General features: G+C 44.5%; 4 protein-coding genes and 1 non-coding gene across 5 annotated transcripts; 4 read left to right on the top strand and 1 right to left on the bottom strand.

Moving 5' to 3' along the window:
- Positions 1-11,065: 11,065 nt before the first annotated feature.
- On the top strand, positions 11,066-18,043 carry snw1 (SNW domain containing 1). The gene is made up of 14 exons (XM_035618420.2): positions 11,066-11,129; positions 11,606-11,759; positions 11,993-12,154; positions 12,422-12,517; positions 12,871-12,977; positions 13,207-13,311; positions 13,844-13,913; positions 14,055-14,120; positions 14,316-14,432; positions 14,516-14,657; positions 15,122-15,224; positions 15,898-16,015; positions 16,222-16,382; positions 17,265-18,043. Exons 1-14 carry the CDS (start codon positions 11,116-11,118, stop codon positions 17,458-17,460), a joined length of 1,611 nt encoding a protein of 536 aa, XP_035474313.1. The 5' UTR covers positions 11,066-11,115; the 3' UTR covers positions 17,461-18,043.
- An 8,748-nt stretch (positions 18,044-26,791) lies between these two features.
- sptlc2b (serine palmitoyltransferase, long chain base subunit 2b) lies at positions 26,792-44,473 on the top strand. The gene is made up of 12 exons (XM_035618419.2): positions 26,792-27,092; positions 30,194-30,388; positions 30,785-30,939; positions 31,705-31,853; positions 32,366-32,490; positions 33,987-34,080; positions 34,886-34,991; positions 36,923-37,142; positions 37,747-37,873; positions 40,573-40,708; positions 40,831-40,960; positions 42,140-44,473. The coding sequence occupies exons 1-12, from the start codon at positions 26,949-26,951 to the stop codon at positions 42,251-42,253; spliced, it is 1,695 nt and encodes a 564-aa protein (XP_035474312.1). The 5' UTR covers positions 26,792-26,948; the 3' UTR covers positions 42,254-44,473.
- Positions 44,474-45,252: 779 nt separating this feature from the next.
- Positions 45,253-57,581, top strand: ism2b (isthmin 2b). Its single transcript, XM_035618423.2, has 6 exons — positions 45,253-46,105; positions 50,360-50,611; positions 51,301-51,637; positions 53,225-53,362; positions 53,487-53,555; positions 53,770-57,581. Exons 1-6 carry the CDS (start codon positions 45,995-45,997, stop codon positions 54,285-54,287), a joined length of 1,425 nt encoding a protein of 474 aa, XP_035474316.1. The 5' UTR covers positions 45,253-45,994; the 3' UTR covers positions 54,288-57,581.
- Positions 57,582-64,294: 6,713 nt separating this feature from the next.
- trnat-ugu lies at positions 64,295-64,367 on the bottom strand. The gene has a single exon. It is a non-coding gene; the product is annotated as a tRNA-Thr (tRNA).
- A 42-nt stretch (positions 64,368-64,409) lies between these two features.
- On the top strand, positions 64,410-69,059 carry LOC118290645 (cholesterol 24-hydroxylase). Its single transcript, XM_035618421.2, has 15 exons — positions 64,410-64,692; positions 64,798-64,875; positions 65,022-65,103; positions 65,277-65,350; positions 65,593-65,679; positions 65,887-66,025; positions 66,125-66,235; positions 66,332-66,494; positions 66,794-66,859; positions 67,127-67,199; positions 67,293-67,377; positions 67,525-67,635; positions 67,980-68,068; positions 68,187-68,253; positions 68,646-69,059. The coding sequence occupies exons 1-15, from the start codon at positions 64,544-64,546 to the stop codon at positions 68,793-68,795; spliced, it is 1,524 nt and encodes a 507-aa protein (XP_035474314.1). The 5' UTR covers positions 64,410-64,543; the 3' UTR covers positions 68,796-69,059.
- Positions 69,060-71,283: the final 2,224 nt, after the last annotated feature.

Here is a 71,283-nt window from a genome sequence, read left to right as displayed (position 1 = left end):
CATTATCTCACAGTCCAACCGTAAATTACGTCTCCCTCTCAGGCTTGCAATAGCCGCCCATTTTCCCGGGTGTCTTTCCATTCTTTTTTTTCCATTCTTTTTACTCTTGCACTACTGCCTTGTCTGCGCTGGCATTAATTACAGCGGGGAGACGGCGCCCATCGCTTCGGCATCACAGCAGGCATATTCGACAAGCACACAGCCCGATGAAGCGTCCGCATCACACTGCGCCGTGATTTGTCACCCCCACAACGCTCGGCCCGATAACGGCCTGTTTTTCTACACCCCGACGTGGGTCTCGCGCACGCAGAGAAGGGGACATGTCATTTGTACTGATGCGGGCTCAGCGTGTGTGGAATGACCTCAAGGATGTGCGGCCCTGAGCTCAACGAAAGCTTATGTAATCGTTTGTGCGGTGAAATATTTTATAGTCGACTTATAAGGGAGGCAACATTAGCGGGCTTTTTTCACAACTAAAGACACATTTCTATTGTGTACTGAATGTGCCAGTGGGCAATGAGCAGGAGTATACTGTCCAGTCGAGTTGCTTTTTATATCTCTGGCTAAAGTTCTAGGCCAATGCTTTTCTCTTACTGCAAGTCAACTTACACTCGCTCCAGGGTTTTTTATTTAAAGCGTAATGCCAGTGAATCCCTTCATACATGCAGAGCCTGCGACAAAGTTTCATCTGCACATGACATGTAATTCGCAGAAGGGGTAGTCATGTGAATGCACGCCCTTAGTGTAAAATCTGCAAAAGACGATCTTAGAGACGTCACAGTTTCATTCCAGAGGCAATGAAGGAAAAGATGTCGAAGGAAAACAGGAAGAAAGAAAAAATCCAAGCCAGCTGATATCAAATGGGAGTGCTGACAGGATGAGACATAGATTGGAGCGGCGCGGAAGGGACGTAGACGCACAAACAGTTTGGGGCTGAGACAAAAAGGTAAGTGTTGCACTTTATCAGATCAAATTGGTCCGGGGTGAGCGATGGCAGGTGAGTCTCTAATCCTTCCTCCCCCAGGCCTCGAATCACCTGCCATCCACAAAGTCACCGTCCATCCCACGGGAAAACACTCATTACAGGCTGCCACCATACCTTTGACTGCATCGCTCTTCATAACCTTGAAACACTGTTCACTCAGCCAAAAACACTTCAATCCTGCTGGAGGGCCGGGTCAATTGAGTCAATGTCGAATGGCTCCCTTGTCCCAAAGGCACCCAAATTGACATGGGTTGGTTGTTGTTCTTTTCCCTTCCCTTTGTTTGGAGAATGTTACGAGGACAAATGCAAGTACATCACATGTGGACATAAAGCAATGGGTGTAACGATCCCAGGAGAGCCGTCTGAGGGAGTGAAAACTCAAACGGAAGGGGTGCCCAGAGAAACATGTCCTTGAAGAGAGATGTCCTTTGGCTACATGTATTGCTCCATATGAGGAACTGTCACATACTGCTGCCAAAAGACTCTTTCCTTCTCTTTCATCCCGTCTTTCTTTATAAGTTCGCCATCAGTGATATTTTCCTTTCTGAGGTAGTGAGGATTGGAGCTCAGTTAGGGCATAAAAAACTATTCAAGGCACCGTTGCACCGCATTTTCTCCACCCATAAACAATTTAATACCTAAAACGGCCCCGTCTCTGAATAATTTAATAAAACGAATGAACTCATTCGAAATGCATCACGCGCTACTTTTTCCTAATATCATGCATTAGATGTGACTTTGCGCACCACCACTCTGCAGAGTTGACCCCCTAATAAAAAATCTGATCCGCATTCCTTCCAGTGGTTCATTTGCAATGGTAAGTATGTTTTTTTGTAAAAATACAGCGAGGAGCAACCGACGTCGAGGGAGACAACTCACAGAGGAAGGGAGCTGTAGCTAATTTCATGCCTAGTATTTTTCCGTCATGCATGGCTAATTCACAGTCCAGGCCTGTGATCCTCCACAGCCCCCCCCCCCGCCGCGCCTGGGCCTCGAGTGGCGGAGTCTGTGCTATCTTAGTGTGTGTGTGTGTGTGTGTGGGTGTGGGTGTGGGTGTGTGTGGGAGGGAGGGGTGCTTGCAAATCCATATTGCGGTTTGCTTTCATACAGCACTAATTCGGAGAGAGCCCGATAAAACCAAGGGTGAGACGGTGGTGGCAGTTCCATTTGGGTTCGCTACCCTTGACTGGCTCCCAGATGTAAATGACTATCCACCCCCACCGTCCAATGTGCCTTCTCTGGTTGTTCACCATTTGTAATTCAATACCTTTGACAGAATGCACTCTTTGGGTGGAAAAATGATTTAAGAAAAATCGTCTTCATCATGCCCTGGAAATAAAAATGTCCGTTTCGATGAAACGGTTTGCCAATATGTGAAATTGTGTTTACTTTTCTCGGTGGGACGTACAGTACGTGAGAAGATTAACAAGACTAGTAACTCAAGGAGTCATTTTAATGATTTTATACCAATTATTTACCACTTTATAGTAACTACTTAGTGTGGCCGGAGGGGAGCGTGCCTGTGTTCCCACATTTCTAAGATTTTTTTCAAAATTAGGCCCTATGTTCCCACATTTCCTTTTTCATGAATTTGTATCAGATTTTATCCCCCTTTCTCCCAATTTGTTAGCCAATTACACCCAACATATTATCCAGTAGCCCCAACCCTAACCCTACCCTAACAATAACCCTAATTTTTAAAAAGTCCTTGAAATGTGGGAACATAGGGCCTAATTTTCAGTGAAAAAAAACATTTCTTAGAAATGTGGGACCATTGGGCTGTGGGAATTGGGCTGTGGGACCATTGTGCTGTTGGACCATAGGGCTGTGGGACCATAGGGCTGTTGGACCATAGGGCTGTGGGACCATAGGGCTGTTGGACCATAGGGCTGTGGGACCATAGGGCTGTGGGACCATAGGGCTGTGGGACCATTGGGCTGTGGGACCATTGGGCTGTTGGACCATAGGGCTGTGGGACCATAGGGCTGTGGGACCATAGGGCTGTGGGACCATAGGGCTGTGGGACCATTGGGCAGACCCCGGCCAGAGCATAGCTTAGCACAAAGACTGAAGACAAAATCTGTCTACCAGCACCTTGTAAGCTTATTTGTGACTATATAGCAAAATTACAAATTGTCCTCTCTTACTCTTTGCATGGATTTTTTACAGTGAGCAGCGTGAAAGAGAGGAGCGACTCACTCTGCAGCTTCTGGGAACCTTTCATCCAAAAAAACCCCCAGACTTGAAGGATCTCAGTCGACTGAGAGGCATTTGATTGACGCTTTGACTCGTCAACCTTCAGAGGGCAACCCTTCCATCAACTGAAGACAGAAAGACCAAATTCATGTCAAACCCATATCCTGTTTAAGCAGCAAACAGGCTGACCCCATGATGTCAAAATAACAGACCGTTAACTTGGATTGGTAATGGTACTGTAGCGTAATTCCTGAAATTTCGTTTATTTAGGTCAGAGCCAGGCTGCCCCTCCTTCTTCCAGTCTTTATTCTAAGATAATAAGGTAACCAGTTGCTTCCAATGGCTTAGTAACTGTAAAGATCAATCTTCTCGTCCAGCTCTTGGCCAGAAGCAAAGAGCATAACATCAAATGTTGAATCTCTCCTTCAGCTGAAAAGAATCGTACACTTTTGTTCGATGCAATTCTTTCGATAATCAGTCAACGGTTGCGAACTAATGACATTCCCCAGGGGCTCGAGGTTTCAATGTGCCAACATTAGCATTAAATACCAACTCTACGAGGTGGAACATAGCCCGAATATCGCAGCTGTGTCCTTTTCTTCCTCCGGAGACGTCGCCAGCTGATCTGCTACCAGGTACGCGTGGGGCACAGCTGCACGTCCCACCTCCCGTCTCCTTCACCTGTCGAGAGCAGTTAGGGCGGAGTGCCCCCGTCACACCACACACACACACACAAACACACACAGGCACACACACTGACACAAACACACACACACACACACAAACACACACACATACACACACACACACACACACACACACACACAAACACACACGCACACACACAAACACACACGCACACAGACACACACACTATATGTCGAAACATGTTGTCTGGTTGCTGGAGAGAAATGCAGCTGTCCCCAGTTGAACCTCGCTGGCACTTCTTATGATAATGAGGTCCGTTTCAGAACATTGGCAGCCTGTGGTGGGGTAGTCGGGGCTGGGGTTGACGGAGCCCGATTGGAGAGGATGAACGGGAAGATACGGAGATGGAGAGGAGAGTATTTTGGTGTGTGCGGCGGGGGGGGGCGGGGGGGGGACCCTCCATGCATAAAGATGAAAGCGTAGGGGCCAACGTTGCTCCGACGAATCAATCAGACAGTGGTTGGAGGGCACAGCTGGCCTGGCGGTTCCCCAACGGAGACGGGAATGTGTCCCACATACAGCCGTGTGTGTGTGTGTGTGTGTGTGTGTGTGTCCACCGACGTCCACAAACAAATCATCCACCCCATCACACACACACTTAACGCCTTAATGCTGGATTCTCAAGATGGCTCTGAAACCAGAGAGGCAATAGGGAGTTGAAGTTGTCATCGCTGAAAAGGAAGGTGGTCTCAGAGAACAACTTAGACAGTCAGGAGCCTCGTTTTCTGATCGCCGGGATTATTGTCAAACCACCAACAACAGATGCAATGTATCGCTCGTTTCCCTCCTTTTGTTGTATTCAACAAGCATCATGTATCAAGTGATACATTTTCCACAACAGCTTCTACAAGTTCCCCTTAACCCCTATGAGTCCCATTTGGAGTATCAACTTACTTTCAGCCCCTTATCCTCGAAACTGGAATGTGTCAGGAGATGAGGCTGAACTGCGGATGCACCGTGCTCGCCTTTCAAATCCTCCGAGGGATCTGTCTCCCAACTCTGGAGCGATACACATCTCGCACCGCTGGAGACTCTGCCGTTGCTCACTATCGGCACCATTCCATTGAGCGACATGCTCTGGAGATTAGCCCCGTGTGCTGCGGCTCCTTCGGCCCCTTCTCAAGGTCAGCTCAGCGTTTCAGGCCACTGAGCGCCACTCGTGTGAAGGCGCGAACGCAGCACGAATGGGGGGGGGGTGTTATTGCGGGGGGCAACTCTGCCGCTCGCTTGTTTATTTGACCACATGAAGCAGGATGAATAATCGTGTAAAAAAAAAAAAGAGAAAAAAAAAGGCTGTCCATGTGTGCCGAGAGCATTTTAATTAGCTCCCGTTCACTCTCACGCAAACAGGCTCTATCTGAATGACGAAGCACATTTGTCTCGATTAGGAAACTAATGACTTCCCCTCCAAATTGGGAGGCTATCGGGACTGCTGGTGCTGATGGGAGTCCACCTCCCTTCCAAGCATTCTGAATTGGATGTGCACTGTGCAAGTTGGAAGATGTCCAAATGCTGATGTAAAGAGGCCCTGACTGGCCGTTGCTGACTCCCTCTCTCACTCCCTGCTAATGCTTTATCTGGCACACACGCAGAACTGTGCACAAGCACACTCACACTCATTTTGATAAAACCCCACACAAAGATACAGCACCGTGGACCAGCTCCATTTCAATGTCTGCCTCTCTTTCATGCAAAACTGATGCAGTGTAGTCGAGCTCAGAGTCGCCGAAACACCTGCAGGCATCGTTGTTGTCACTTGTGAAAGTGTGCGTGTGTGTGGGGTGTGTGTGTGTGTGTGTGTGTAAGGCTGACAGCCCAGGTTTGAGTGGTGCTCCCATCTAGTGGTGAATATGCGAACTGAAGTGCATTCTGCATCTGATTCATGTGAATGTATAATAGCATGTATAATAAACACATATCATTTCCCCATTCTTTAATTCATGACAAAAAGGAATATGGTATCTTCTTTTTAAACACTATATTATATATATATTATAATATTACAGCCTGCTAAGAAAAACCTTTGCATTATATGCAATATCCTAATAGATTGTTTGAATTTCCATTACATATAGATTTTTTTTAAAAACAGTGTTCCGCACATGATCCACAACATCTAGCAGGCAACAAAGAGTCTATGACGTGTGAAGGAGTTTGTCGCGTGCATCACTGCGTCACACTGCGTCACACTGCGCAGCCGTAAACACCGGATCGTCCACTCTGCTGTAGACTTTACCATCTCTAAAATAATTTCTAATAGAGCAAATTAGTGAAACAAATTCACTTCTTTTTTTTTCTTTCATTTTTCAGATTTTTTTGGGGGCACTTTTATGCTTTATTGATAGTGGACAGCAATTGCAGAAAAGGGGGAGAGAGTGGGGAGGACATTCAGAGAATGGCCAGGGTCGGAGTCGAGCCCATGGCCGCTGCTGGGGGGACTCCAGCCTCCGGTGGGGCGCCGGTGCCGCTCACTGAGCTAACCCACGCACGCAAATTCTCATTTTTGACAAAAACGTTGGCGACGCAACAATGATGAGTAACATGTCTACCTCACAGCTCGCGGTGCGAATCCCCCCCTCGGTGCTCCCGTATAGCTGGAGATTAGAGGCTGCACTGGCAGTGCCTGCAGTTTGTTTAGCCCCTCATAATCTGTGCCAGCCCCCTGCCGACCTTGTTTGGCCCCGTGTCTTTCTCTGGACTCTATCCTGGTGCTTAGCAAAGAGGAGTGTCGAGCAGGGGCGACGCCACTCTGGCAGGGCCACGTGGCGTCGCCCACAGCTTCGCACAGCGCCGCGTTAATGTCACCCCTAAAGGTTGAGGAGAATTTATCTCGATCTGTTTCTGCCTGTGTTAGCCATCCTGTAATGTCTTTTTTATTAACGTGTTCATCTTCTTTTATGCATCTCTCTCCACCACATGTACTCAGAAAATAACAACAGCAGTTTGTATATAGAAATGCATAGATAGTGATCTGCGAACACACACGGCATCTTTCCCCTGGATTCACGGATGAGGATTCGCCCAGCACACAGGAACACACATCCGTGTGGTTCAAACTGTTTCCCTTCATCCAAACAGCTGCACAGGGCAACAGGACCGAAATTCCCCTGCGTAACCACATTCGACAGGTGAATGGAAATAGACATCTTCCTGCCAACTACAGTAAAGAAGCTACATGAGATTATTGCATCTGCTGGGTACGACGAATAAGCAAAGTGCCATGATAGCACTGCTTCACTTTGTCAAATGGGCTGCGGCTCGAGCGGTTAACGTCCTCTTGAGTATCTCAATTTGTGCGTGTGTGTGTGTGTGTGTGTTGTGGGGACCGAAATCAGTTTACAGCGTCGTGTTAAGGGGAATTGTCGAGCTCATGTGGACAAAAAAAGCGAGTCACCATAACATCAATCATTGCATCTTAAGGTGAAGACTTATTTCAAGTTCATAAGTTAGGTTTGTAAAGCGGAGGTGAAGGTAAAGGTTAGTAGTTATGGTTAAGGTTATAGAGTAATTCTCCTGGAAATGAATACTGTTATGTCCTCTGAAGTCAGGGGGACAATACTGTGTGTGTGTGTGTGTGTGTGTGTGTGTGTGTGTGTGTGTGTGTGTGTGTGTGTGTGTGTGTGTGTGTGTGTGTGTGTGTTTGTATTCACCAGACTGGTAACTGGCAGTCTGCTGACCCACTTTGAGTTGTTTTCATTTTCCATTCACATCCCACGAGCAGCCACAAGGTCCCCTGTTTTCTCTCCTCTCTTCCCCCTCTTCTTCTTCTCCTTCCCGTTCTCCTCCCAGTATTTACCTGGCAGTAATTGTGACATGAATCACTTCCGACGGGGTGGAGCTCAGCTTTGAGAACAGATTACTGCTGCCGCAAAAGCCTGAGAGAGGAAGGGAAAAACTCTCTGTTGACTCCCGCAGCTCAGGAAACGGATGAATTTACAAGTGCTCCCTGTATTTCTGTGTTTTATCTTTTGACTGGTAACTGGTAGCTAGAGATGTGCATGAGGGGCAAAGGCAGTCCATTTTCATGTGCATCAATTTTCTTTTTTTTTTCTTTTCTTTTTTAGTAATACAAAGATACAAACAACACTATACAGTCTATATTTTAGATAGATAGGTAGATAGGTAGGTAGGCAAATTGATTTATTGATGACATTATCCATCTTTAGTGGCCAAGGATCCCCGTTACTCCATTCCGCACAGGCCTAGAATTTTTCATGGCCCTTTCCTCGGCTAGCTGGTGTAGATTTCTGCCCATCGAAGGTCCGAAGGGATTCATTTCACTTAAGATTAAGTGGGACGTGAAGAAGAGGAGATGGTGCCATCTTCCATCCTGCATCTAATTGCCCAAGTTTAACAAGAGTATCGGGTATGAAATACTTGCATATTGATGCAACGTTCAGGAATTACTGTCGGCATTTAGATATGACAGTTTCAGGTCTGTTTCCACCAAATTTAACAAGATATATGCTTTTTTTAAAGCATTTTTTCCCTCCCCCTCATTATGTGTCTGTTGCTGTGGTTCCGCTCCAGTTTTAACTCCTTGTACCCAGGTCCCCTAGAGTGACACTGGAAGTGGAGCACGTCGAGGTATCACACAGCATGTGCTGCTGCTTCCCTCCCTGGGCCCCAGGCCCCACTACTGCTGGGAGCACCGACACAGCCCGTAGCCCTGCCACCTCCATGTTGGCTCACGTCGAAGCTCTGCGCCACAACCCCAACACAGGAACACCCAGCCTGCAGCATGTGGATGCCCCCTCCCCTCTCTAGCCTCATGACAGAGACAATAGCTGACATGTAGGATGATCAGTTTATTCCACTAAATGCTGCATCTCAGACGGAGAAGAGGTCGACTTGGCCTGAGCCCTTGTCTTTGATTTGTAAGTGACTTGAACCACACGTTATGTATTTCATTCAGAGGGATCCCACTGGGAAATTTTAAGGGTGATTCCAGTTGAGTGGCGAGACAATGCCCACTCCATCAGTCATCCTGTAGCGAGACCGCGGCGTGGCAGACGGAATGGTAAAGAGCTCCTCTGTGCCAAATGCCAGGCATAGTTAAAGAGAGAGGAGCAAGCAGATGATTGGGTTTATTAAAAGCGCTCTTGTCCCGTGCCACAGCCCGGTGATTGATCTCCTCTGACGTGTCCTTTTACCCCGTGTCACATTAATAAACTACATCTCTGTTGAGAGACTGACAGGCTGCCCCTTCCTCCGAGAAACGGAGAGGACGGCGACGGAGCGGAGACGGAGGAGATGGAGAGATGGAAATGGTGCAGACAGCCAGACAAATGCATTAGCACTGGAAGGAAGAAACAGAGGGAGGAAGAAAGCAAGAAAAAGAAAGAAAGCAAAGGAGGAAAGCCAACAAGTTGACATTCACAGCAGGAATGTCACTTTTATTGCTGATCATTATGGCAGGAGTGCCTGAGTCAATACATTCATCTCATTCATCACGGCAGAAGGGTCTATTATGACAACATTACATAATTCTCCTTTTTCCAAAAGTCATTTCGCAAGCTTTTATGTCCCCCCTCTGTGTAGTAGACTCAAGTGAAACTTTAATGGCGGCTGAGACGAGGACAGCTTGAGGGTTTCCGAGTGGTTATTTTGCACAGGATAATGTCAGCTGTCCTCCCTGCTTTATACTGTTTCATTGCTCTGTATGCAGAACCAGGAAGAATCAGTCGCTGCTAACAACAACAACAACAACAAAAAGGCAGAAAAAAGAAAAATCTCAAAAATATTTGCACTACAAGAGTAACTGTGGTCTGTAGTAATGGTATCAACAAAGTACTTTAATGCCCTTTGTGTGCCGTGTGCCACAAACCATCAATGGACATTGTTGGTTTAACAGAGGTCCCTCTCACACATGGAATATTAGTAGTTTTCTTTTAATTTTAATAAAAGTAGCATTCATGAAATTCCCACAAACCGGCGTAAGGAAGCCCATCGCTCATGATTTCATATTAGTAACATCAAAAAGAATTTTCCATCCAAATAAACCAGATATTGAAGTTATATTGCAGACGTGATATGTTTTGTGTTTAGGTTAATTCATAAGAAACCATTTTGATTGAAAGTATTGTTCATCAGCTGTAGAAAACAATGTGATGCAATTTAACATCCGCCTCTATCAGCTGTCACAATAGGTCCCATGCTACTGAAATACTAAATGGATGCCCAACTGATCTCAGATGCACTGCTAGTGCAGTAAAGTCTGAGGAATGTTGGCATTATTTATTGACAGCCATAAATTGACAATAAGAGAGCAAGATGTCTGACATTAACACAGCCGTTTGTTCTTAATCTGTTTCTGCACAAAAATTATCCACTGCCATCTGAAAATCTAGACCTCTGACCAGATCGCTAAATTCTAATATGCTCTAGCTCGAGGGGGGTTTCACATTTGTTGCCGTGAAAACACTTCAGGACCCAAAGTAGCCGATGTGAGTCTGTACTGTAAGTAAAGGGAATCCAGACACACCATATATTCAAGCCTTTGATGCCATGCCAAAACAGGGTTTCACTGGCATTATTGTGTTGAAGCATTTTGAGGCCATTAAGCATTTTCCAAAATACGATTTAGACATTTTGACATGTCACAGTGGCAAAAGCACAGGTGAAAATAACAAAATCATTTATGGCCGAATTGGATTTAGCTGCAACACATTCAGGGTCCTGATATCGTCAATACCTGCCCACCGGCAGACACACACACACACACACACTTCATGGTGGATTGGGGCGCTTTAGTATGTTGATGTTATCCGTTATGCCTGTGTGTATGAGTTACCTGCTGATTTCACTCTGTCAATCCATTTGACACATGAGCAAACTCCACAACTACGCCTCTGTGGCAATTTCATGCTGAGGGGGAAAAAAATGAAAATCTTTCATAACATGTGTGTGTGTGTGTGTGTGTGTGTGGGTGTGTGTGTGTGTGGAATTCTATAATTCCACCTCTGTGATAGTTATCCTAACACCATGCTGTCATTTCAACTCCATTCTATTCTATTCTATTTAATTTATATATAGTGGCATGAATGTTGATGTATACTTCCAAAGCCCCTCTGTGTGCTTATTTAATAAAATAACAAAAATATGAACACAATGAACGCGTGGAAATAGCCAGAAAAAGCCAAAGCAGCTTCTATCCTGTCCAATTCTAGTCTGACATCGCGCATGCGCAGTTCTTTGCTAAGGAAGAAGAAAGGGGGAAACCAAAAATGTCTCTGACGAGGTGAGTTCGCCAGACACGGCCTTTTTTGTGTGTTTCTAATTCATTAAATTGTCTTCACATTTGTCCGACCTGTGTTGTATGGTGTATACATTGCACTTAATGTTTGAAATTAATGTTATCGGCCCGCCCGCCATTGTTTCCCTTGTGGAAGCCACTTGCTTCAGCTAACGGCTAGCTAGCTGAAATTGTGTGGTCTGAAGCTAAACGTTTGGAATTAGCCAGCTAGCTTAGCGGCTCACTCAAATTCGCATGTTTGAACGTCACTAACGTCCACTAGTGATGTGCTAGGTTCGTTGATGTAACCCCCATACTTTGAGTGTGAAGTCACGACGCTAAGCTCGCTAGCAGTTCGACCACTTCCAACAATGCTACGTGCTTCTCGGCGTCACCTGGCTAACGCTAGCAGCTAGGCCCCACGGCAGTGGCCCTACTGCACGAGAACAGTGTGACTTATACACGTGTCATTCCGTGTGCAGCTTTTTACCGGCGCCGACCCAGCTGTCCCAGGACCAGCTGGAGGCAGAAGAGAGGATCCGGGCCCAGAAGTCCTACTCCACCGCCCTGGTCTCGTCCCTCAGGGAGCCCCCTCCGTACAGTCACAGGAAGGGCTGGGTGCCTCGTTCGCTCGAGGTAAACAAGCTCACCTGACAACGAAACACACCGTCCTCTTAAACGTGGGGAATCAATTTAAAACGGGATGCGCGTGTGGTGGTGGTGGATTTGGGGGAAATTGTGTTTGGTGTCATACGCCTGGATGTTATTCTTAAAGGTAGAAGAGTCACTGCCGTAAACGGTGCTAACACTAGCCACCACCACCAAGTACAACCATCTCACGTTGGCTGTAAAAATCTGTGTTCCTGCAGGACTTTGGAGATGGAGGAGCTTTCCCGGAGATCCACGTGGCCCAGTTCCCTCATGAGATGGGTCGGAAGAAGAGGACGTCCAATGCCTTGGCGGTGCAAGTGGACGCCGAGGGAAAGGTCAAATATGATGCCATCGCCAGACAAGGACAGGGCAAGGATAAGGTAGGCGGAAACATTGCTACTGCTTCTACTGTCATCTCAATGCACACTCAAGACTGGTCAAACTTTGGTGTTGTTCTGTGAAGTTGGAATGCGCTGCCATTGACGCTATCTATGCTGACAGTGTGTTTGATAATGTCGCCTGTCATTCAGGGAATACACACTGTACTGTGGTACACATTGTCAAAATAATCTATTGCTGTTTCATGTCTTTTGATTTGCTTCATTGGTCCGCAATTTCTAAGAATTTCTCGTCTTTTGTTGCCGCAGGTGATCTTCAGTAAGTACACAGACCTTCTTCCAAAGGAAGTTCTGAATGAAGACACTCCAGAACTACAGAAGCCCGATGAGGAGGCTGTGAAAGAAGTAAGACGTGTTCGAATGTGTTTGTGTATTGGAGAAACTGTGTTACAGTCTTGTTACCCACAGATCCACTTGATCACAAGTCTGTAGATTTGACTGATCAAAGATCATTTTTACCCACGGATACTGATCTCACCAACACATTTCACTTGAAAAGTCGAGCCAATGTTATTTTAATCAAATCGGCCGTCTAATCTGTAGAATTGAGTAAACTATTCCAATTTACAATTAGAATTGTTGTAACACTTTATCACATGATTTTGGTCATATTTTATTCAGTATTAACTTGACTGAGACAAATGTAATATTTGGTTTACATCTAAACGTGGTCGTTGTTGTTGTTGTGTCCGTTGTAGCTAACAGAGAAGACCCGCGCTGCCCTGGACAAGCAGGTGTCACAGAAGATTGCTGCTGCCATGCCTGTAAGAGCCGCAGACAAACAGGCTCCTGCACAGTACATCAGGTATGTATTAGGAACTAAAACTATTTCAGCACCATTTTAGAACACAGTTGTTTGATCCACATCTTTGACTTCATATGTTGGCATCATGTGGGATTGAATGTATAGATGAGAAAGGTTACCAGTTATGACATCAATGTTATGAAATACTAAAGTATGTAATGTTACCATCTTTATCAGTTTTATTTGTGTACGTGTGAAATTCTTCTTTTTTTTTCTTTGTCTCTTTAAGATATACCCCATCCCAGCAGGGAGTAGCTTTTAACTCTGGGGCCAAACAGAGGGTGATCCGCATGGTGGAGATGCAGAAAGACCCCATGGAACCTCCTCGTTTCAAGTAAGTAAACGTCTCTCCATCACGGTAACATGAAGTCAAGTGTAAAGACCAGTTTAATAGATAAAATATATTATTTGACATAATTAATAGCAACAGTTTGATGAACAAGCCAATATTAAATTTCGTCTTAATGCATTTTTTTTCTGCCAAGTTGATATCTTATCCATATTAATTGAGCATCGAGTAATGGCAAAAGGAAATATCAAGTGTGATGTGTTATGTACTAAATACTTCAAGGGAAGTACAAATCTTATAAATTAATTGGTTGGATGTGATTCATTAGTAGTTAAAAGTAAAGTTTTCTGGAGTAAGATTCTCTTAACGTTTTAGGATACATCATTCGAGTAATAATTGGATAATGTCTTAATGTCTCAAGTTACTGCTATACAAAATCTTCCCTTTGTAAAGCTTTAATGTTACATCAAAAAGGCCGTTAAAGGTCATGATTTGTTGATTATGTGTAGTATTAACACACTTGAATATTTAATATTCTAAAGAAAAGGATGAAGACATATTGATGTGCATGTTTCAGGATCAACAAGAAGATTCCTCGTGGACCCCCCTCCCCTCCTGCCCCTGTCATGCATTCTCCAAGCAGAAAGGTACAGCTACACATTTGAGAGTGTAAAATTGGCCACGATACGCATTCCACTTTTAATACTACATTGGTAGATTTAAAATAATGTTGCTTCGCATTGTCCAAAAGATATTGTGTTTGACACGGTTTCCTCGTTTGCTTTCAGATGACAGTCAAGGAGCAGCAGGAGTGGAAGATTCCTCCGTGCATCTCCAACTGGAAGAACGCTAAGGTAACACGACACCAGAATTATTAAAAACACTTGTCAGACAGATTTTTCCTTGTGAGCTGTTCATGTAGAAACATCCATGCTTTTTGACACATTGCGTGATTTATTCTTAATTTTCAAATCATTGTCATTTCAGTTGTATTGCCCGGTCACTCTCTCTGCTAATTTCTTTCTCGTTATGTGTTTAATTTCTCTCAGGGCTACACCATTCCTCTCGACAAGCGTCTTGCCGCTGATGGCAGGGGGCTGCAAACGGTTCACATCAACGAAAACTTTGCCAAACTGGCTGAAGCTCTCTACATCGCCGACAGAAAGGTACTGAAACCATTCTGTCGCATTATGTTAAAATGTGCACATTAAATTGAAATAAGCCTTTTAAATGCTGGTTGTGTTTCTAGGCCAGAGAGGCGGTGGAGATGAGAGCCCAGGTGGAGAAGAAGGTGGCCCAGAAGGAGAAGGAGAAGAAGGAGGAGAAACTGAGGGAGCTGGCCCAAATGGCTCGAGACCGCAGGGCAGGGATCAAAACCCACGGAGACAAAGGTGAGTCGAGGACCAGGTAGAAGAAAAATGGCTTTGTCTTCAAGTACACTGTTTATGACTTACTTGTGCGACTAATTATTCACACGTATTATATGCATGTCCTATTTTTTGTACATTCCTTGGAACACATTGACTCAGATAGCAAAATCGAAATTTACATTTTATGTTATAATCTAATCTAACATACTGTATGTCAGCTGGGGTTTTGTCTCGCAAGTGAACTCTTCACTGACAGTTTCTCTTTATCATGTTACATTTCTTCTCCTGCTGTGTATCAATCCCCTTTCTATTCAATCTGTTTTTCAATATTTACCATCATCAAACAACTCAACTCCACTTCTCATCTTTCTTTTCATCCCCATGTTTCTTTTCACCTCTGCATTCCACATCATGTGCCCTCCTCGTGTGGTTTGCTCCCCCTTTTTTTTTCTTCAAAAATTTCCTTTTTGTGTTCAATGCGGCAGGTGGCGAGGACGGCGAGGCCAGGGAGCGTGACGAGATCCGCCATGACAGAAGGAAAGAGAGACAGCACGACAGGAACATTTTGAGGGCAGCTCCCGATAAGAGGTCCTGGACACGCACTTTAAACACACCGCATGTGAACTCACCCACCCCTCCTTTTCTTACACACACACACACACACACACACACACACACACACACACACACACACACACACACACACACACACACAGGTACAGATGTACTGCTCACTGCTGAATCATTCATGCGGCTAGCTGCAATATTGAACAAACGATCTGTGATCAGTGCGTTATGTTAAGTTTATATGCGCGCTGTCAGGTTGTCGATTGATTGAATTGTGTTTCCCCGGATGAGGGGAGGAAGAGAGATTCCGAAGAGAGCTCATTACAGTCACAATTCTGTCTGTCAGACGGCAGAAACCTCGTTATCTCGAAATTACCTTTCACTTAGCTTTGACGTGGCTGTTTGCTGAAAGACGGTCAAGATGAAGTGATTTAATGAAAAAAAAAAAAAAATTCACACACTTTTTTCATCATAGATTAAAGCTTCAATAACACAATCTTAATAATCCATAAACAATTTTGGAAATGACCTTGTGTGCAAAACATCAAGGTTTGTATTACATATAATGTAATGTGACCATTTAAAATATAGAAATATAATATCATGTAATGTAATGGAACAACTTTCTAGCAAGTATCTAGCAGTGATTTTTCACTTTCATCTCATAGTTTTCTGTTGTGAATCCTCGTTCCAGGTCCAAGCTGCAAAGAGACCAGGAGCGGGACGTGAGTGAGCTCATCGCTCTGGGCATGCCCAACCCTCGTTCCTCCAGCGAGGCCCAGTATGACCAGAGACTCTTCAATCAGAGCAAGGTTGGGAATGTTTCGCACCCATTCAAGTACAGTGACGTCAGCCTAGGTGATTTGTGTCGACTTGAGAATATGTACAAGGCTGAATACCCAACTCCACAACATGAGGAAACGTTTTCCTCCAAAAGTTATATCCTAGCTATTCCATTTGTTGTGCACTTGGTATTTTGTTCTTTATTTTAGCTTTCCCTCTCTCTCTGTCTCCTCAGGGCATGGATAGCGGTTTCGCCGGTGGTGAGGACGAGACGTACAACGTGTATGACCAGCCGTTCCGCAGCGGCAGAGACATGGCGTCCAACATCTACAGGCCAAGCAAGAACATTGACAAGGACGCCTACACAGACGACCTTGATTCGCTCATGCAGAACAAGTACATACTCTATTTTTATTTACATACAAATATATTAAATTTTGACTTAGTTTTGACAGAGGAATTCCTCAGTAGCTACTGGTTTTCCGGGGAGGCATAGACACGAAAGATAACCAGCATGAACATATGGAGCGACAAATGAATTACTGCTGAGCAGACGAGTAAATAATCCCTGCTTGTTGGAAAAGGTTAACATTTACAGCACCGACGATGAAACGGGTTACCTTTAAAAAAAAAAAGATCATTTTGTATGGTGAACATGACATTTTATTGGTGGCATGAAGCACTGTCTTTAAGTCACAATAACTCAGGAATATCTGCAACATGGTAGTTTTACCTCAAATTTTTGAGCACTCTGCTGCTTATTTACATATTGATGAGGTAAACCTCATGTGACTCCTCAATAACTGCTCTCAAATAAAAACAGTTTTACAAACTAAATACTGTAAAAAGCATAATAGGTTAATAAGTCAAGCGTAATATAGAATACAAATGCCATGATGCAGTTTTCCCTACATTATAGATCTAAGTGAAATTATTAATGAAGACGGAAGAAAGAATTAATTAATGATTTTTTTTCAAACCACTTTAATGGAATGCATTAATCAAACCATTATCTTAAATGGCTCTGTTTTTAATGGCCATCATCACCGGACATTAGCTAAATGAAGCAGCTCTTCTCTCAGAGGGAAGTGTTGATTTTCAAAAACTAGGCATGGTGAACATGGCCAGGATTATTCATAATGGATTCCAAACTCCATTCTTTCCATTACCGTTTTGAAAACAATTGGGCTTTAATTCAATTTTAATTTATGTTTTGTCAGGACTGCTGAAGTTTATCTTCTGCATATTCTAATATCCCTTTCTCTGTCTGTCCACCAGCCGTTTTGCCCCAGGCAAAGAGTTCTCAGGTGCCGACCACGGGCAGAGGCGGGATGGGCCCGTCCAGTTTGAGGAGGACCCCTTCGGTCTGGACAAGTTCTTGGAGGAGGCCAAGCAGCACGGCGGCTCCAAGAGGCCCTCGACCAGCAGGAGCTCAAAGGACGACTACCACGATAAGAAGCGGAGGAAGGAGTGAGAGCGTGTGGCCGCCAAGTCCGCTCAGGACGGCCGATGGCCTGTCGGAGGATGGGGAGGTAGTCTGCACCCTCTCAACCGTTTTTAATATACTCAAGTCTATATCAGGAATTTGTCATTTTTTTTTTGCAGCGTGAAAGATGAAAGACAGTGTGACAGTAGTTGCTATTTCGTTAATTGCTAAACCTGACCTGAATCAACACGTGAACTGTGAGGCTTCAGTGAAGCTGAAGCGATGGTTACACATGAAATCTGCCTCTGTACAGTGCAGCTGGTATTATTTGGGCCCAGGAAGTGTGTAGTTTTTTGTCCTTTTGTTTTTTTATATATATACATGTATACAGACTCAACAGAACACTCATCAGAAGTGTTCATGTTTACCTTTGTCTCATGTGTCCCCCACATTTTCCACCTTTTTCAGTTTGTGGTCAGCTGTGTTTTAGTGAAGCCCCTGGCGAGCACAGTTCCAGTCCAAATTAGATGACAGACATGTACAGAACTTAAATCTGTGAGGTGTAAAGCAAACCAGCTGTATAATTCTTGTACATTACCACTGATGGAATAAATTTCATAATTGTGTGTAATCGGCATCTTTCTCTGTATTTTTTCCTATGAAGTAAACAGTTTAGTGAGGCACAGGCAACAAATTTGGAAATTAGATCCTTTGATTTCTCTACGCTTTTTTCGTTCCAGTTTAGAGCTGCTTAATTTAAAAACTTTTACAACATAATGAATGTTGAATCCATTGGTTGTGTAATTGTTACAGTTTGCCTGTAGTAGATATTCCCCCCCCCCCCCCCCCCCCCCCCGACTAATGTGTCTCATTAACATAGATGATTGAAAGCCCAAAATGTTTCAGAGAAACCATCAATTGCAGAGTGCGAACAGTGGGTTTATTTTAATGGGCCTCTGCGATTTATGCGATGATTAGAGCAAAATTGGTTCCATTAATTACAATTAATTATGATTCATGCATGTCCCGGGGCTCGGGGGAATATCAATGTGGCACAACGTCGCCCGGCAGCCTCGCAAATCTCTGAACTGGGCCATCTCGCGCTCGTGCCTGAATAGGGGGTCGGGCTGTTGATATATGCTCACGAGTTATGTGGTCTCTATTTTTTCTTTTCAATGGGCAGTGTTATGTAGTTATGGCCTCCCGTATTAGGTGCAGTGCCCTGGACCTGCGTGATATGTTTTACTGCGGATCTTTCACAGCCATTAGAAGAAAAGAAAAAAAGTTATGGCCTGAAAACTGAGGTAACACACCGAGGGGCTTGACGCCAGAAAAGAATGTAAGCCAACAGAAAATGAGTTATATTGAGATATACATACAGAAGAATTACACTTTTTATGTTCGTTACACTTTCAAGACGTAAACCTTGAGCTGATAAATGTGGCAGTGAGCTAAGTAAATGTCCACTTCAGATTTAATCTGAGCAGAAGCCTTGAAATATCAATTTATTTTGTATGTTGTTGTTTTTTAGGAATCTTATCAATCCTTTCATGTTTAACTAGAAGAAGAAGAATGTAGAACGTCTTAAATACTTTTAATACCTCTTCAAAATACCTGGGATATTCATTCATATCCGCTGTGGGAAAATGGCAGACTGGCACTGGCAGTGCCAACTATTTTATAGGATTATACAATAGTCTTTATTGTCAATGTACATGTACAAGAACATTGGATGCAGTCCTATCAGTGCAAACATTCGAAAAAGTTGAAAACACATAAAATAAATGTAAATGAGCCTCTGAAAGTCACTATAAAAATATATATATAGAGACAGAAGATTCTAAAAAAGAAAGTAAAAACACAACTTGTCACACATACAAGACGTTCACTGCACGATTCATTCTAATATTGAATACTCAAGTAGCATTAAGTGCAGTTATGGCTTTTGGATAAGAACTTTTTTATAGCGTCAATTTATTTATTGGCTACAGTAACATAACTGACAGACATAAATATTGTTAAAAATTTGAGTTTGATATAGTGAAATCTAACATATTCCATCTTTCAATGTCGTTTTGTCATGTTCTCACCACCTATTAGATCAGGGCGGGGGGGGCGGGGGGGGGGGGTGACTGTGAAGCCCTCCAGCTTCTCCCCACCTTCTGTGTACAACTGAGGGAACAAGGCTAAAATCACATTAATCCCTCGCTCAATTACAGCAAAGTGGCCCTGATGTGATTTTACATTGACCTGTGCTCTCGTGGTGGGGGGGGGCGGGGGGCACTGGCATGCTTGCAAATTGTTTTTCGATTCCTGTGCCCGTCTCCCCCTATGCACCTGAGGAAACAACTCTGTGGTAGCAGAGAGGGGCTCTGATGTCATTTAAGATTGACCTTTATCTTGTCCCCCCTCCTCCGTCTTCTGATTGTGTTTTGGCATTGTTCTATTATCTGTACACTCCTGACTCTTTTATCATTTCCATACTGTGCTGTTCCGAAGTAATATAGATACTTTTATCTGCTTTGGAACAATCCTATCCTAGTGTATGAATAAATCATCAGTGGATGGACGGATGGAAAGTCAACCTGCTGCGGTGGGTTTAGGATGGCAGGGGTTTATTGCGAGGGGCCAAGTGTCTGAAAGCCTATCTGGCATGTACCAGCTTAGGGTAACTGAAGCATGGGCGGCTTGATAGTTGCGGGGTTTAGGAATAAGCATGTGTGAACAAGAAAAAAAAAGGCCTTGCAGGAGACACAATTTTTAAATAATCGTTGGGAAAAAATACATAAGTCTACAGTTCAAGCTTTTGAATCCGTCTGTCTCAAAACAACAGAAAAGATCAGCTCCCCTCAGCCTGTTTGTGCACAGGCCGTTTGCTGAAGTGTTCCAGACAGCCAGATAATGGGTCTCCTCGTGGCTCGTGTCTGCCTTTATGAATGTGCAAAGGGGAAGATGAATGAGATTGTTATTCATGAAGGTAAGAGGAAATTGGCTCCTTGGCGTTGCCTTTGCGCGCCGTTGGATGCAAACGGTGAACATATTGAGTCGCGGGGACCTTAATGGAATCCTCAGCTCACCGGCGGAGGCTGTGATGGACAACTCCTTATCTTTGCACCGCAACAAAACCAACCCCCGGAAAAATAATAAAACAGTATTGAGTTGTTGCGCTGCATCTTTCCGCACACGTTGGAGAGCTGGGGTTTGTTTTGCGACGCCTCTTGTGATATTTCTCCCTCCCCGCAGTGACAGCTAAGCAATAAGTTTGGTGACAAATGTCCCGACTGCCGCCGTTGACCTGTCGAAGACGCCGTCCAGAGCGGGATCTTATCTCACACTGTGAGATTTGTTCCCCTCTCGCAGTGCTGACGCCCGTGGCTGCAACAAAGCGAGTCTTTCTGTTGCCGCTGTTGTGCTAAAGAAACGCACCCACATCCACGGAAAACAATGGTCCTGTTTCCTCTCTGCCAGGGACACTGGTCTTCTTCCACATGGAGGGATGAGTCATTTCAGTTTAAGAAGAGAAGACAAAACAACAGACTGAATCACAAGTGCAAAAATGTCTTACTCCCTAAAGCCTGTTGCATGGGTGACCCCACCCCACATGGTAATGCCACGGCAGCCGTTTTCCATAAACAACCAAGTATCAGTGACTTGACTAAAAAACTAAAACTAAACTTAAAAACTTTTAACTAGAGCTCCAACAGTTAATCGATTAGTAATCAACTACTAAATGAATCGCCAACTATTTTGATAATTGATTAATCGGTTCAAGTAGTTTTTATGAGAGACATTCTCTGATTTCAGCTTCCGAATGTTGTGGTTCCTTTGCTCATCTATGACAGTAAACTAAATATCTTTGGTGTGTGGACAAAACCAAACAACATCTTGAGGGTTTGGGAAACACGATCAACATTTTTCGGCATTTCATGACATTTTATGGGCCAAACAACTGATCAATTAATCTGGAAAATGATCGACAGATGAATCGCTAATGACAATAATCATTAGTTGGAGCACTACTTTCAACACTGTGTAATATCTATTATTTTATTTCCAACACTGGGTGATTCACAGTATTAGCTCCACCAAGGAGTTCATGTTTCCACCTGTGTCTATTTGTCAGAATAATTGTGCAAAAGACTACGACTACGATTTTTACCAAACTTGCTGGAACGATGGGGCCTGGACCTTGGAAGGACTTCTTACGTTTTGGTACAGTTGTGGGTTGAGGGCGTACCCAGGATTTCTTCTTTCACTTACTTTAACATTGCAACATTGCACAAATCACGATTCAAAAAGTTTTTCTTTTACATTTTTGCTATTTCAAAGAAATAATCATGTGGAGGATTGTTCGCAGTTTGGCGGAGGTATGCGCTGGTCGCTCTATTGAATGCCAATCTAGTTCAACGTTAAGCTTGACTTTAGCGTTTAATCCATTTCTTTTGGTTTTTTAAGACTTGCAGATGTGCTGATTTTCTTCAGTCATCACTGTGAATCCTTTTTTCATTCGTAGCAGTGGTAAAAAAAAAAAAAACCCCGATGATGCTTGGCACCAAACAGCAGAAAAAAAAAGTCTGCGGCAGCATTTCTCAGCTAGTCTCATGCATATTTGCTGAACATTCAGGATTCCCAAAAAATGACCTCCGTTATGCTCCAGCTGTTTAAGGTCACATCACATCGCAGATTCCCTTCATGTATTTATGTGGCTATTGCTATAGTGCACTGTCACTCTCGTAGTTCAGACTGCAAATTTCTCGTCTGTATACGGTGTACAAAGCCACAAAGTCTGTAAATTGAATCTGTCAAACTGACATTCACCTGCACAGCCTGTCTTCCCTCTGTCACCCGCGTTCACTTTCTTATCATTAGTTCCTCATCTGTGCATATTTAGGCTGCGGATTTCACTCATCGTTATACCGGCAGTCGAAAAATGTTGGACAGAGTCTGCTGCTCACTGGAAAAATGGTCCGCCTGTCAAATCTGTCCGTCCCGTGCCTGCCTCACCTGATTCACCTGAGAGCGGAATCTGGCGTCTCCTCGGTGACTCGCTCCGTGGGCAATCTATAATGGGGGGGGGGGGATTTAGACAGGCGTAGCAATCTCTAATGGCTGTGTCAGTCAGAGAGCAGTCGGCCCGCAACACAGGGCAGGGCCCGCCCAACCGTGCTGGCCGTGCACGTGGAGGCCTCTGGGATTTTGGCTGTGACAAGAAGAACTGATCGACACCTCGGCTAATGTCTTCATGTGAGGAAAGAGCTGGGCCAGGCGGTTGGTTACGTGGCTCTTATTGCTCATATGTCGATGATGCACTCTACTCGGCCCTTGTATCCATTATTCCCACTTTAACGTGCCACTTGCGAGAAGTTCTCTGATTGACACTTGGTCCGAAACGCTGATTGCAGGAATTATCCAGCAGCACGTGGAATGGATCATTGAGTGGGATGTGACTTGCACTTGCCCTGTTTGTGCATGAGCACAATTCCCAGCAACGGCTTCACTACGTCTACGCTCATCTGTATGGTTGCTTGTGTACTATTGTGATTTCGTCATTTGTTATCTAGCACATTTAGACGCCACTGAAGAAGGCTGCATGCCTCCACTTCCTCTCCAGCAGCGCCGGGTCTTAATATGTTGCCGGGGGAATAGGATGAGAGACCGACCCTCCTGATGATTTCATTAGATGACATCAAAGCTGGGGAAATTGCAACAGAGAGTGGGAACACGTCGTCGGTGAATAGGAAATCATCTGTCATGTGAATGGAGCTACATGTGCACCAGCGGTGACGTAACCTTGTCAGAGGAAACACAGTAATTATGAATAGTTTTTTTCTCTGTGGGGATATTAGATGGGATGCATCTTATGTGGCCAGATAGCTTCATTCAAAGATACTTGATATTAAGTTCATGACACAATCCGGATCTTAAAACCAATGAAGAAATCTTTTTTTGTGCATAGTTTTTTTTTGTAGTTGCAGTACAGCTGTGAGAATGCCAATGCTCAGACATCCAGGTCATGTGCAGGGCCGTTTTATTCATAAGATGCAGAGGGGGCAAGGGCACAGTTTGCTACTATGCCTGCACCAAATTTTTTTTTAAAGTAGTGGTGATAGAAAATAACCAGATATGTCAAAACTCACAGCAAACTCAACGATCCGCATGTTGAACTGCAAACTGCATCACAAAACAAGAGTAAAGTACGGAGCCTTAGTTCCTGGTGTCGCATGACCCAACCGGTGTATGCATCACGCTCATGGTCGAGCTGGTGACATCCCACGTTTGTATCAGCCAATGTCACCAGGATGTTGATGAAATTAAACATGAAACTCTCTAACTACTGTATGTGAACATCAGCAGTGACAAATGTTTCTCCGATGGAGACAAGTTGGTGTGCAGTTGCAAGTTTCATGTGCACGTGCACGACTAAGTTGAGTGTTCTATAAAACAATAATTATGGATTTTTTTTACTGTAATGGCCATAACTGTGATTTCATTCTCATCAAGACTGCTTGCTGCTGCTCTGATGTTTGAAAAAAAAAAGGAAAAGAAAAAGATGTTTTCAAGACGATCAAAAACAACTTTGAATATGAATAGTGGTGACAACGCAGCAATGTGCTGCGTCACAGAGCCTGCAGAACAAACTCTACACTCTACCGGATCCGGCCTAGAATAGGTAGTTCAAAATTAATTTTCAAGTCAGTATGATTTTCACTGTCTCTTTAAAGCTCCTTGCAACGTCTGTATCAACGAGAGCAGATCCCATTTTCCCTTTAACCCGGCCTCTGATCCCATTAACGCTGGATACTTATCGCCTTGATCAAAGTCGGGAAAGGATGGGGAACTTTACTGCCTTTGTGAACATCAGCAAAGAACTGACCAGACTGATGTTTCATTACTCCTTCACTCAAGGTTACAACCTTGAGAGGAAACAAAGGGGAAAAGCCTGGAAAAAAAATCCCTGATTAGAGAATCAAATCATCAGATGTTATCGTCGGTGTCTTAATCAAAGATGTCCCACCGGAGAAACAATGGGAGGCACAGCAATGCCACCAAACACTGGACCGTCACCAATGGGCCCATCAGCAGAACCTCCGACTGAGGGTCGGTCAACACACACACAGGGCTCGGCCTTTACGTAGCCCAACAGTGCCACCTAGGAGGTTGACAGCAGGAGTGGGTTTATGGAACTGTAGTGTAGATGTCTGCACTGCAATTGCATTATTTTTTACAGTAAAATAACCCTCCAGTAAACACATGAAACACATATAATGAGTGAAGGAATGAATTACATGGGCCACCTGTGACCCACACAAACGTAGCAGGGCCCCTGCTCACTAGCACGTTTCACCCGACCATATTTACCCAAACAGGAAGGGAACAGGAAGCACAACCTGGTGGTCCGCCGCCAAAATCCTGCGATGCCAGGAAAAGCTCTTATTGTTGTTTTATCTGACAGCAGTGTTCTTCTTCTCCTCCGCGTATCTGATATTTCTATTTCTGGTAACTCTCTTCCGTGCAGTGCACCAAGGACAAAAACACACGCTGTAGTGCAGTGATAAATCAATGATATGATAAGTTTTGTTTCAAAAAGCACTTTTCTTTACAGTCTCTGACACGGACGTTATTCTTTTATAAATCTGACAGAGCACTGTTCAGGTGCCGTAAGACGGAAGATTGAGTTGTCTACGTAGCCCCGATGAGGCCGGGTGATGTAAAATGTCTAATGTCACGAGTTACAGTTTAACACCAGGGCCATGGGATCATCAGTGACTGTTTCTGATTGTTTACGGTTAATGGGGCAGTTAAAATAGCCACACAGATACATCAGTCATCTCAATTGCTTTCCCGAAATCTAAAAGGGGACTTTAAACCACCTGAAATAGTCAGCTAAGTGATTGTTTAGTGAGTTATCATGGCACAGCCCACAGCCATTCCCTTTTTCCCCCCCTCCCTGGGAGAAACACCTTGGCCTTGACCCTTGTTTTGCATCCTCCCAGCACAGGTGAGGAACAGCGTCACCGGAAAACGGAAACTCAGCTGACGCCCATGTAAGCAAAAGGTTATTATGGGTTATTTCCATGGGAAGGGCTCTAGGACGTCCCACGCTGGAGCGAGGGTGACGCCCAGCAGAGAGGGAGGGGGAGAGAAATGAGGAGCTCTCACACTGATCAAGTTTTAACATGCCACTAACATAATCATCCTAGTTCAGGGGCCTGTAGCACAAAGCGAGTTCGACATACACAGAATATGTTTTCGTTAACTGGTTTGACTTAACCCTACATTGACCATCCTGGATAACCTGTGCTACGAAGCTGGATATCAACTGTCTCTACCTCGACAACATACAGTATAGCTCTTGTGACTGAATGATTCCCTCTGCTCACGTCAAGGGGAGTGGGTGGACCAGGACGGATGAGAGTTGGGCAGAGCATGAAAAGACAAATAAAATGAACGGCTCCCAAGCGCAACACGATTCGGACGCCTTTGTTCTTCCTAAAGAGCAGCTCAATAGAATAGAATCAGTCGTGAATGTCATAACACTGGTTCCTTCACTATTCAAATGATTAAGTATACAATAATTATGTCTTGCATATTTCCCTTTTTTCTGTTCTACACAATATCTGCTGCGCTTTATTATTTGTCACGTTACTCTTACAACTCTTTTGTACCAGTCAGGATCCTGTAGAATGATGACCCGCGGGTTTTCCAGTGATCACATTGGTCAGTAGTCGGAATGATGGCTGACTTTGATCGGAGCAGGTTAAGTTCAGCATAAGTTACCATGGTGATTTAATCCGGTAAGATGAGTATAGGCCTCTGTGGACTCATTATGTTATTGTTTAATGTAACGGAAAAAGTTGCTTCATTTCAACGTGCTCAGATTTATGCCCAATAATGGGTTTTTAATGTTACATAAAAGTAGAAAAAAACGCTTTAAGCAGATGCACCCAAAGGGAAATACTATATTTCACATCAATGTCTGGTGAAATATTTCATAATATGATGTTATTTTGGCATAGCAGCTCGTGTGTAGTAGTTATATTATTTGATTAAAGATCTGCAAATTTCAAAATGGTCTACAAACTCGTGGAGGATTACTGAATCCATTGTGCATGTATTGGCCCACAAGTTAACACATCTAGACAGACTGATGACAAATACACAAAAAAATGTATACAATAAAATAGCAGTGATGTATTGGTTTGCGATTTAGTGTCACCCAGTGTCTTAAAATAAACCCTAATATTCCACCGTGAGATGTCAATATAAACATTAAGAAACGATGTGTGTCCTCAATGTCATCTACAAATCTGGTCGGGGCTGCGAGTTGTTGTGCGCATAGACGATCTTTGCACAGGAGTAACCGGCGTTGGCCAATGAGGACGCCCGGGGGGCGGGGATTTCCGGCAAACTCGTGCTTGCCACAGTGAGGAGAGTGGGCGTTCGATCCGTCTTCTTCCACCAGCTTCATACATGACTGCACGGCCGGCGTCGCGCAAGTTGTGAAATTTCCCAGTCGCAAGTTCGGGCCGACGAACATGACGGAGGGCTCCGCGAGCAAGCCGTTCAACGGCGACCCCTGCCACCGCGCCTCGAACGGCAAGAGACCGAGCAAAAATGGCTTCGTGAAGAGCCACTGCCTGTTCCAACAGCCGCAGAAGTACCGCCGCCCCCGGGACAAGGTGAGGCCCCAACCGTCAAGCGCTTCGGCGGGGGAGGGCTGTAAACAAGCGACGCCGTGTTCGGTTCCGTGTGTAGTTAACTCGTTTGAATTAGGGCATTTCTTTTTTTAAATTATCATTATTATTATTTTTTTATCCCCCTGCCATTAACATACCGCAGACGTAAAGTATTGACTTTAGGTTTCGTTAGGAGGAAGTGTGAGCTCCGGCCCTATGACGACACCCTGACGTCATCACTCATGTAATCCGTGCACCATGAATAGAATTAGCTTGTCTTGTTTAGCTAATACAACAGCCGATGTCTAGACGGGCGGTTTGTCCCCGTGCGACGCGTTTCGAGCTAACGGTTGCTAACTACAACATTTAAAAAAAACAAAAAAAACCGAGTTTTTCTAATCATGTGACTTTATAGCTACTTCCTGTCGGTGCCTACGTGATTTCTAAACGCGAATGTTAGCTTGTAAGCAGCGTCTTGTTCAGTGGCACGATGCCACCTGATCGGGGAGGATTGTAGTGGGGTTTTTGTAACCTGACACCATGTTGTGTGTGTGTGTGTGTGTGTGTGTGTGTGTGTGTGTGTGTGTGAGTGAGAGAGAGAGAGAGAGAGAATAGGTGAGGTTAGACTGGTTTCTGTTTACACAGACTCTAGTATGAAGAGGAGCAGGGCCCCTGTTGTGTTGTTACCAGAGAAGCTGTCTGTCTTGTGTCTGTCTTGTGTGTGTGTGTGTGTGTGTGTGTGTGTGTGTGTGTGTGTTTGAGTGAGAGAGATGAGAGAATAGGACATGCCTGCTTCCACATGACCCTTCAGCGGGAGAGGAATGTCTTGAGGCTACGAAAAGGGTGTGGTCCCTCCTGGCGCTGAATGAAAAGCACACTTCTTTGTGTGTGTGTGTGTGTGTGTGTGTGTGTATGTGTGTGTGTGTGTGTGTGTGTGTGTGTGTGTGTGTGTGTGTGTGGTGGTCGGTTGCGGGGCATACGCACACACTTGCCTTTTGTTTTTCTCAAGTCGCTTGGGTTCAACGCAGACGAGGAATCTAAAACAACACACATTAGCTGTGTGTGTGTGTGTGTGTGTGTGTGTGTTTGTGTGTTGTGAAAGTGACTCTCAGGCCCTTGTGTTGGAGGACATCCCATTCCACCGGTCAGCTGTAAGGCTGTTGACTTCCGCATATGCTGCCTTCATACAGTTATGTCCAGACGCGTTTGGCTGTCGGACCAATTAGATCCTTGTGCAAGTTATATCTTCCCTCTCACCCTGCAAGCAGTGAAGACAAGTTAAACACTGACTCATCAAATCCCCCTGATACTAAATTTAACATTCGCTCAGATGAACCGGACCCGGTTGTTGTGCTGACATCAATAGTATTGTGCACACTCAGTGTGTACCAATGTGCAAACATTAGGAGCGCTTACAACTACTGTTATTGACATTAACAAGGTGGCATCACGTCATCCAGTTGTGATATGAGCTCTGCTGGTCATTGATAAGGCAACTGTATATATATGACCATTTTTAAATGCATTCGAGTGTATTTGCAGCAGTAAACAGGTTGCGGAGATGCTCGGTCTCTCGACAGAGAGGGCAGGATGCGATTTTGGACAAAGCTTATTTCTTTTCTTTTTACAAAAGGTGTAGTGTATTAAAATACTGCCTCTTTAAGTTTTTCTTAGTCACAACGGGACTTTGTGAGTTACAGAACAATTTTCTTGCTCAGCTGAAAACTTGATGTTATCCATATCAAATATCCTTCCATATAGGGATTATCCATAATCCCCATATGGAGCATGTAGGTAAATGGATTTTTATGAACAGGAAGGCATACATGTTCTCACTAACAGCTGTCAGTTTGGATGGTGTTGTCAATAATTGCTTGGTAAAAATTTGCCGTGTGTTGAATACATAATTATTAGCAGGGAGAGGACTGACGCTCTCACACCGTTTGCAAGCTGTTATTATTGTGTATACAATGTAACATGATCATCACCTCTTCAGCGGCAGAGCTAGTACGTGAATGAGCAGGTATCCAGAGTGTGCTGGTCGCATTCTCTTCTGGGGATAGTGGCTGTGCTTTCCAGCTGTAAAGGGAATGGCACAGGCGTTCCCCCTCCTCCGTCTCCTGTTTGTCCACACGTATAAAATATTAAGCAAACATGCCGTCAGGAAAATTGGATTTAGCTGCTGCGGTTGGCATCAGTAGGCAACATTTTCTGAGTGGAGGACCTGGACGTGAATGTGTTGGGGTTATTTTTGAGAAAAAACAATATATACTGGGGTTTAAGACTCATAGATATTCATATTGGGACTTACTGAACTTGTGAGAGGGACCTGTTTGACTGGCTTTAAACACACACACACACACACACACACACACACACACACACACACACACACACACACACACTGCATTGCTCTCCTGTTCCCGGGCTCAGAGGTATTTCTTGGAGAAGCATGACTGGTCACATGAGGTACGGTTGCTAAGCTGCAGAGAGCCTGTAATGAGTGACCCCCCCCCCCCCCCCCCCCCCCTCATTTGTTCAGTGTGGGTTTTGTAGACCGACTGGCAACAGTCAGACTTAAAGTGACCCCAGTGTTTCTTTTATTGTAGCACTCCAGCAGCACGTGACCATGTTCATATATGGGCCCATAATTCAGGATCAATATTGCTTTTCATAAAACTCAAGGAATTAGAACCCTGGGTTGATGTTAATTTGACTCCTCACTGGTCCACGGGGGCCCGGGCGTGGTAATGTCCCCATTAATGAATGTGTTCACGGAGCCTTTATTCGGTTTCTAACTCTTTCCAAGGAAAACTAAACAAATCAGCTTGGCTGTCACCGAGTGTGTGCGCAGCTTTTACTGGATTGCATGGGTCTGCTATTTATCACAGGGCTGCCTCGTGGCAGATTTAATGAGTAAACCGACCTGAAGCGAAGATAAACCATTACCTTTTTAGAGGAGAAACTACTAGTTGTCGGAATGTCTGAGTTTGGTAACATTTATAATCCTGAAAATATTCCTTGGATTGTCAGAATTGGTTTGTTTGGTTTTACTCTGATTTAATTCACGTAAAGACAATTTCTTCTAAACGATTCTCCCGCAGAACCGAAATGTCACACACAACTCCAGCCTGTACAAGAAGCCCTACGTGGAGTCATACGAGGAGACTCCTCTTCTGGTGGCCGTGCTCACCTACATGGGCTACGGCGTCCTCACTATCTTCGGCTACCTCCGAGACTTCCTCCGCCACTGGAACATAGAGAAGTGCAACGTGGCCCGGGAGAGAGATGAGCAGAAGGTAAATACAATATTTACATCATAATCCTTTTGAATACATAGGCTGATTTCATAACAACAAAATGGATGCCAAGCCATTCCAGGCCAATTCAGTGACAGAGACATTAAAGCCATCACCTCAGTCAGACCAGTCATTCCAATTACTGATCTAAGTTTCTGTTAAAACTGTTAATTATTCCTTAGTCCTGCCACATATTTTTTGAAAAAAAGGTTCACCTGCTAGAACATGACATTAAAAACATAAAAAAACACTTTGCCATTCTTTGAATGCTCTTATTCTAACATTTAGTGTCTGTAATTATCACATGGTAGTTTTTTGGCCCAGGTATCTCTGACTTGTTTTCCCTTTCATAATAAATGAACTATCATCTCACCATCTTTCTAATTTCCTCTGCAGGATTTTGTCCCGCTCTATCAGGACTTTGAGAATTTTTACACCAGGAATTTATACATGAGGATCCGAGACAACTGGAACAGACCCCTCTGCAGCGTCCCCGGTGCCAAGATGGACCTGGTGGAGAGAGTTACCCACGACTACAACTGGACCTTTGAGTAAGTTGCTGTGTTTTGGTTGTGAGTGTGTGTTTTTCTGTGTCAAGGTGTCACCTGTGAAGGTTTGTTGCTTCCCCACAGGTGCTTTGTAATCCTCAGTTAAACAGTAAACTCATCGACCTTGTGTGTCTGATAACAGCAATGACTTCAGCCATGATTCAGATTGATATGTCGAAGCACAATCCACTAAAGCAAAACGCCCTGAAACACGCGGTCCTCTATAAATGACAGTGGCGGTATGGCTAAAATTTAGTATTGGTAGAATTAAATCTCCAAAGCAAAAAGAATGACACATTGATTTAGTGTAGTCTCATTACCTCAAATGAACACTAGGGAAATTGAGGACACCTTAACTCTGACACTATGTAAAAGAACTTCTTGAGTTCTTTGGTATTTCAGATGCAAATATGCAGTAATATACACACACACATATATATGTATATCACTGAGTGTAAGCAGGGCTAATAAATGTAGCCTCTAAATAGTTGAAACTAATCGAGAGATTGCATTCATATCTCGGCAGACAAACATCCCTGAGAAGTGAAGGTTGTGTCATGTTTCCCATTTATCTCACTGGTGTGATATAATAATATGCACATGAACTATTATTATTATCACAGTGCATGATAACTGCGGCAGCTAAAGAACAACACTGAGCATTGACATTATTGCTAAGCAACCAGTGCACACAAGGTCAGAGTGATGAACTGTTTCTATTAAAGAAAAAGTCAGGTTATAATTTCTCTGTCTCGCTGTCTCTTTCAGGCGCACGGGCAAAGTGCTGAAGGACGTCATCAACATGGGCTCATACAATTACCTCGGCTTTGCCGAGAATGTTGGCGCCTGTGCCGACGCTGCTATCGACACAACGCAAAAGTATGGAGTTGGAGTGGGCAGCGCTCGCTGTGAGATGGGTAAGGGTCAAATCTTTTGAGCCTAAGATTCGGTTTCTAAGCAGACTCCTTTCATCATAAATGAAACTCTGATGAATCAAGTGGACTTCCTAAAAAAACAAAAAAAACCTAAGCTGGTACTTAAACAGCCACTACCACTTTTCTTTGTTGCCCTTTCACAATAAAGGCTCAAGTGGGTTTGAAGACTAATAGAGTGAGTATGAATTGTAATAAGAGTGTGAATGCTCCTTTTCAGTTTGCAGCAGCTGATAAGCACATTTAATGATTTTATCTGTACAACATAAAAACTGTGGTTAGCTGTGTATTCAAAGAAAAGTGGACTGGCCTCACGTGAAAGCTTTTCAAGCACCTAAAGCGTATGAGTGCTTTGGGTACTTGAAAAGCGCTTTATAAATCCAATATATTATTGGTTTGAAAAAGTGTGACTTAAACATTTCTATGCTAAGACAACTCAGCGAGTTACAGTACACTAATGGGGCGTTGTTGTTAAACTGAGCCGATGCTGTTTCCAGGGAACCTGGACATTCACGATGAGCTGGAGCAGTTGGTCGCCAGATTCCTGGGAGTTGAGTCGTCCATGTCTTTTGGCATGGGCTTTGCCACCAACTCCATGAACATTCCTGCTCTCACCGGGAAGGTATGGAATGCCATTCACTTCCTGTTTTTTTGGTCCCTTGGATTTGATAATTTAATTATCTTTGTTGCCATCGTGGCCCTATTAAGTCATGTTCAGGAAAAACCCCACTTTCCTGTGTAAAGTGAAAACAAGCTGCATTTTCAAATGTACGGCCAAGCTCGAAGAGTTCAGACTGTTCCACAACACGCGCGTTTCCGCCCGAAGCTTTCAAAACATTCTGGGTGCAAGAGGTCGGAGGCTGATATCTGGCCCGTCCCACTCGCTGTTGTTCTAACCCCAACAAATCTCACATACCGGTACTTGCGTCCTCACATGCACTTCTCTTCCGTTGCCAATGCTGCTTGAACAGGAAGTAGGAATCTGAGCTAACGGGCGTTTGTACCTAGTGGTTCCAATTACACATTTCCTGACAGGGACGTGAGTGAAAAAGCAGAGAAAGTCAATGAAGGAGAGAAATTTACAGCGAGACAGTAAACTACTGAGGCAGATTTCAGTAGTTCTTAGCGATGTCCGTCACTTTTCTGCTAACTCACATCCTTATGTCATAGTGTGTGTTGTGTAACAAGCTCATTTATTCATTGACAAGAGGAAGCGATGTGACCCATGTGAATGTGACTCACTCATGATATAACGAAGAAAAAAATTATATTTTTATATCTGCTTGCTTTTGGTCCAGTCATTCGGATATGCATCAGAAGATGGTTTGTAAGCAAAGCTGTTAAAAATGTTAAGCTTGTGTGTCTTTAGCAGGTTATTAAAACTTTTAATTATATACTAAAAATCAACTAAAATTAATCACATGTATAATTTTGGGACCATTCATTCTGAATGTATTAAAATGAATAATGAGCGTTAGAGCTGCAACAGTTAACCAATTAATCGATTAGTGATCGACTAATAAATTCATGGCCAACTATTTTGATAATCGAGTAATTGGTTCAAGTATTTTATGGGAAAAAAGTCACAATTCTCTGATTTCAGCTTCTTAAATGTGATTATATTCTGGTTCCTTTGCTCCTCTATGACGGTGAGCTAAATATCTTTGGTGTGTGTACAAAACAAAACATCATCTTGAGGTTTGGGAAAACATGATCGCCATTTTTCACCATTTTATTGACCAAACATCTAATCGATTAATTGATAAAATAATCAACAGATTAATTGATAATGAAAATAAACATCAGTATTTGCCCCAATGAGCATTTTTACCTGATCAAGCCTCGGTTATTGGCTGTGCTGAATATATATTCCAGAGACTTCATTTCAATCTGGCCTAAAACCAAATTCATTGCTCAACACTAAAAGCTCCGGTGTGTTTACTCCTGGTGCATTAAGATGTTGCAAGCAAAGCTCCTAAGAGGGAATATTGTTTGACTTTGACTAATTGGGGAATGTCGAAATGTTATTACCAGTCCAAAAACATAAAGACATTTCACACTTTGAACATAACTTAAATATATATATATAATTTCTATCATTTTTTCGTCTCCTTGTAGGGCTGTCTTATCCTGAGCGACGAGCTGAATCATGCATCGCTGGTGCTGGGAGCCCGTCTGTCTGGCTCCACAATTCGGGTTTTCAAACACAACAGTGAGTGACCACCAACAACCGGCACCTTTCACAAGACCATTTAGATAGAGCTGTGACTTGGAGCACACCCAGCAGCATGCAGGGACATAGACGTGGATGCTTAAAGTGGCTGCAATGGATCTCTGAACACTATGAGACAGTCATTAGCTGTAATCTGCTTTACTCAGAAGGAAAGTAAATATGTGTGTGTGTGTGTGTGTGTGTGTGTGTGTGTGTGTGTGTGTGTGTGTGTGTGTGTGTGTGTGTGTGTGTGTGTGTGTGTGTGTGTGTGTGTGTGTGTGTGTGTGTGTGTGTGTGTGTGTGTGTGTGTGTGTGTGTGTGTGTTTCAGCAAGTTGCCTCACTCAATGCAAATTGTCTTTACTAAAGTTGTTCGCTTACTTTACTTCTTCAGTTGTACGTTAATTCACTGCAGCTTTGTCTTTCTCTCATTTACTTTATCGAAGCACACAGTAGTGGTTGTGGTGTGATATCGTAACTTTTTTTTTCTTGGTTCAGAACAAACACACACACTCACACTGGTATACATATAGTCACCACAGATCTGGTCATATCCAAGGTAACTGTCAGCAACCAGGAAGCAGGCTGATTGCAGGGGAAACACTCAATGCTTCAAAGGGTTGCAATCCTGAAATATTTACACTCCTCCATTAATTTACAAAAGCTATTAATTTTTATTCATAAGATTACTTCAGGGGAATAACATTTTAATTTTTATTGAGATGTATTATCAATCATTTTATGAGTGATTTAAAACCTGTGTGAAAGAGTGTGTTTTATTCAGATAGAGACTCCTTTGCATTGCAGACATGCAAAGCCTGGAGAAGCTGCTGAGAGACGCCATCGTACACGGGCAGCCAAGAACCCACCGGCCCTGGAAGAAAATCCTCATCGTTGTGGAGGGCATATACAGGTATAAATCATTTTTGTCCTTGGCTCATACTTACACACACAAACCTACAGTCTTTAATTGCCCGAGCGAGATAATTCAGTACCATAAAATCTAAGCTAATTTAGCTAATTAAGTTTTATTTCTGCCTTTTTTATTTCACTGTCAATATCTTTATGCCACAGCTGTCACACTAATGCTGGATTTACACGACAACGATCTGAACACAAAACGAAAAAGTGGCGTTGGGTTCCCACTTTTTATTCCACGTTTAGACGAGCATCTTTTGGGGGAAATCTGCGTGCACACGGTGACGCAAAAGTGTGTGAAATTCAATGTAGTATGCACGCCAGGTGGCTAGGTGGTACTGTGAAGCACTGCCACACAACACCACCAAGAGCGCGCGCATGCGTTGAAGCTTCCTTCTACTTCTCTCCCTAGTAGCGCGAAATAGCCTACAGTCAAAAAAAAGAAAAAAAATTCTCCCACCATCGACTGGTTCTCCCGGGTCTTGTCCAAAGCTGTCTGGTTTGCCTCTGCCGAAATGGTGCATCAAGCAATTGCCCTAGGTAATGAGTGCGCCTTCTCTGTTCTGTTATATTATCTGTGATTATTCGGCTTAACTGCTGAAATGACATAGATAGATATCAGAGCAGCTAGGGCAACTTGAATGTCCGACTGATGGAAATAATCCAGTATGTTTGTTGTTGTTTGCCTGTACTGCACATGGATGTGACGTAAACGCGTACGCGACAAGAGCCAGTGTGAGCAGATCAGAGCACACTTTTGCGTTATTAACCCTTTAGACGGAAACGCAACGGTGGAGCATTTTTCCACTCTTTATTTAGCTTGACTAGCAGTTCAGTGTCACTTTTTGAGCATTTGAGAAAATAGTTGTGCATATTATTTCCCCATGATTCATACAAGTAGTAGACTTGCTACTTGTTTAAACCGGCATGCTGTCTCAGTATAAATCTGTTGATTTGCTAAGCCCCCCATGGGATCAAAGGCTTTTTTATGACATGAACATGGTCTTGTCTTCACTGAAGCAGCAGTAAAACACTGTGGGACTCTTTTAAGTGGAGCAATAATTCAGCAAATTAGAGTTTAGTGTAAGAACAAATCTCTGCGTTAATTGTTTTTGACGTGACACTCATTTGCTGCCTAAAAACATACAAAGACATTTTCACAAAACACCAATACTCCATGTTACAGTCTCTTTCCTATGATCCCTCCATGATGCCACTGTTTCCCCTCAGGATAATGTATTCCTTTTTTTCTGCAGTGTACCTACTATAAAGGCAATCAATCCTGTTGATCAATACAGTTCTCTGTGAAACTGTCTGACATAATCAATGCCCTTTACTAATGCCATGTTAATGGACTTTCATTTCCACTGGGACTTTTGAAGCAACTGCTACAGCTGCTAAAATACTCTGTGCTTGGGCACATTAACACCCACACATATACTGCTGAGCAGTTCTCTAGAGGGTCAACTGCAAACATGCCCTCTTAGTTTGACTGCAGCTTTCTAATTTTAGGGCTAGATTGTGGTTATAATTTAGTCTAGATGAGTTTATTCTAGACAGAAAGGGAAGGTCACATTCAAACACTAATTTTAGTACAGTGGCTCCAGAAAGGATCCACACCCTGTCACTTTTTGACACCTTTTTATTTTGTTGTTGATTTAATTATAAATTGATAGACCGTTTGCTTTTCAGTCGACAATCATTCACTCTTAAGGTTCACATCTCAAGGATAAATAAAGCAAAAGGCTGCACCACAATTTAGATTATCACTGCAAATCTTCTGAATACTTTTGTGAATGAGATATTTTTATTTATTTAATTACATTTGCAAAAAATAAGGGGGTTGAATACTTACACTGCACCTAACACAATGACTTGTGCAAAATTTGTATACTTTTTTAAATACTTTTTTTTTTAATCTTGAAGTATGGAGGGGTCCATAGTGCGTCTGCCAGAGGTCATTGCTCTGAAGAAGCGCTACAAGGCCTATCTGTACCTGGATGAGGCCCACAGTATCGGGGCCCTGGGTCCCAACGGTAAAGGAGTGGTGGACTACTTTGGCCTGGATCCCAAAGACGTGGACATCATGATGGGAACATTCACAAAGAGCTTCGGTGCAGCCGGTGGATACATCGGAGGCAATAAGGTGGGTGAACTCTTGCGCAGGTATTTTTTTTAAGGGCTTTGAAGTCAATGGAACATGAAGCCTTCTCTGGAATTGGAATCTGGAATTCGTAGCTGGAGCTCTTACTGAACTTCTTTACAGACTTGAGCAATCCCATAGTCTGCTGAAACTCAACACATTCTGTGTCATTCAGTTTTGGTGTTGGTCAACATCGTTTACCAGCAATTGGGAATTTTGCTTCCTGTTTTTCTGAAAAGGATTTGATTCAGTTTGAGCTCTCATTTTCAGTCAGAGTGGAAATGCAGACAAGTCTGTAATAATGTGCTGCTTCAGTTTGCCTAGGATGAAGAAGAAACACAAGATACAACTACATCTTATGCAGCACTTCAAAAACAGAAATTAAGCTGCTTATGTACATAACTGATATTACTTATATTATCTCCTGCGTTTTAAAATAATGAGGTAATGTGAGTATTTTTTTAAATTATCTTATCTATTGTCTAATTCTGAAGAGCTACATTAAAAAAAATCCTCACCATCACAAATAAGTAGCCTCAATGACTTTGCAGATAAAAATGTACCGTGTTGCTGTCCTAACTCACCAACGATGTCCTTTCTCTGTCAGGAGCTGATCGACTACCTGCGGTGCCACTCCCACAGTGCGCTGTATGCCACCTCCATGTCCCCTCCCGTGGCCCAGCAAATAATCACTTCTATGAAGATCATCATGGGCGAGGACGGGACCACACTAGGTACTAGGCGCCAGACAATGACACCAACACTGATATTTTGCAGTGGCTACGATTTGAAGAGACAATTAGATTTGCGTTCTCCACAGAATATACCAGAGACATGTAAATGTGATGTTTTGAATAGCGTCATGCCAAATCAAAGCTCACACTGTGTTGTGATTGTTGGACTGAAGAGCTTCCTCTTGGTGAGGCTTCTTCCTTGTGTGTTTTTGATTCAAATTTTAAATTTTCCTGTTGCATCAGGTATGAAAGATTAAGACCTGAGATTTCTGTCACTTGAGAACTTAACTGTTGTTAGACGCGACCACAAGGTGGCAGTATAGACCTGTTATCTGAATGTGTCACGCATTAGTTGCTGTGGCATTCTCTATCTGTCAACTCCCAGCATTTGCACTTTGACCCCTTCGTACTGTGTTCCTGTTCACCTTCAATATATCTTATACCCAGCAGCCAAGTGATTAAGGCCACTATCAGTGGCAAACTGGTAATACTTTACCAGTAAATATTGGTATTTTACACAGTCTTATCAGACTGTATAACCTGTGTAATGACATTCTAGATATGATTTTGATCCCTCATGGTTTAGAATGTAAAGTGACACAAAGTTCATCATCAATAGTCACTTCCTGTTGTAGAATGTCACGTGATCATATTTTTCAAGATGGCTGCACTTACGGTGGATATTCTCTCTAAGTTACTGTATTACTTTTATAATATATAGAGATCTTCACTTCAGATTTTGAAGACTAGAAGAATTTATTGCATTATAGTTGAATTTCTTGAGTGTGGGTTTTCCATATTTGTGTCTCTGTTCTCCACAGCAGTCTCTTCCTTGTTTCATCATTCACTGTGTGTTTTTAGGAAATGCCATGTAGGTGGACGGTTCTTGAATTGACTCCTCTATCATTTCCTTTTATGGCTTTCAGATGTGCCTTTCCTTGCTTCTCTGTTCTTCTTTACCTTCACACAGGGCACAAAGCAGCGTGGTGCTGAGGGCCAGAGAATCTGTGCAGAACTAAATCTATGGACGTATATATCCTACAAACACAAACACATCACCAGGGCTTGTTTTTCTTCCCAGGGCGGTACCTCTTTTACAGGGGGCTTGATTGATTCCCTGAAAATGCTAATGTAGGATCAGATTACCTTGACCCCCCCCCGGCCTTCAGTCATTAGAGAAGGAATAAACACCTGGGGTTTCCTTTTTAGTTCAGCCCCTCCACAATAACGTCAACTCTCTCCCCAAACCATTTCTGAGAGGAGGAGGAGGCCAGACCGACTGACCTTGCAACAGATCCCAGCTTGACATGTTTTCCTTGCGGAAGACTAACAATGGCCGTGTGATTGGTTGCAGCCCTGTCACTGTTTGAAATCCAAGCCTTTGAAGGCGCAGACACTGACGTGAAGCCAAAGTGACAGCCGAGCTGCCTGCTAACGGTTTGTTGCTGCATTCGAGTTGCTGCTCGTGGTTCCTGGCACCGGCCTGCATCGAAACGGACATGTCCTTGTTTGAAGCTCACATCACTCAGATATGCGGATGGGCCATAAGGGTACAGGACCGGGCAAAGTGTTTGGAAAAGCAAAATGTCAGAATACCTTGCGCTACAGGTTTCTGCCAACTGATCACTCAGTACCGAGAATAGCTTTGGATTCCTTGTCTGTAGGAGGGGGGGTGTCTGGATAAATATAATGTCAGACTTTGTTGTGTCTCCGGCGCTCTCTTTGAAGCTGTGATGGATTCTTCTCTGTTATTCAGCACAGCCAGGCAGATGTGTGTTGCTGTTGGCGCTTTGTGTAGGATGGTTGTTTGTTTGGTGATGGAGCTGTCTGAGGAGGCTCGGCCCGAGGATCCAGTGTGTGATGGACTGACACGTGAGGATGGGCGCCTGTGTAGTTTCAGCCCCTTGACCTCAAACTTTAAGAATCCTGGTTGTTTTAAAAAAGGCAAGTGGTGAAGCGCTGTCTCACAATATGCGTATAACATGACAGACGGCGTAGCATTTACTGGAGAGTCTGGCACGTTTTTTGTCTTTTTTTGCTGACATGGTCTTGTTACTGGAACTGACGTCTTACTCCACCTTGGATCAGTTTCGGTGAACTAACTCACTCGGGCTCGCGATGTCACACATCCATGTTCACGTTCGGCAATTTAAAAAGCAAAGCAAACGGAGGAATGCAGAAATCATCAATGATGGAAAATTTTACCAAAGTGCGCGTTGTTTCCTTCACTTGGCCTCCGAACAAGAGCTGATGATTAAATTTTATGAAGCTTGCAAGTACAAAAATAGTGGTGCAGTTTAATGGATCCGCAGGCGCTCCCACGTGTTTTCACTCTGGCTGTTTGGACCTCGGCACAGGTTGCCTGTGAGGACACCGAACTTCATATCCTTATAGTCATAATCATAAAAGTGTATGTTGGCTGCAGCAAAACAAATAGTGAAACATGTTAACCAAGAGCAGTCTATATGTGCACACATAGACACAGATACATTAAGTGAAAACACGTGTTTTAAAAAAAAAAAGTACTATGATTGAATCAGATGACAGGATTTCCTCATCAGTAAATGTCCTGCAGTGTTCATTCATGGAGTAAAAAACAAACCTTTAATCCAGGCTGGCTGTGAGTAACAGTGAGCTCACCAACAAGCTAATGTCTGTGTTGTGACCTCTGCCTGACTGTCTCTCTGTGTCTGTTCCAGGTGCTGATCGCCTCAGGCAGCTGTCACAGAACACCACCTACTTCCGCAAGAAACTCCGCGACATGGGCGTCATCATCTACGGCAACGACGACTCGCCCGTCGTACCAATGATGCTATACATGCCTGCCAAAATCGGGTACGCCGTTCACCACCTCGTGTTATTTTGCATATATTCAATGCTTATTGACGTCAAAGATAATCATGGCAGCTAATCTTCCAAGCGATCTCACTGTGTCTTATGTCGCTATTGCTCCTCAGGGCCTTCGGTCGGGAGATGTTGAAGAGGAACATCGGCATCGTAGGAGTCGGCTTCCCGGCGACGCCCATCATCGAGTCGAGGGCACGTTTCTGCGTTTCAGCTGCTCACACCAGAGAGATACTTGACATAGTAAGTCTTCCGCCAAGTGTGAAACACCAAATTAATTATCCAAATGTATTTGAAGTGTTGCACAAAGGTCAAAACAAAGGTTAACAGACCAATTTCGTTAAATATAGGCTGCAAAAATCGACCATATAGATAAAAAAAAAATTTGATTATTGTCACTGATGACAGGTGACATAAGCAGCTGCCCCTTTGCATTTCCTCACCTTTTTCATTTCACTTTGGATAAACAGAAGTCTTTCTCAGATGTCTTGGCAAAGGGCACCCTCTTTAAACCGATGTGGATAGTTTCCACTTGCAGCAGGAACAGAACAACTTTTATAGGCATGGAAACAACCCTGAAAATAAAATTGAATTGTTTGTTACCTTTTTAAATGAATGTTTTCACAGAAACGGTCTCTAAAGAAAAGATCTCTTTGACAATCTGGTCTCTAAGAAATGAGGAGGAAGACGCATATGATCGTGGTCTTCCTCACCACACAATCTAGTTTATTGTTGAAGAGTTAATTCTATCCTAGCATGACAAGAGAGTTTGTTTGGACCAATGAGTGATGGTGGATCTAAGCATTCAGTAGTCTTTTCTCTATGCTCGCGTGTGCGTGCATGCGTGAGTGTGTGCTGAATAATAAAGGTCCCCAATATGTCCTTTATTATGAAGGAACGTGGAAGGCCAAGCTGTCTCGAAGTATTACAGTGCGGCTCAGACAGCGACTTTAATTTGAGCTGCTCTGTCTCTCCAGAGACACTTCATTCATCTTACTGTGGAGTATGTCATCACCGTCTGTAATAGTCCATTTAAAGGGCATCAGCCCGTCTTTGTAAAGCACTTCGAGGAGCCCCCCCCCCCTCCTCTTTTGGAAAAGCCTGCCCTCACTATTTCTCAAAACCACGGAATCAGAAAAAAGGTCAGGAGGAAGGTAAATTGTTTCCAGGTGTCCTGCAGTGTTGCAATGCTGATACAGTCTCTCGTGGAAAGAGGTGGAGGAGTTTCTGTTCAGTTGTGGTTCATGGCAGGAGCCTCCCTGTTCACCTTTTTCTTTGTGAGCTCCCTTTCCTTCATATTGAATGGTTAATAATCTTTATCACCTACAAAAGAAATCCCCTTTAAAGGTGTCCGATTTTTCAAATTTACTGTGTCATTTTGATTGATGTAAATAATGGTGTCCCTCCTCCTTCCTGTTCCAGGTGTTGGAGGCGATCTGTGAAGTGGGCGACCTGCTGCAGCTGAAGTACTCGAGACGCGAGCTGCCGCTTCCCTCTATGGGGTGGATGTCTGAGGAGAGTCTGCTGCAGGACTGAGCCCTCGTCCCAAATCCACTTCCCCTCCCTTTCTTTGCCTTCTCTGGTCTGATGTTTTCCTCTGAGCCCGTCTCTCCGCCCCCACGTCTCCGTATCTCTTCACATCCGACTCCCGAGGACTCACCAGTCTTCACCCTGGTCCGCCCCGTTTCAAAACCTTCTTCAGCCCCTAACAGAGGACCAAAATCACACACATCGTTCCGTGTCAGTTGTTACAGAGTTTGTCCTAACTTATTGTTACTGCGTCAGTCTAACGTCAAAGTTTTATTCCTGTGTGCACATTGAATGTGTATCCTATTTGTGCAATAATCACAACAATGCAGAGTTTCGTTTTCAAACAACCAAGAGCAAATTGGACAGATTTTTGCCATTAGTTCCTATCCATGCGCTTGGAGGAAAATACATCTGATCATAGCCATTTCTATGATGCACTCAAATGGGGAGGGGGAAAAAATGTAAATATTATTTATCCTGATGTTGGTAAAAACTGCCTTAGGGTAGCATCCCAAACCGCAAAGAGAGAGACAGATTATTTCACAGGAGTTCTGATCATATATTTATCTGATGGCTTCTTCCTAATCACTTTTACTTGAAGAGAGAGTATAAGATATTGGGTTCTTTCCCTCACCAAAGGATATATATATGTATAGATATATTTTCTACCTTTTCTCTTCAAATGCAAAGCAAATGTTCCAAAAGAAGAAGCAAAAAACAATGGGGAAAGATTCCCATGGAGCGAGACTAAGGAATATTTTTTACCGCTTATTTTCTAGAAATACTTTTCAGCCTTATTTACTTGTTTACACCTGCACTCAAAAAAAAACTTGAGCCCAGTCTTTAACATTTCTATAAGCTAATGAGCTATAAGCTAATGAGCTACAAGCGTGATTGTTTTTTTTTTCCTTCCGTTCAAATCATCTTCACTCAAGTGCTTTTCACATGTTCCAGCGTCGACACCCACGTCTGAGCACGATGACGCGCTGCAACTGGGATCTGTATGTATGACGATTTCGTGCCCACATTTATCTGATTTACAGACCGCTTTTATTTATTTGTCGTCCCTCAGCCGCCTCGCGTTTGTTGATTAAATGTGTGTATTACCTGGAAAGGCAGCTCCGTGTTTATTTTTAACTGACTACTTACACGTCTTAAAGCTTCAGTGCGACACTACTGACGGGCATTCTAAATGCACAGATGATGTAGCCACTGAAATGTGCAAGATTTGTTCAAGTTATGCGTCTTGTATCATTTGTCGTTTCTCAGAATTTGATCATCTTCTGGAATGACATTCCACATCAACCTGCTTCGATTGTCTAGTGTGTTTTGCTTTTAACGTTTCGTCCGACTTGTCTGTGTGATGTCAAACATGCCACTGTCAAACTTCATGCGTGTGTTTATGCTCTTGTCACTTTATGGGTGTGAATCGGAGCGTGCGTCAGTGTAGCCAGTCTGAAAGCTGGATGTGACCATTACTACAGTTGTTCATCAAAGTGATTAAACTTCAGAGTTTATGGCATTTGGGCACAGCACACCCAGGGTTTTTGGTTTCTCCAACTGTACATCCTTTAAACGTTAGTCGCATTTTTGTGTGAGTCATTCCAATACTGTTGTTTGTTTGTTTTTTTAACAGAAAGTGGCTTGAATAACTACTCAATGATGCATTTTGCTTTTAATAAATATATAAAAGGTGGAACACGTGACTATGATCTGGAATTGCACTTTTCAGCAATGTTGTCAAAGTTTCCTCTGGAGCTGTCGGCAGCACCTTGCAGGACGTTAAATGTCCACATTTCTGTCGATGGAGGCAAAAAAAATGTAATTGCAAACAGCAACGGTGACTTTCTCTCAGCCAGGTTTCCCCCACTGAAACTGAGGAATTCAAAGTCCAGAGAGATTTATCTCCACACACACACACACACACACACACACACACACACACACACACACACACACACACACACACACACACACACACACACACACACACACACACACACACACACACACACACACACACACAGCCTAGCTACCACAAATACCTGCTAGATGACCTGCAGTCACCACTGGAAACTTGCTTATCGCTTAGTCGCTTTTTGCCCTTGGGAGTCGTATACTGGGGTTGAAGATAAACCACTTGGAGGAGTTTGTGAAGCCATGATGTTTGTTGACCATGCTGATGGAAACTGCTCTAAAGATTAAATCACTTTCCTAGTATCAAGATTTGGAAATGGTTCTGGTGTTTATTTGCAGCACTCGGACGGCGGTCGCAGTGTAATAAGGCTCAGGAATCGTCTTACGGATCCTTTTTGACTGACGACTCCACAGGAATCACAGGGTGACCAGTCTAAATATATTCATATTCTTGTATAGCTAAGTAGTAATAGACAATGGCCTTTTTTAGACATTAGAAAATGGGATAACAAACTTAAAGAAAATTACTCTAGATAGTCGGCACATGGGGAATAAATTCACATTGCATTGGTGGGGCATTTGACTTTAATATGATTTTTTTTGAAAAGCATAACTTTATTTGAGAAAAGTTGTTCACAAACATCTCACAAGTAACATATACCTCTTTTTTCCCCCTCACCCCCTGATACTGGCAATATAATATGCAATATGAGAAACATATGTCTACCTGCGCAGGGGGATTGCAGTTACAAATCAATGAACGAATTAAAACACACTCGTCATACCAAAGAATATATCTATATAAATAATAATAAATCGTATTTGTTTAAAGAAACGGGAGGGGAACAAGTACACATGTGGAATCCCACCTATCACATACCCACACATTTTAATCAATAGGTTTTTTAGGAAAAGACTTTAATATTTGAAATTTCAAAAATGAACCCTTTTTTATTTGTACTGTTGTAGGTCATATGCTTATCAAGGAACCCAGTGCCCCCCCCCCCCCCCCCCCCCCCCTCCACACAGTTGTGAGTAGTGAGCATCCCAGCCCCGTCGGCAGAGTGCGTGCGTAATGCGTAAAGAGGCAAGTTTACCGAGCCCGGTTAGCTGGGCGGCACACACACACACACACACACACTCACATTCACACTCACACTCACTCATACACACACACTCACACACACACACACACACACTCACACACACACACATGCGCGCGCGCGCGCAGTCGAACCGGTGGATGAACCTCCGCTGGATGATGGATTAGCGCATCAGACAGATAGCTTTTGCAAAAAGGCGCAGCCTACTACGAGCTCCAGATGTCAGCGCATCGGAGGAAAACATCCACCCACCCACCCACGACGCGGGGGGAATGACTCACACTGTCGAGTAGTCGAATGAGCGAGCGCCGGTGCGGACGGGCAGAGAGAGATTCCTGCGCGGGTTCGCGCCACTCGTTCTCTGGGTACTTTAAAAGCTCCCCCGGCCGCGGCTTGTCTGGGGAAGGGGAGCAGCAGCAGCAGCAGCAGCAGCAGCAGCGCTGAGCTCGAACCGCGCCGCCACACGGACTGACAAGTTGGTGCGCGGGGCGCCGGTGCCACATTATGGACAGCGCGCGGCACACCGCTCGACGCCGGTGCGCATCTGCGTAAAGTGCAACACTTTCCACGCCGGAACTTCGTCGGTCCTCGGCCAAAGTTGCCGACGAGCGCAGGGGAGCGGTCATCCAAAACGAGAGGGTAGTTTGAGAAAAAGCATCCGAAGTATTTTTCTTTTCTTTTCTTTTTTTCCCCAAAACCCTTCGCAGGAAGCTTCGCCTCGGAGATCATGCGTCCGGAGCTCGCGGGGAGATTCCAGACGCTGCTCGCGCTCTGGTCAGTGCTTCTCCTCAGCCTGGGCACGGGCTTTCCGACCAGACACAGGAATGTTCCCCACAAGGTGAGTTCCCCCCTCGGACAGTTTTTCATTTGCCCTGTTGTTGTTGTTGTTGTTGTTGTTGTTGTTGTTGATGGCTCAGAAAGTGCTGCAACAAGTCTCCAACAAAGCTGCGACTCCTAAACTCACACCTGTCCCAGGTGTAAACAGTTGTAAAATGTCTTTCCACGTGTGTGTGCGCTCGTGTGTCTGTCCCATTCATTGACACGGTGCCTTTAAACAACCTACACATGTGGCATTGCAATATCCCACAAACACTGAAGTAAAATAAAAACAAGAGATTGACACATTAAAACTGTGTGCATAGTTTTAATACACACAAAAATATCGAATATTAGTTGTATTATTTGTTATTCCGTTCAAAACACTCCGACAACTAAGTTCATTTGGGAACATTAATGTTATAATCCATAGCATTCTTTTGTCATTTTCGACACATGCTCCACTGGTCCATTATAAACTTAAGTTTGTTCAAATCTGTATAAACAATTGTTAAGCCATCAGTTTCGATCAAGCGATTCAAAGTGAGCGGATGAGTGACTGTTGCTTTCCTTCGTTCCTTTTGTTCTCTCCATGTATAGTAAACTTCGCCGTCACTCGGCAGGCATACATCCTGCTATAATAAATCTGAACTCCCTACACACACACACAGTGTTCAGTGTGGAGTGTGTGTGTGTCTGTAGGGAATGTTTGTGTTACACATGGACATATTTGGATATCAAAGTCTGTTTGTGTGTGTTTGTGTCAGGGTTCAGTCTTTTGCCTTTGAACCCTCTCCTTCTTGTGTGGCCTCCCACGGATGCCCTATTGGGTCTCTCTCTCTCTCATCGTCTGTCTGATTGATGTCAAAGCAACAACAACAACAAAAAAAAGAAGAAGAAGAAGAAGAGAGACCAAGAGGGAAAAGCGAGAAGGGAGCGATTACCGAGGGGGGGCGGGGGGGAATCCAATCTCACTGGGCCTTGTGGAGATTGTTCTTGTCAGTCACCAAAAGGCTGCAAGTTGGCGACTGTGTGCCTTCGCCTGTGACCTGCTGGATGCGTGTCTGGGAGAGGTGGAGGTGGAGGTGGAGGGAGACGGGGGAGATTGGAGGACGAGGGAAGGAGCAGGGGAGGCCCAGTAACGAGATGCTTATGTAACCAGAATAAGGCGAAACCCCTCGGCGTCTCCCACACTGGAGCCGGGGGTCAAGTGTCACTCTACTGATTGTTTACATTGGTTCGTTATTGTGTTAATGTGGAATTTCCTGTTTGTGGATTTTACCCCCATCTCTCTGTGAAGAAGAAGGAGGAGGAGGAGGAGTTTGTGTTGATGTGGCCTCTTTCCCAAATATTGGGACCTGTTTGCCCTGTCTGTTTTGTACCCCCCCCCCCTCCCCTCACCTCCCATCCTAACCTCCGCAACCTCACCCCGATTACACCAGGCATGCATTTGTTGTCCCGTTTCCATTTTGCGAGAGGCGGCGATCAAAGGGTGGTCATGGTTTATTGTTCTTCTGTAATGGTTTGGAAACGGCCAAGTGCATGGGCCTTTGATATGTGCTGGCACATAAATCAGGCCCGCCACACCGTCTGCCTTCCCAGCCTGCCCCGCAAAAAAATCCACCAGATCCCACTCGCAACCCCTCACCTCAGCCCCCGCTGCGCCCATCCAGTCTCCCGTCCTCTCCTCCTCCCGAAAACCTGAATGTGTGTCACCGTCAGCGAGTGGCGATGACAGTTGCTCAAAATGGATCCATTCTATTCAGCCACTTGAAAGGGGGACACAGCGCTTTGCCAGAAAGGGCTGGATTTGTCATCGGTGTGTCTCTGCGGAGAGCAGCGGTCTCCACGCCAGTCTGAGGTCCCCCGCTGCATCCATATAGTTCCCCAGTAAAACGCGCTGCGTGCCGTCGCCCACCGGGGCCTTTGATCCGAGCGACCCCACTACCGAGAGGAAGAGAGCGGGATCAGAGGGAACGAGGGGGGGAGGAAGAGAGGAGGAGGGGAAGGAGGAGGAGGAGGAGAGAGTGATATACAGGGTGAAAGAATACAGGATCCAGATGTGTAACAAGACCAGATGAGGAGGGTGTGAAAGTATGTGGCCTCTCATGATCTCTGGACTTGGTCTTTTGTGTGTGTGTGTGTGTGTGTGTGTGTGTGTGTGTGTGTGTGTGTGTGTGTGTGTGAGTGAGTGTGTGTGTGTGTGTTAAAGTGTAAGGTGTGTGTATGGTCACTGTGCTCACGCTCATAACAGGCAAGTAACAAGGTCAAATGGAGCATCATGCCGGAGTGTGTTGTTATGTTATCAGACACTGGAAATCAGGTGTAACGTGACAGAGAAGATGAAGCCTTTATTACTTGCTCCACTGACACAGAGGATCATTTGTCGAATTTGTTTTCAACATATATTCCAAAAGTAATGTGCTAGATTGGGGGTGGAGGCAGTCAAAAAAAAAGTTTCAATGCATTACTATGAAAACAAATGGACGTTTTTAACGTGGACAATGCACAAAGAATTCACCTTTTAAGGCAGCAAACTAATTTGTGGATCAAAAACCCACTAGCTGATGAACTGACCAACTAACCAATATGCAAGTTTTAAGAACTGCTTTAAAGATTATTTTCAATATTTAATTATATGACGAATAATCAATTAGTCTTTTAGTCTACAGTGTGGAATATCAGAGAATAGTGGGTTTGCCAGAGCTCCCAAGGTGACATCTCTAATAGTCCAAATTTCAAAGCTGATGATAAGAAACAGGGAAACTGTTTAACTGGAAACGTCTTGTTCACAAAAATTCACTTGAACAATTAAACAATTAACCATCAATTATCAGAATAGTTGCCATTAGTTTTTCTCTTGATCGGCTAATTGATTACATGACTGTTTCTCCATCTTCTCACTCAAGATTTACATGACCATTATTTTAAAGTACAATTTACAATATTTAGTATTTTCTATTGGCGCAAATTCCTTTTGTAAATGGTCCATTTGGATTTATTTTAAATATACGTAATATTTCTGCACACCACTGCAACAAACGCTGGGTTAAATTACAAAGAGAAAGGCTAACCCGGCCCCCCGAAAAAAGACAAAAAAAAGGCTTATCTACTTGTCACCACCAGTTTACAGATATCTGGGGCGGGGGCCAACTCTGCATCCATCATTTATCATGCTTGATGGGCTTCTCCTCTAAACAGGCATTCTGTGTTCACATGCGCGGATTTGAGCGACCACATAACTTCTTTATGGGACAATCGCAAGCAGTCAGTGAAAAGTACTCCCCGCTCCAGAGGCCATAACTATAAATCATCCACCGACTGGTCATTAATTCAGACGTTTCTTCTCCTCTTTAGCCCCTCTAACTGCCACCAGTTTGCTCCGAGCAGACCACGAGCTGGCCTGGGTCCAAACTCAAGGTCCTGTGCAAATCGTACATTTATGCCACTTAAGTGCGTTGGGGATAATACGGAGTGGACGGCAGCGCGGGGTGCATAAAGAGTTTGGTTAGGTTTTGGATTTTTACCGGTGTTAGGAGTGAAAGAGAGATGTGTCCTATTAGAAGTAAAACAGACACACAAAACACACACCCTGGAGAACCAGACCAACCAGAAAGTCCAATTCCAGCGACCATATTCCAGAAACATTCCATCATTACATAATAATAACACCATTATTCACCAGTAATCCCAGAGCTCGACTTTTCCCGGCCTTCCCGCTTACTAACTTTAAAAACCTGCGGGGTCAGATGAAGTGGTGGCCATAGTGGCGGCAGCGCAGCAGGTTCAGACACACTCGCACCGGGCCCAGGGGTCCCACGCCTCCCAGGCCCTCTCATTAAAGCTAAAAGAGGATCCCTCTGGCACAGGCCCCTCTTTGTCCCATGCCTGGATGCCATGACTGCCGGTGGGAAAGAGGAGCGAATGAAAATGAACGGAGGCGGGTTGGTCACTTGGCCGTGCAGTTGGATGCCTCGGGGGCTTTTTGGAATTGCTGACCAAGCCGTGAGGTGGTAGACGGTTTCAAGGTTTCTTCCTGTAAACAGAGCACTTGTTGTTTCGTACACCTCAGTGAGTAAGCACAAATGACGGATTTTTTTGTTGTTGTCAATAGCATTCAAATAGCCACCGTGCATCCGTGACTGCGTTATGCTCTTTCTCAGCGGCTCATGTTCTTTGCATTATTGCAAGGTGGTGAATCATTTTGAATCCAGATTTTCTGTTTTCTGATTCAGAGAAACTTGTCCTAAACGTCTCGATTCGTGCTCTCCACCAGGGCCACGGTCACCCCGTTCACGGCGGTGGGGTCCAATACATCCCCGAGACTTTGGAGCAGCAGAACCAGGTGCAGAGTCTGCTGCCCGGGCCTCACAGCCACCAGAGGAGGTGGTCGCACCCCCAGCACCGCTCCGTCGGGGTTCTTCCGCAGCCGGAGCCCGAGGAGGAGACCCAACCCTTCATCCTGGATCTCCAGAACTTTCCCGACCTGGCCAACGCTGACATCAACTCGCAGAACCCCAACATACAGGTGAGTGTGTGGCGTGAGGACTGTCATACGGCCCTGTATTTGGACTTCTTGACTGAGTGCTCGTCCACTGCTCGTCCACCTACACCTGCGACCGTGCACCCATTGGACGGTACTAGCTGTCAATCACGTCTGTTTTACTCTAGATGGGACCGGCTGGTCATTTGAGAGACCAGCCAGTTCTTTGACTGACATCTTTTACACCAAGCATTTGCTTAACAGAGACAAATGAAAGCATTTTCCAATTATCCAGTTTCTTTTTTTCCGAACCGTGACATCAAGTTCACAACAGTTACCAAAAGTCTCCCCGTAACAGCCTGGTCTTCACATCAGCTTAAAAAAACAGGGCCCTTGGAAGCCCTGCAGCATCTAGGATGAGTCACGTTGAGGTAATGAGAGGTAGTTATCCAGAATAAATGCTCAAATTCTCTCCCTGAGAGCACCGTTTGGTTGGCTGAACGCTCGTGCTTACGTCTGGCTGGCTGACTTGGATTCGCCTGCTAAAACACTCCTCTGCAGATTCGAGATGGTTGATTTCTCGAAGCGCTTGCGAGTCGAACGCTAAAGCTGCCCCGAAAGTATATTGACGGCGCTGTCGTTGCTTAATGACACGTCGTTGGAATAAAAGCAAGAATTCAAACGGCAGCATCAGACAGATCAGTGACCCCGCTCCTTTTTCCTCTTCTACATAGGTGACCATTGAGGTGGTGGACGACCCTCAGATGGAGGTGGAGATGGACCTGGCCAAGGAAAAAGACTGGCTGCCCTCCTCCTCCTCCTCCTCCCCCTCTTCCACCGTCGACTGGCTCGGCGGCAAGAAGCTTGTCTGGCCCCTGTTCTGGAGTTACACCGACGCCGACTTTGGCGAGGACAGCAACAGCCGGTCGGGCATGGAGGAAACTGGCGAAGAGGAGGAGGAGGACGATTACTCCCTGGATTATGGCAGCGAGGAGCCCTTACCCAGCGGAGTGGGCGGAGACTGGGACACTCGCTGGAACGAAGGCTGGGATCCAATGCAGAGCTACTATGGTAAGTGACACACGCTCACTCGCGCAAGTTTTTTTAGATACAGTATGACTCCCATCAGTCAAATTATGGTCTGAAAAATATCACAATGAATCCTTTTGATTGTATCAAAGGGGGGGGGGGCGCAATTACTGATTTAATTTATGAAAAATAGAGATGGAGATAATGTGAATTGTCTGGAAGGGGAGGCAGAAAGTGAGAGTGTAGAGCAGAGGCGAGGGAGAACCACGGGGTGGCTTCGGGGAAGCTGCACCATAACCGTCCTCACGGTCAGGGAGAACTAAATGATGCCAGCATGCGAGGCAGCATGAGCACTCGACCATCAGGACATTGTGGGTTACGGGCACTTTGAAGTCGACACTGGTCGTGCTGGTCGCCGAGGCCCTGCGCTTTGAAGATGGGTCAGATGCGCCTGCTAATGGCAGCGTGAGGCCGGCAATGTTCCCTGGGACAAAACAGCGCTCTGCTTGTGGACAATTAGAGGGCAGATTGGGAACTCAGAATGACAGGGGCCATTCGGCCGCGGCCCTTTCATCCTTCCCCGGGACCCTGTGCCCCCCCCCCCCCCCCAACCACCACCCCCACCCCCTCAGACCCTGGCGGCCCTCGCTGCGCTCAGCGGCTCGGCCTTTTGAGCCAGTTCAAGAATTTTGGGGGGCTTTCAGGGCCCTGCATAACTTTTACTCCTATCTCCCTCCCCCCTCTTAGTTCTGCCTTCTTCTGGTGGGAAAATATGTTGTCTCAGTTTTCACAGACCATTAATTCTGTGGTAAAAATAGTAAATAATGAGAGTGAGAGAGAGAGAGAGAGAGAGTACAGTAGGTGCACATGGTAAAAGAAAGGGAAAGAAGACAGACCAATGTATGAGTCCTACTGTAGGCTCGCACACAATCACGTGCGAGCCTAAAGCTGTCCCCCAACAAAAAGTCTTTTGGTTTTCGAAGGTTGTTGTAGCTGTACAAACCTCTGCTGTTGTAGCGTGACCTCAAAATTCGGTGTCTGCAGACCTGAGACATTTTTACTCCGTAACGTCTCCCTCTGCCAAAACGTCGACTCTCTCTCAAGTTTCAAGTGTTGCGCCTGCAGACGAGCCAGCAACGGGCAACAATGCCAATTAAGTGGTCACATCTAAAGACTGCGTGAACATAAATCAAGGCCGCCCGCCTCCGCCTCTTCTGTAATTAAGACTCTCCTGGGACCGTATTCTCGCGTGGCCACATGGCGAGCTGGCAGCGCCCACAGAAAGTCAAATTTGGGTGCTCGCTACACCCAGGCTAGTATTTCTGCACCCACCTCGCCTTTAATCAAGAACGACTTGTTTTCAGTCTTATTAACGCCACAAGGAAGCGTGGTGCGGAGGCGGACAGCCGCAGCCGCAGCATCTCGCTCTCTAATTTCACTGGAGCTTTCTTCAAAAGAATATGGCTTTGCATGGGAAAAGGTTAGGCCGCCGGTAAACGGACGGAGACGCGACGGAAACTTTCAAAAGCATATTGTGGATCAGCCACGCGGAGCTCACTCCAACACAAAACGAACCCGTCGCGATCAGCTTGTTGCTTTGCTTTTCACTGGAAATGTTCCTTCCTACAGAGAAGGAGACGGATGAGTGGACCGCCTGGTCCCCCTGTTCAGTGACGTGTGGACACGGCGAGAGGAAGAGGACCAAGTCCTGTGGCTACTCTTGCACTCTGACAGAAGCCTCCAAGTGTGACCTGGAGCCTTGCCCCGGTGAGACTAACCAGTCCATTTTAAGTATAAATATAATACTTAATGTTGTGTTTCTTGTCATTCTAATGTTCCAGCCGTTTTTTAAAAAAATCTGTAGCTGATGTACCGCTCTCCATCTTCATAGGTGATGTCAACACTGTGGTGGAACCTTTTCCTTTCGAGATGGAGAATGGCACCGAGCCTTACGGGACAGGTGAGCTCAACTTATGAGGAGTTGCAACCTGTTCAGTCAACAATTTCACAGCGCATCCTCAGTCAGATCTATACATATACCTTTATTTGATAGTATCTACTTGTCCACTGATATGCTGTCACAAAGGAAGGGATGCCAGACATAGGACTTATCAGCACCTGTTCATGCTCCCAACACAATATTTGACGCTGTATTGTTGTCTTCACTCCACCAGACGTGGACAGCTGTGAGAAGTGGCTCAGCTGTAAGAGTGAGTTCCTGCAGAGGTACCTCCACCAGGTGCTGTCCGAGCTGCCCAGCTGCCCCTGCTCCTACCCCTCGGAAGTGGGGTACACCGTAGTCAGCGTCTACGATGAGACTCGCGGCAGGCCGTTCCGCTGGCGCGATGCCAGCGGCTCCAAGGAGCGCCTGGACATCTACAAGCCGTCGGCGCGCAGCTGCATCCGCTCGGCGCTCTCCGGCGACCTGTCCACCCTCGCCGCGCAGCACTGTTGCTACGACGATCGCGGGCGGCTGATCACGCGGGGGAAGGGCGCAGGCACGCCGAACCTGATCAGCACCGAGTTCTCGCCGGAGCTGCACTTCAAGGTGGACGTGCTGCCTTGGATCCTGTGCAAGGGGGACTGGAGTCGCTTCCATGCGGTGCGCCCGCCCAACAATGGGCTGCGCTGCGCGGAGAACCCCCATGAAGACGTGTTCATGAACGAACTGGAACAGGCCAGGGAGTACTGAGGGGCCACAGCCAAAAGTACAACTTCACTCAGAGAGTCAGAGGGCCCAATCCTAATTTGAGCGGTGGCTGTCTACCGTACAAGTCATGAAATATCACATGTCAACCCCCCGTCGGCCGTTAATCAGGCATTGATGACTCAGAGGAAATGCACGTTTGCGACTGGACGATTTGTGGGGTTTTAGGAATGATGGAGAAGTGTGGCTGTCTCAAGTTAGGATTTGGCACCGTGTCCTGACAACAGGCTATACTGAACTGAACTGAATTTCATGAATGGAAAAAAGAAAAAATGCAGTGTTCTCCCATCGCCTGCCAACCTGTTACACATCTGGCATGACATCAAGCTCTCTCTGTCTCTCTCTTTGTATTCAGTCCACTCCCCCGGGTGCGTGTAAGCATGATGTCTACCTGATGCTTTTTTTTTTGACGTTGTCCTGGAGTGCTGGTGATTGACCATAGCAACATATGGTAAACATCCCGATCATGCCTCTCCTAGGTTTTACCTTCGGAAAACGTATGACTCCATTGACACCTGGCATTGAGAGGCATCTCGTGTCCTCATTGTATCTAGATATGATTTGAACCAGATTGCATTTGGTCTTAACATGTGTCTCTGAGGTCCGTTTGAGCTCTGATCACTCCTCCCTTTCGTGCGGGTCCAAGAGATCAAAGATGGCAGCCATTCGCGAAGCTGCATTATTGCGTTTGCTTGCTTTACGAAGCAGGGGCAGACGCCATCTTTGACAACTGGTCTCTCTCTTCCTGAATTAAGTCCGTAGCCGGTGACTGAGAAGAGGGAGGCCTGCTTCATGTGTTTTAATGGCTACTGGCTGCCCAGCTGCTGGTATGCACCAGTCACGTGCCATTGGTTACTTCTGTCCACATAGTTGTTGTATGTGGATTGACTACACAATGGCACATTTACATTCGTCAATTGCAATGGTGTGGCCAATCGGATCACACTAACACTTTCTAGTGGTCAAAAACTTTCCGGTTGCAATCTGATCACCCATAGCACCTTTTGATGCCAGGTGTAGATGAATACAGAATATGAATACGGGCTGTTTTGATGCAACACACTCAATCATAGTCCAACAGGCGAACATCCCAACTATGCTGCTACAATATATCATTTTTCAAGTTTGAAAAGAGTAAGAGGGATGGGACAATCATAGACCACCCAAAAGATGCCAGATGCATTCACATGCAATGTACGTTTCAGCTAATCCTTTGGGACACGAAAAATAGAAATGACGAAACAATAAATTCGGTTGCTTCGTGGAGCTTGAGCATTATGAATATAGCCCATAGGCATTCATGATGAATAATGATACGGCACATTTGATTTTCAAATGTTTTGTCAGCCAGGAAAAAAAAAATACATGATCTGGGTGCCAAAGAGTTAAAAATCAGACTGTTGGTGCCTGTGTAAATCCAGCCTCCTAAGTCTCTTCGGTGCAAATATGGGGGGGGGGGGGGCAGTTCTACACTGAGTAGATTGTGCTCATAGACGTGTCTCTACAATGTTCTCAGGGGGACTAACTGACCATGATAAATGAATTCGTTCCTTTACCTCTGCGGCGGAGCACTATTGGACTTTGTACAAAGTGGATGGGGGTAAAGATTGGTAGCGGTTAGCGTGTGTATGTTTGTGTGTACTCCAGATTGGAAGTGGTGAAGAGATAATGCTTTTATGCAGTTTATAAAAAAAGCAATTACGCCCCTCACAACTTTGTTGTTGTGGCCGTTGAGGCACTGAGTGAGGTGGAGAGGTGTCACTGCAGTTCAAGCTGTTGGCTTAGGGTCTTTGGGTTTATGTACAGAACTGGACTGGATAGAAAGGTCATTCCTACTCAAATAAACATTCCCCAGAGGTCATGCAGTTAGTGCCCCTTCTCCTGGCTGACGGAATATTGGTGAAGGCAACACGGACCTTGTGGGAAACAATTCAGTCCTTCACCATTAGGTATAGCACAAAGGAGTAAAGGAGCTGGCGTGTAACCATAATAATAATAGTTTTAGCATTGTAGATGTAGATCGCTGTCAGTGACGGGGATCTTACATGTTAAACCCACTTACCGTACCTGAGTACCTTCAAACGACAGGAATGGCCCTTTCTATCCCATCGGAATTTACGGATGGTTGCTTCCAACCTTTTTTATTTTTTTTGTCAGGAATTCTGCTTCCAGATGTGTACATGCAGACACCCATTTACATTTTGGAATCGACAATTGTAAAGGAAGGCACTTTATCTAAATCATACACAACAAATGGTGACAAATTATAGGGAAAAGCTTACGAGCGCAGATGCTTTCAGAAAATGAGTATGGAGGGCGATAAGTGGTTCGAGTGGGATCGCGGTGTGAATCGTATATATGTTATGACCTTTGCTGTCGTCAGATCTCCGCTGGTGTTATACTGGCCTGGGACCCAGACGGAATTCTGGGGGGCTCATTTGAATTTGGTCTGGATCCCCTCCAATGGAAAGTGATTTCCCACCGGCAGAAATCTTGCCGGCCCAATCACAACCGATTATCTGATAATGGCCCGGGGTTTATAACGTTGGGCAGAGAGAAGCGGCTTTTGTAATCAACCAAGATTGGTTGATGAACGAGCGTTTGACTTATCCGATATTTTATAATTTCTCCCACACGCTCTGGTCTGTTGACATTTTCGCGTCGCTCAACAGACGTCACGCGAATCGTCGCCCTCGCTGGTCGTAGGTTTGTCCAATCGCGTCCCGAGGCACTTTTGGTCTGCGTCCGTTGGTAACACGCCTCTTGGAAACCGGAAATGAACCGACAGGGCCCAGACTAATACACATATTAGTGTGGCTACACCAGGCTAGTGTTATACATTATCAACATCCATCACTTGACACCAAATGAGGAAATGTCTTTAAGAAAAAAGCTGTTTCCTTTCATTTGTCACCGATTACGCTGCGTTGTTCCGTGAAAGTGCACACGTCAAGCGCTCTGTCGAGAAAAAGCATGAATCTTTTTGTGATTTCTGAATCTAGTATTACATATATGGTGTTGTACAGTATTTATTTGTCTGCTCTCTCTTTTTTTTAAGTTTGCTGAAGCTTTTAAAATGACTATACTCAACATGGTGCACTAATCCGACTGAGAAAAAAAAAAATGAAGGCACCCGTATCAAAAGGGAAACCACATGCCTCGCATCACTTCATACAGCAACATAAAGTGTGTGTTTCATTTTACGTTGTACTGCAGTGCTCTATAAGAATGTTGTTGCAATTATGCTGACGGAATATATATATAAAAACCTTGCATTCATCAGGCTTTTTTGAATGTGTTGTTTCTTTTTCCACTCTCGCTTTCTTTATTCTACTGTGTAGTGGAGCCAAGCATGGCGTAGTACTGTCGACCTAAATTCCTTACAATCCAACCAAGTAGTTATACTATTTATTGTCTGACCAAACTTTTCCATACCTTTCCTCTCCCGCAAGTCAGGTAAAGTGCAGATGTCACTTCCTTGTTTGTAGTAACAGGGTAATATGAAGACAGCCAATGGACCAGGACACACAGATTTCTCCTTCACATACTCCAAAGGTTTGAAGCTTTCTTGTGACAAAACATGAGCAAATAAGAGAGTTATGTTAAAGCAATCCAACACGTCTCCACTTCCTACCACTGTACAAGATTGAAGCCAAAATATGTCCGATTCTCGTGGCGGGTGAACGCACAGCAGCGACGCCTGCGCAACGGTATCGAGGTCCCGCCGGTACACCTGCCTGTCTCGGCTGTCAATCGTGACCCCCCCCCCCCCCCCCCCCCCCCCCCCCCCCCCCCCCCCCCCCCGCCCCCCAGGGGGCTGTGTTTGGTATTAACGTTCCATTTCATGCAGTTCTTTTTGAAATCCATGACTATATGACTACCCAGCCTTTATTGAAAAGTGGTCTCTGGTCCAATATTCGTACCCTCCAGGGCCTGTGATTTTCCTAGACACTCTTGATTCGGCACTTTGATTCTTTGTACACATCTAAATCTTACTTTCCCGTTTTCTCAATATGTTGTGAACTTCTCAAATGAATAGATATTTTTTTAAATGAAAGTGTCGGGTCAGTGTGATCAGCAATGCGTTGTGACTTTTGTACTGTTAAAGAAAATAGACAGCAGCCCCCCTCCCAGAAAACAGTTCCTACCTACGAGTTTTGGAGGTTCAGTCAGAACTGTTAACATGGGATGGCGCGAGGCGAGCTGTTTCCCTATTCCCAGTCTTTGTGCAAAGCTAGACACGAGAGGATTATCAACCCTATCCACTGTAGCTCTCAGCAAGGAAGCAAAAAGTAATATGTTTCTTTCCCGAAAAGGTCAAACTCTTCCTTTAAACATTGTTTATTCCATCTCGTGCCCACATCCGTGAGCTGGTGGAAGCCGTGATGTTGGGTTTGTTTGATAACCTGTAGGTTGTGGTTCTGCTTGTTTGTGTTTGTACTTGATGAGCAGTATTGGGCAGGAGACTCATTATTTACCTTTTCCACATGTGATTACGGGACACAAAGAGCTTTTTCCACGAATGACCTCTCTCGAATGTGTGCAGGTCCCTGTTTGAACCAACCTTTTCTTCGAAACAATCAGCCGCAGTCTTTTATTTAACCGCGCGTGCTTGGGGGTGTACAGATGTGTCGTGGGCCAGACTTCTGGTGGAGACTCCCAAACAAGACTGACACAACGTTCATGACTGTGATTTTTCTTTTTAAGTTGGCCGAGTTGTGGTTTGGGCCTTAAAGAGTTGAGGATGGCGTTTGGCTATAAAATCTTTTCGGGTTGTATATTAAAAATAACGTCGGATTGTTTCCACTTGACCCCGTCATACTAAATAGCCGCGCTGTACCACAACTTGAACCTCTTAAGCCCCTGTGTGCTTCATCTCACAAACCACCATCGCCGTGATCCGTCTCCGCTTCGGTTTTTCTAGGTTGATCTACGGTATTTCTACCATCACGTTGTCCGAGGCTATAGTGTTTCCAGAGGATTAAATAACACTGAGATTAAAAGGTCAAAGGTCGGCGTAATCTAAATCCATAGGTTTAGGCAATCCAAGTACTCCTCTCAGATACTCTAATTCCTCTAGGTCATGGTGTCCATCCTTCACTCCTGCTCTCATCGGGGAGGAAAAAAAAACATGGCTGTGCCTTCACAATAGAACATTAGGTCAAAAGTGGGATGCAATTAACGGAGGATGCACTAATACGATGGAGATATTTAGAGATACATCCCTCTGTTATGCATCCTCGGTGTTATGAACGATAAGGAGCTTGGTGGGGTTTACCGTGGTCCACCAGTGATTTCTGAAGTTGACTACAGATGAGTGCCGCCTGGACGGGAGCCAGACACATGTCGACCACATTGCGGCCGCAGAATAACAGATAAATAACCGCAGATGTGTCGGTGGAGGAGAAAGCCGAGAGAAGAAAAGAGGAGCACGGTAAGAGGGGGGATGGCTTTCAAGAGGCTCTGTCCAAAAGATATTATCTGAAATATTGAACGAAGCACAAGTTAACCCGGGAGGATGAACTCTTATTTGAAAACCCCGGGTCAATACACTTCACGGGGAGAACAAGTTCAAGAAGTTCACCAAAAGTTGTTTCAATTTCAATATTTCACATAGAAAATGCGAAAAACATTGGACTGCCACCACCAGAGCATGCTTCCCCATGCACCTACATGTTAGCCAATGAATGTGTGTGTGTGTGTGTGTGTGTGTGTGTGGCGTGATTCATTCCTTTAGTTATAGTGCTGCTGGCCCAGGCCACATGCCAGCGCTCAGTGGTTTCAGATCTGTTTACTTTCGTAGGCTGGCAGGAGCACGTGATTTCCTCTGGGCGCACCGCGGCTGGTCAACCTGAAACACAGCACGGCCTCTTCAGGCCGCCCCGTCCCCCCGCCGCCAACCTCCCCGATGACGACCTGTGATGAGGATAACCCCACACAAAGGTGCCCTCACACAGGGGCCACTGTTAATAATGCTAACAAACACGGACCAACTCATGTATACGTGCTTCAGCTGCCCGAACATACGGGATCTGTACGAGATGCCAGCGGGATCTTAGGATCGTATGGATAATCCTGGAGTCTGACTTATCCCAATTTTATCCTACTTGACCAGCCTGACACAGAGGAAGGCCTTGTTCCGAGACGATGAACGACGACTAATCTGGAATTGGAGAGAGTTGGAAATGGAGCATTATTTTGTGTCTTTATTTCTCCATACAAGTGTGAAAAGAGAGGGTGATGTCTGGGGTCGAGATCTCCTCTCCTCATTAATATTTTTCCTGCCTCTCAATCTTCCGCGAATTCAGCGCGATTATCCCGATAGTGGACATCAATATCCTTTCGAGAAAGTCTGGATAGCCCACATTCTTTGGATGAACAAGGGCTCTATAAACTCTTGTTTCGTTTACACGTGTCCAGTGGGAGACGTAATCCCCCCCCCTCCCTCTCCATAATATAATCAAAAAGAGCGGCCAACACAATACCTTTGGACATGAGGGCCCTGCAGATGCAATAGTACTTAGGCGGCAGACAGCCAGCCATAACAACATCAAACGGCCCCCTAGCCTCCAGCGTTTACACAGAGCCGAGACCCCGGACCGAAAAAACATGATTGCACGTTCTTTTAAAGATAAGAATGCAGGCGAGCTCGGGGGTCAGAGCAAACAATGTGTGCTGGTATAAAAGTAGCCATAATTAAAAAGGAGAAGTGGCTGGATCGTAGTAAACAAGTGGGAAGAACGGTGGTATCGAGGTCAGATGAGCTGTCTCGCATTGCCTTGAATCAGATTGTGAGATCTTCTCTTGCAGGAGTGATGGAAAAACAAAAACAGCAACAACATTCTTACTCAATCGTGCAATAGCCATGTTTTGACACAAGAACAAATCACCGTGATGGTCTTTCCTTTTGAGAGCGTCACTGCACATTCAGATTTTACAGTGCTTTCCCTAAACAAATAAAATCTGCCCACTCTGTCAAATAACGCCGGCTCACGTGCAAGTTTGCTTTGCTAGAAGCTGTTTGCCTGCTGCCCTCGGTTATACTGCCGCTGCACAAATGTCATGTGATGCTCTCAAATGAAAAGAGCACGCTCCCGAATGAAGACTGGAATGATACACAATCTGTCTTTAGCAGCGAGCCCCAAGTTCAGGTTCTCAAAGAGACAGCAGAGATGGGAGAGTACTGGAAATTTTTGGAAAGCTGACCTAGAGCACCCCCTGCTGGTCACCATCAATAATCACAGGCCTCAATGTGGAGCGAAGTCTCCTGCCTTTTGGCCTTACACTGAATCTCCAAAGTCTCCAAAGTCATAACTTTTGTTTGCACACTTATGCACAATAATGAAAAGTCATATTCTCTGAGAGTTCTAACACAGTTCATCATATGTTGCATTCAAAATTAAGCTCATAAATATGCCGTCGCTTGTTCTATTAAATATTAGAAAATGGCGAAACATTTTCCCACAGCACATCTTCCCATGATGTGTCCAATCAACAGCCAGGAACCAAATCTATTATATTTTCCAACTGAAAACAGAAAATAACCGAGTCAAATCTTAGAGGGCGTTCTTACATAGTTTTTGTTTGCAAAACTATGTAAAAAGATTGATAGTTGTTGCTTGAATTTGACATCAGTGTGTGTCTGCATGGTTGAATAAAGACAGAATCACAAATAAGTTGACATAAAGCCAACTTCTTGGTTTGTCATAAAGAATCATATTTTACCGTTCAGTGTTTCACTATCTAGTTAAGTGGCCTAAAAATGCTCTACATGCATTTTAACCAAATAGAGTGTTCATTTTTAATTCTGCCCCCAAACACTGAGTGTCTATTAACAGCTTGGTTTATCATGTTAAAAACAAATAATGCCAGTGTGCCATGCTAGTGTGCTGTTCACTGCTTGCAGTTTCACGTCAGCCTAAAGAATGTTAAGTAGGTGAATGCATGAGCATTTTTTGGTTTGTCATAAATTAGCAGAAAATCGGCCGGATCAGATTAACACAGATATTTTTTTCGTCATGTGGATCACCATACTTTCAGCTACAAATACGATGCTGTACAGGCTAATGCTCCCGGAGACCTAAGAGGGTGCACATTAGAAGTAATCGATCAGTGAGAGTGAAAGCGATGACGTTTTTAAACCGGATCTTGTGCCTTTCGCACGTACTTTGTCACAGCCTTTTAGCCCCCTCGGCACCGCAGAATGCCTGTGATGATCAGCCAATATATTTACACAAGCAAACATAAGTACGCATTCGATTCACAATGTCCATCTGCATCATCTAGCTGCATCACATCGCTCCTGTATTCATCATCAAACCTATGTATGCGAGATTCTGTGTCGGCTCCGACGATCACCCTATTATTCCGGCGCTCCTCGAGATAAGTGTAATGGAATGAACTAAGGGAGGCTTTTTCCGCTCCGACAGCCTCTGATGTGTGAAACTGCGTCTTGCAGACGTAGTTCCATGCTGCGTTTGGCAAACATTGATCCTATTTTCAGTCATGGAGGAACTCCCTCGTCTCCGGCGCGAATTAGTTCAAACGTTTAAAGCCGTGACGACTGTAACTCACCTCTGTGTCGTGTTTGTCACGGACCAAAAGTTTACAAGCTGCAGTGGGTGCATGCCAAACAGGCCTTATTCCGCTTCATTAACCAGGCAAATAGCTCAGGGGTTGTTGTTTTTTTTCGGGACACGACATGAATATGACTACAGAGAGTGTATGTGTCATCGTTCTGATGTCTGTGGGTGTCAGTTTTGTTCTTCGGTGCAAAGCTGACGTGGTGTTCTGTACTACATAAGATGGAATGAATAGATCATTGTTAGGACAAAGATCCGCAGAACCCAAGATATTGTCTCAATAATCAAGTTCGAAACTTGTAGTAGAACCTCCTGATGATGATAGTGATAAAATGATAAATAACTGAAACCCCATCTCTAGTGCTACAATAAATTTATCTCTGGTGCTGTGTAGTGAACAAAAAACAAATCACAGATCTAGGTTTTGGCTCAGTGGCTCAGGAAAAGATTGTTTTTCACGTTTATTAGGATTTTTGTACAATTAACCTTGTGTGGGTATTTTCCTTAGAACCACATTTTTATTATAGATTTAAAAAAAACCTTTTCCACCAGTGTGAGTCATAACAAAAGACAATGAAAGATACAACTTCTATTCTGTATTCGACGTGTTGCAAGCGGTTGTGTGTGTGTGTATATATATATATATATATATATATATATATATATATATATATATATATATATATATATATATACACATACACACATACATATAGGCTGTCTTATCTTGTCGAATCACGTCTTGTAATTTCCATCTTTTGACAGCCAATCGCTGAGGACCATGTCTATCTTCACGGAGCGGTCCAATTGCGGCTCGTTATTTCCATCTTTCGACCAGCCAATCATTGAGGCCTATCTCCATCTTCTGGCGCTGTCATCTTTTGATCAGCCAATCGGTATATCCGCTCTCCATTATGTGTTGAGAGCCAATCTCGACTTATTCGTACCAAAAATGTCTGTTCTGTTTTCTTACATTGCTATATGAATAAAGTCAAATAAGATATTTTAACTACAACGCAAACCTGAACTATTTGGCTCTATGGCATTCTCAATAAGCCGACATCCTTGTATCAGTTATTAAACGGTTCACAATCCCTGGTAAGAGTTGGGTAAAATAGAGACTTGTTAAACTGGGGTTCGAAACAAAACTCCTTATGCCATATAAGTTTGTACATGTTTCACAAACTATAAACAAAATTCTCCTTCCCCTTCTTTATATATATAAGAAAGAAGGGGAAGGAGAATTTTTTATATATATACATATATATATGTATGTGTGTGTCTGTACGTTAGTATGTCCACCGTGGTATTGAGTAGGTGCATAGGAGGTTGTGGGCTATATCTATATTCATATCCGATGATATTCACAATGAAAACAAGAATTTCAACGAAAAACATGTCACCGCGTACAGGCCCCAGCGAGGATCGAACTCGCGACCCCTGGTTTACAAGACCAGTGCTCTAACCACTGAGCTATGGAGCCGGTTCTGTCACACGGGGAAATCGCGCAGCAAGTTAAACGTCTCACCAATCCCTGAGACACGCACATCCGCATACGCTCCATACAGGCGTGTGCGCGTGTTCGATTCTCTACCTGTTGACCGACGCCCCCTCCTCGGCAGCTCACCGACCCCTCGACAGACGCGGCCTGACAGGAAAATGGCAGTTTTCCATGTGGTTTGCGGCTGGACGGCTCACGCGCTGCTCCTTCTCTCCTGCCTGACCGCCGTCGCGTTTCTCGCCTTGTGCGTGTACATCAAATACACGCACATGAAATACGACCACATACCGGGACCGCCGAGAGACAAGTGAGTGTCGGTTTGCGCTAAACGTTGTCAAGTGTCGCTAACGTCTCGACTGTTCAAGTGAACGCGCTCACGCCGGTTTCGAACTTGTGCTTGGTCCCTGCGCAGTTTCTTCCTGGGACATTCGCCGACCCTCTTGGGGATCATGAAAAACGACGGCATCGTACACGACAAGTTCCTGGAGTGGTAAGTGGCGCGAAACGTTGCCGCTCGTGCTGAACTCGCCGGGACGTCTCTCACCCGCCCGGAACATCATCATGTTGCGTGACATGTTTTCCAATTTGCAGAGTCGGTGTTGTCGAGGTTCACTTTTGAGTTGTGTCCATCCACAGGGCCGAGAGGTACGGGCCCGTTTACAGGATAAACATTCTTCATTACGTCACCCTCAGCGTCTCCTGCCCGGAGGCGACCAAGGTACACTGAGCATCAGCTGCAAAAGCATTGCACACTTATAAAGATGCAGTTAAAAAGGTTATCCAACTACTGTCTTTTTCAGATAAAAAAAAGAAGAAGGTGTAAGCACATTTCCAGATCATATTTGCAATGAAAACTATTCATCTCTCCTCTTTTGTTGGTTGCGATTGCAGGAAATCCTGATGTCCCCAAAGTACCCCAAAGACAAATTTGTGTACAAGAAACTCTTCAACTTGTTTGGTCAGAGGTAGATAATCAGTGATACAGTTTAGCAATAATAATAATAATAAATGCAATAAATGTTGAGTCCCTGATCTGACGTTACTGAGTAAGACACGTGTAATGTCAACTCGAATCATCGTGACGTTGTTTCAGGTCCGTTTGTTAGTATTGGCCGTTCAGTCAGTCTTTGCTGGGGCCACCTCACCGTTTCGTAAAAAACCTTCCCTGGTTTCGAAAGTAACGTGTTTTTCGCGCCTCTCTCAAAAGGTTCTTCGGCAACGGCCTGTTGACGGCGCGGGACCATGGGCTGTGGTACAAACAGCGCCGCATCATGGACCCTGCGTTCAGCAGCCTGTGAGTTATTCCCTTGTCACAAAGAGACATGTCGACCTTGATTTTTATGTACAGTTTTTCCCAGTCTTTGTAGATTTGTAGTTCAAACTGTGGGCTCCCTTGTTTTCTTGCGTGCATCATTGCGCGATTAAAGGATTTTTCTGTGGAGCTTTGCAGGTATTGTCCTGGCTGTGCTCTTCCCTGGTCTAATGCTGTCATCGCTTCCAGGTATTTGAGAGGTCTGATGGGAACCTTCAACGAGAGGGCAGAGATACTGATGAAAAAGCTCACGGATGCCGCCGATGGCAACACAGAGGCCAACATGCTTGGCCTATTCAACTGTGTAACCCTCGATGTAATTGCCAAGGTATCGTGTCAGTCTGTTTTTATCACAAAGGTTCATCCGATCATATCGTAACTATCTCAGTACACATGAATATGTGTTTGCTTCCTTCATGACTCTCAGGTTGCTTTTGGTGTGGATTTAGACCTGCTGAAGAATAGCTCACCTTTCCCCAAAGCCATCGAGACATGTCTCAAAGGGATGGTGCACTACCTCCGAGACGTCTTGTTTGTGGTATGTCCTCGCTGCGAAGCGTCTATGGAAGTTTAGTGTGGTCAAAAAAAACAAACATAACCCGTGACACGTGGTGTCGAAATCTCCCGTTTCCAGTACAAGCCGAAGAACCGGCCGTTCATCAACGAGGTGAAGGAAGCGTGCCGCCTCCTGCGCACCACTGGTGCTCAGTGGATCCATGAGAGGAAGACTGCCATGGAAAACGGCGACGACGTCCCCAAGGACATCCTCACGCAAATCATCAAAGCTGCTGGCAAAGGTTACAGATTAGATTCTACAGGATGAGAAGAATGTTTGAATATTCCTGTGTTGCGACAGGGGTCATGGCAGTTGACAAACAATAGGATCTAGAGAAGAGAGAGCATAAGTTTTTAAAAATTCTGCGTGTTGACAATGACACAACAAAGAATCATTTTGTTAGTTAATGCATATATGAAATACAGATATGTAGCTTGTTAGTGCCTCAATATGCACATTTTTAAACAGATGGCTATGTACAAGGAGTTAAGTCAATATTAGTTATAGCGGAATGACTAAACTATTTTCTTATAATTCCAGAGGACAGCATGACAAAAGACGATGAGGAGTTAATGTTGGACAATTTTGTGACGTTCTTCATTGCGGGTGAGTCCCTGTTGTTGCTGTTGCAGTGTGTGAAATGCTCCGAAATCAGACTAACACTGTCTCTTTATTGGAGCACAAAGTGTGGCTGACAATGTAAAAAGGACATTACACCCAGAATAACCACCTTCAGTACTAATTCTGGGGACATTTGAATGTCTGAGTTTAATATTATTTTCACAAAATGGTCTGTGAAATGTCCTGAATTGTTCTTGTTTTTTAGACGAACAACACTTTTTCTGTTCATTTTTGTCATCTGTAACAATTTAGGCCAAGAAACGACAGCTAATCAACTTGCTTTTTGCGTCATGGAACTGGCAAGACACCCTGATATACTGGAGAAGTAAGAACCAATAACGCTGTGAAAACAGTTTCATAATGTGAACTGCTGAATGATGTTTTTCTCTTTTTTTTTGAACTGTGTTTTGTGTCACAGAGTTAGGCAAGAGGTGGATGATGTCATTGGAATGAAACAGGATATCAGCTATGACAACCTGGGCAACCTGACCTACCTCTCGCAGGTATGCGTCCTGACATTAGGACGGACTCCTGACTCTGCCAGACCAGTATCATTTTTCCGACCTGGTCACTGAACTATGTGCCTTGGGTATTTTGTTAGGCGACCAACCCACACTGTATCTCTCCCCCCCTCCCCCCCTCCGCCCCAGGTGCTGAAAGAGACCCTGAGGGTCTATCCCACCGCTCCGGGCACATCTCGTGATGTACCTGAAGATATGGTCATTGATGGTATCCACATACCTGGAGGAGTCACCTGTATGGTGAGTCATTCACCCTGAAATGCATTTGTACCTCCAAAGCAGGAAAACTCTGTTTTACAGTGCGTTTCTGTTTAACTACAAAAAGGACAATTATTACTATCACTAAAGAACAGCTGTCAGACATGCACTGAAGTGCGGACATTTTCCTGAACTTTTATGGAGGTGCTGTATGTGAAAATGCAAATGGCCGCAAATATTCCTCCAGACATTTTCTGGAACCTTTCCTGCCGGCCCTCCAGAAACATTTACGAGTTGACGTCTTAAAAACAGCTAATAAAACAGGACATGTCTCAGCAAAAAATATGTTTTGTTCAACATGTTTCACAAATTGCTCTGAAATTCAGTTCAGTACCTATGTGTGTGGGAGAATGGACAAATTCTTCACGGACCCACTGACATTTGATCCTGACCGATTTCACCCCGATGCTACGAAGTAAGTCGCACACAAAGACATGTTTAATTTTTAGTGTCATAAATGTGAGAGCATTGCTCCATATGAAGGCAGGAAGTGATTTATACTAACTGAGGTTGTCTCTTATCTGTTGCACAAGGCCCTATTACTGCTACTACCCCTTTGCCCTCGGTCCACGCTCATGCCTCGGCCAGAACTTTGCTCAGGTGGGTGGTGAAAAAAACAGTCGTAAATGATTAACACATACACGTATACTCATGACACAGACCTGGTCGTAACATGTGTCTTGGGTGATTGGATTACAAGGGGAGAGCTCCTCTTAAATTCAGGGTTTGAATCTACCTGAGATGCATTGTGGATTCAATTTGAGATGCGATCACTCTCAGGCGGTCTGGGACACGTGGCCAAATGCTTTCAGCAGTGTGAACACAACAGAAGGATACATTCCCACCACAATTGATCACTGAAGACATTTTGTAATGTCAGGCGCAAACAGACGAACTAAGAGCCGTGCACTTGTGATCAGATCACCCAAGACAGATGTTGACACCAGGTCTGAACAGGGACATATAAACACACTTGAATTCTTTTTTTTCAGATGGAGGCTAAAGTGGTTATGGCCAAGCTGCTCCAGAGGTTCGATTTCACCCTCGTCCCTGGACAGACCTTTGACATGGTGGACACTGGCACACTCAGGCCGAAGAGTGGAGTGGTGTGCTCCATCGGCCACAGGAAGCTCAAGAAATAAGATGCCACTCCGTATTGCAGCACGAGAAGAAACCATAGTAGTCCGTGTGCAGAGATTGGGTTGCTCAAACTAGTTGTCTAACTTTCAGCCATATATACCTGCCTCATTACTCATTACTCATTATTTTTTTCATCTTTTGTATAGGCCATATTATCATTTTTAATGAAATTTAAATCTTATCCATATGAAATGGTTGTATTGATCACGATTTATGTTATTTCCAAACAGTGATGGGGATGTGGGAAAACAAATAAGTCACTTTTAGAATAGGTTACAGTATCATGAGTACTTCTTTTTTTAAGTAATATTTTATTTTTGTGTAATTGCTCCTCCTTTAATACAAGTATGACATAGAATAGACAATTTTTAGTTAAATAAGGTAAAAAATTAACCACAAAAGAAAATGTAGCAGCTATCTTGCATATATTTTTTTAACATGCATTAAAAAAAATCATATTCAGAGACTGGGACTGTCCGTGCTATGTTTGCAGTGCAATGCTTTTTCGATATGTTATGCACAGTTTCCAGCAACCCAGCCACCAGTTGGTGATGCACACTGCGTTCGCCTGTTAAAGTGAAAAAAGGCTGTGCCCTTGTTTCCAGAGTGCGCCAAAATCATGTGCTACTACACTAGCTGTACAGAATGATGGACACTGCTTGTGGCACTAGTCAGGTCGGGTCTTGATGTCGTACTAAATCACGGAATGCTAAAATGCTGCCACAGCTCTTAATAACTGAATGCATATCAGCTGAAACACGGACTGTGGCTTCAAACATTTCTGGTTCAGGTAAATTGTCGTTTTCATGGGAGAGGCAGCTCACAGACGCAGTGAGGCCAATCGCTGTGCTGCAGCAAGCACACAAACACACACACAGGAAGCCACCCAGTTCATGACTATGCACTTCACTACGCTGCACAGCCACTGTTAAATCAAGACCAGATAAACAGTCTGAAAGAACAAGCAAGCGACATGTTGGGAACGTACTGGTCGCGTTGGAAGGATATGATGTGTACGGCAGAAGTAAAATTAGGAGCGACAAGGACACACCTCAACATGAGGGCAGTTGGTGCCACACGGGCTCGGACAGGTCTCACCGTTGACTCACTCGAGTTGGCTGAAGTTCCTTCCCCTCATTGGTGATCTCATGGAAGGAGCGGCTCCTGTTGAGATAAGACCTAAGGCCAAACGTTGTGCTCCAATGCTTACAGACTGACTGGCTGCTCTTTTTCCAAGATCCTTCCTGAGGTGTACCATGTCATTTAGGACACTTCAGCCGGAACTTCGCCGGTTAGCAATGACTCCTCACAACCAGAGGGTTCTGAGTTCAAACCCCGGTTTGTGATTCATGCAAAGGAGGTTAATTGGCGACTGTGAATTGTCTGTGAGTGTGAATGTGATTGGTCTCTATATGTCAGCTCTGTGATAGAATGGCGAGCGACCTGTCCCGAGTGTACTGTACCCAGCCTCTCGCCAAATATCATCTGGGATTTGCTCCAGTCCCCAACAACCCTTAAAGTACAAGAGGCATAGCTAATGGATGAATGTCTTGTTCTCTTACGATCTACTTAAAATCAACTCATGACTTTTAAAAACTGTCCATATACATATATCAAACAATGGCCCAATCTCGAGCATCTTTACAGTTGGAGACGTGAACATGGATGAGTTCCAAGGACAAATGGGATTTGATAAAGTTAACTCTGTTGTAATAGCAAAGAAATTTGGAGCTCATTCAGAAGGATAATAATGTTATCTGTGATTTGTAATTCTGCAAAGGTTCAACTATTCTTAACGCAGCGCTGTAGGATCAGCAGGAATGTTTAACATTATCCAGGTGAAAGGTGCCTCGGTGTTTCAAACTGGTTTGTTGAGTTAGGGACCAAGCCGGTAATCTCACCCAGGGATTGGGTAACACTTTTCATGTGACTACAGATACCTTTCTCCTAGTTGCATTGTCAACCAAGATCCGAGTCAGATATAACCATCCTGTGCAATTGGACAGGATGGTTATAAAATATATTCTGTGAATGATATCATAACTTATCCAAAAGATTAGTCTGTGACATTTAGGGGGAATAGATAATTATATCACTTAAGTTGATGTTGCTCATCTGTCCCACTCAGTTTGGGTTTTTGAGTCCATTATTGCAGATTATGTCACCACTGAGTCTACAAGAAACAATTGGCAGGCCCACGATGGCCGTCAGTGTGATTTCTAGCCATGATCTTGTAAGCATTGTCTGATTGCACTCTTTGTTGTTCCAAATGAACCAAAATTTCCTGGAATAGACACATTTGCTGTTTTGGTTTGTTCTAATGTGTGACTTTGTGTATTGGTGCGTGCTCCGACATGATAAAGGATGACATGATAGGGGCAGATCCTGACTTGTACCTGGCACTTCCTATTATTATCCTATTATTCTGGACAAGTCTTTCGCCCAATGTCAATGTCTCTGCAGTTGAAACACCCATTGCATGTGCATGGC

Source organism: Scophthalmus maximus, chromosome 18, assembly GCF_022379125.1.
Source record: "Scophthalmus maximus strain ysfricsl-2021 chromosome 18, ASM2237912v1, whole genome shotgun sequence".
Taxonomy (NCBI): Eukaryota; Metazoa; Chordata; class Actinopteri; order Pleuronectiformes; family Scophthalmidae; genus Scophthalmus; species Scophthalmus maximus.
This window is presented reverse-complemented; position numbering and strand designations above follow the sequence as displayed.

Bases quoted from the DNA above. Each gene is read 5' to 3' on its own strand.
- snw1 (XM_035618420.2), top strand. The intron at 13,914-14,054 runs GTACAGCTACAC...GTTTGCTTTCAG, and splicing joins TGCATTCTCCAAGCAGAAAG to ATGACAGTCAAGGAGCAGCA. The intron at 16,016-16,221 runs GTTGGGAATGTT...CTGTCTCCTCAG, and splicing joins GACTCTTCAATCAGAGCAAG to GGCATGGATAGCGGTTTCGC.
- ism2b (XM_035618423.2), top strand. From the start codon at position 45,995: ATGCGTCCGGAGCTCGCGGGGAGATTCCAGACGCTGCTCGCGCTCTGG. The intron at 50,612-51,300 runs GTGAGTGTGTGG...TCTTCTACATAG, and splicing joins CGCAGAACCCCAACATACAG to GTGACCATTGAGGTGGTGGA. The intron at 53,556-53,769 runs GTGAGCTCAACT...TCACTCCACCAG, and splicing joins CACCGAGCCTTACGGGACAG to ACGTGGACAGCTGTGAGAAG.
- LOC118290645 (XM_035618421.2), top strand. From the start codon at position 64,544: ATGGCAGTTTTCCATGTGGTTTGCGGCTGGACGGCTCACGCGCTGCTC. The intron at 64,876-65,021 runs GTAAGTGGCGCG...GTCCATCCACAG, and splicing joins CACGACAAGTTCCTGGAGTG to GGCCGAGAGGTACGGGCCCG. The intron at 66,026-66,124 runs GTATCGTGTCAG...CATGACTCTCAG, and splicing joins CCCTCGATGTAATTGCCAAG to GTTGCTTTTGGTGTGGATTT.
- sptlc2b (XM_035618419.2), top strand. From the start codon at position 26,949: ATGACGGAGGGCTCCGCGAGCAAGCCGTTCAACGGCGACCCCTGCCAC. The intron at 30,389-30,784 runs GTAAATACAATA...TTTCCTCTGCAG, and splicing joins GGGAGAGAGATGAGCAGAAG to GATTTTGTCCCGCTCTATCA. The intron at 34,992-36,922 runs GTATAAATCATT...TTAATCTTGAAG, and splicing joins GTTGTGGAGGGCATATACAG to TATGGAGGGGTCCATAGTGC.